This window comes from Salarias fasciatus, chromosome 15 (assembly GCF_902148845.1).
Source record: "Salarias fasciatus chromosome 15, fSalaFa1.1, whole genome shotgun sequence".
Classification (NCBI taxonomy): domain Eukaryota; kingdom Metazoa; phylum Chordata; class Actinopteri; order Blenniiformes; family Blenniidae; genus Salarias; species Salarias fasciatus.
This window is the reverse complement of record NC_043759.1, coordinates 25,838,662-25,908,861: the sequence shown is the minus strand read 5'-3', so window position 1 is coordinate 25,908,861 and position 70,200 is coordinate 25,838,662. Positions and strand designations below refer to the sequence as shown.

General features: G+C 47.0%; 5 protein-coding genes across 5 annotated transcripts; 2 read left to right on the top strand and 3 right to left on the bottom strand.

The window, feature by feature from the left end:
* Nucleotides 1-30,552: 30,552 nt before the first annotated feature.
* Nucleotides 30,553-32,022, bottom strand: srp9 (signal recognition particle 9). The gene is given in 5 exon segments (XM_030109996.1): nt 30,553-31,561; nt 31,563-31,610; nt 31,743-31,813; nt 31,954-32,001; nt 32,004-32,022. Coding segments are annotated over 5 exon segments (258 nt in total). The 3' UTR covers nt 30,553-31,489.
* A 285-nt stretch (nt 32,023-32,307) lies between these two features.
* Nucleotides 32,308-36,770, top strand: ephx1 (epoxide hydrolase 1, microsomal (xenobiotic)). The gene is given in 10 exon segments (XM_030109960.1): nt 32,308-32,444; nt 34,320-34,513; nt 34,600-34,626; nt 34,628-34,781; nt 34,844-35,059; nt 35,168-35,297; nt 35,379-35,593; nt 35,694-35,802; nt 35,889-36,011; nt 36,086-36,770. Coding segments are annotated over 9 exon segments (1,359 nt in total). The 5' UTR covers nt 32,308-32,444; nt 34,320-34,330; the 3' UTR covers nt 36,288-36,770.
* Nucleotides 36,771-38,028: 1,258 nt separating this feature from the next.
* tcf23 (transcription factor 23) lies at nt 38,029-39,787 on the top strand. Its single transcript, XM_030109753.1, has 4 exons — nt 38,029-38,193; nt 39,260-39,373; nt 39,440-39,598; nt 39,680-39,787. Exons 1-4 carry the CDS (start codon nt 38,029-38,031, stop codon nt 39,785-39,787), a joined length of 546 nt encoding a protein of 181 aa, XP_029965613.1.
* Nucleotides 39,788-46,557: 6,770 nt separating this feature from the next.
* slc5a6a (solute carrier family 5 member 6a) lies at nt 46,558-53,033 on the bottom strand. The gene is made up of 16 exons (XM_030109954.1): nt 52,881-53,033; nt 52,576-52,797; nt 49,850-49,915; nt 49,586-49,637; nt 49,408-49,475; nt 49,156-49,310; nt 48,917-49,057; nt 48,704-48,833; nt 48,547-48,635; nt 48,223-48,335; nt 48,050-48,117; nt 47,853-47,939; nt 47,586-47,770; nt 47,403-47,506; nt 47,160-47,281; nt 46,558-47,078 (listed from the first exon to the last, which is right to left on the bottom strand). Exons 1-16 carry the CDS (start codon nt 53,004-53,006, stop codon nt 46,893-46,895), a joined length of 1,914 nt encoding a protein of 637 aa, XP_029965814.1. The 5' UTR covers nt 53,007-53,033; the 3' UTR covers nt 46,558-46,892.
* Nucleotides 53,034-60,760: 7,727 nt separating this feature from the next.
* Nucleotides 60,761-63,226, bottom strand: rpl7l1 (ribosomal protein L7-like 1). Its single transcript, XM_030110100.1, has 6 exons — nt 63,177-63,226; nt 62,755-62,863; nt 62,126-62,289; nt 61,911-62,048; nt 61,734-61,843; nt 60,761-61,169 (listed from the first exon to the last, which is right to left on the bottom strand). Exons 1-6 carry the CDS (start codon nt 63,188-63,190, stop codon nt 60,961-60,963), a joined length of 744 nt encoding a protein of 247 aa, XP_029965960.1. The 5' UTR covers nt 63,191-63,226; the 3' UTR covers nt 60,761-60,960.
* Nucleotides 63,227-70,200: the final 6,974 nt, after the last annotated feature.

Genomic DNA, 70,200 nt, shown 5'->3' with positions numbered 1-70,200 from the left:
GGTTATTCCCAACACTAAAGTTACCAACAGTCGATGTAAGAGTAGGTTTCTTACACAGGGGTGTAAATTCTGTCTTCTCTGTCCGCTCTCAGTAAATAAACCAGATTGTCTTCCTGCTCACGACTACGCTCTGTCACCAGCAGGGGGGGCCCAAGAGCAGCTCACGTTTTAAAATTCTTTTCACACGTTTACTTATAAAATTAGGTGATAATTTCTGCATGTTTGGGTGATGATGAGTGTAGTATCAGAGATTTATCATTGTATAAAATCACAGTTTCATGTAAACAGACCTCTGCTGGGGTCGCCTCCCCTCTGTCAGAACTGTGCTGCAGGCTGCGCTGCAGGCTGTGCGCATGCGCAGTGCGCCTCTCAGCGAGGGTTGCCACAACCATCGCGTATCAGCCGGGACGTCACGTGTTTGAGCCAAAAGAGGCGCGTCCCGTACGGGACGTTGTTTGTCCCAGCCGCATGGGTAAAGGCAAGATGCATATATATTTTTTTCTCTCTCTGTTCTGAAGGCTGTACGGCACGGCATGTAATTCGAGGGCCCAGCCACCAGGGGCGCTAGAACCAGAGCAGCAGCGCACCAAGCAGAGTGAAGAAGAAACTCACCGTAGAGCTGCTCCGTTTGGCTCAGAAGAAGAACACTGACGACGGTGTAACCATATGTGGAGTTTGATGTTCGTTCAAGTTCAAGTTTCTGTTTCTTTTCTGTTGATCTGCCGCTTGTGCGTGCCTCCATATGTAACGGAGTAGAATAGATGGGTTTCTGTTACCCATGATCCTCCGCGGCACGCCGCCATGACGTGTGTCAAGCTAGCACGTTCATGTTCACTGCGTTTTGTACCTTGTGATAAAAAAATTGAAGACAGTGTCCTCCAAACCTGGCGACAAGGTAAAAGTTCCTCACCGAGACACATTGGAAGAAGTCTGCAAGGCAAGATATGATGAGAAGCTACTAAATCCAAATGTGGATGTGGAGTGGGCGGGGCTGGTTCACGAGGCCAGTTCAGCAGGTAGCGGGTCCAAACTCTGTCTGCTCCGCTTCAACATGTGTAAAAAGTGACTGAAATGCTGTGAGCATGATTTCTTTCAATTGTGTCTCAAACAATAAGCCTTAATCTCACTGACTGAAGGCTCCAGCTGCACTTTGACGATCGAGTGTTTGTTTTATAACAACTTTAAAATCCTTATGCAACAATTTGACACGCCCCCTTCACCCGCGCCTGCCGACACACAATGCTACAGAAGGCACGGTCCGTCTGCTCCATCCCAACATATTTGGTGTCATATGAAACTAGAAAAGCTGCTCTTTAAGATAACATCAGGCAGAATATTGTCTGAGCAGACCACCTCCCATCAGGGGCAAAACAACCTGAAAATCGATCTTCACATTTCACAGCCAGCACCTCAGATCACATGTTTCTCACACACTTCTTTGCCAAATCTCAAAGCTGTTCACACCAAACACAACATATTTTATTTCCTTACCGTTTTGTGGCCATTTCTCATCTATCCACGCTCTCCTCTGACCAAAATTGACTTCATAATCTTTTAGACAAGTGAAAGAGCGTCGTGCGCCACAATGTTTAGATGCTGCCTCATGTCGCCATCTTGTGGGTCATTTTAACATTATAGACAATTTAAATTGATTGTATAACACAAAAAAAAAAAAATCAATAGTAGCCCTTCTAATCTGTTATTGTGATTTTGTATATCATTGTCAAACGTGCAGGTATATTTAAGTATTATGTTTTGAATTGTGACCTAATTTCTTCATTTTATATTTTTCAGGTGGAATATAAAACTCTTCAGCAAATCGATTTTACTTTAAAAGGAAGCTGGACTCAGCTTTGAGAACTGGAGATGCCCCGCCGCCCTTGAAGAAGCGAAAACTACCGGATGTGACAGACCCAGCTTCAGAGGAACGGAGTGATTTGTACAGCAGTTTGCATAAACTTAGATCCAAAGGGAAGAAACCTGCAATTTTGTCCTTGTGCCAAATTCTGCTCAACAGTATCAGTCTGCATCACTGGACAAGAAGTCGCCCTTAGGTACTTTCAGAACTTTTTGATGGGAATTACATCAATGCTGAAGAAGAAGAACTAAAAGTCAAATGAGAAACTGTGTTTGAAAAGTTGTGTGTAACAGAAGAGGAAGCAACAAACTGTGAGTTGGATACAAGAACACAAGCAAACTGCAAACAATGGTTTTCTTCTCAGAGCAGGTAGAATCACAGCTTCAAAAATCAAAGCAGCTTGCAAAACTTCACTTGACAAACCATCACTAAGCCTAGTAAAAGAGATATGCTACCCAGAGTTTTTCCAATTCTGCTACACAATGGGGCTGCCAACATGAAAAAAGCCGCCAGAGAACCATACAAGAAAGAGATGGAGGAATTACATGACCACTTTGAGATCAGAGACAGCGGCTTTGTAATAAATCCTAAGTTTCCTTTCCTAGGTGCATCTCCAGATGCAGTAGCTTCCTGTCACTGCTGTGGCGAAATCGTGGTAGAAATTAAATGTCCATACTGCCGAAGGGACAAATTTGTAAGTGACGAAATAGACTGTTTAGAACAAATTGATGGACAACTGCGTCTAAAGAGATGCCATGCTTACTATTTTCAAGTGCAATGTCAGATGTTGCTAACAAATACAGAATGCTGTGACTTTGTTGTTTGGACTGAAAAGGACTTTTTTTGTACTGAAATGTTGACAAGTGCCTCACTCCTTTTCAAACATTCCATTTTTGGGTGAACTGATTGGAAAAATGTACTCTAAACCAAGATTACCAAAAGCAAAAGCAAATAAGATTCAAACTTCAAAGGACAGTCTTTATATGTGTTCGTCAGTCCCTACAGGGAAGGTGATGACGATGTTACTGGCTGTGACTCAGAGAACTGTCCATACGAGTGGTTACATTTAAATGTGCAAAGATAAAGAAAGTACCAAAAGGAAAATGGTTTTGCAAAGAATGCAAGAAAGAAATGCAGGCAAAATGAAAAGTGCATGTAAAAAAAAGTCATTAGCCAGCTGGTCTGCTGATGTTACAGGACAAAACACTGTTTATTGTTGTTTTACGTGCCTGTAGGTGTAAAGTTGTGTTTTGCTTACCGTATTTGTTGTTGTCACTCTAGACATGTTGAATAAATAATAAAAGGTACATGAATCCGCATTCTTTACATTTCTTCAGGATTAATCATACACGTACTTCAAATTGATATTATTTCAACAAAGAGAAAAGTAAGAGAAATCAAGCAAACAATAGTGTACACTTTTGTAAGACGGCAAGCAATGGTTTCGTTGGTGACAATGGTGACAAAATAGACAAAAGAGGCTTGAATATGTCAGTCACATTATGAAGTCGTGTGTTTCAGTCCCTGAGGGGAAAAAAAATCTGATAAATCATGCAGATATAAGCACAGTGACAAGCTTATTCACAGAACTCGGTCAAACAATATCTGTCTTCTTCTTCAGCAAACTTTTCTTTCAATAACCTTGGCATAACAGATTTGATATTATTTTATTTTAAAGAGATGAGTTTGCTGAACAGCTTGACAGCTTGTCGAATATGTATGATACATATTAATGCATAACTTCATAAATCACAAATATCAATCAAGTGGAACAACTGAGTCACACACATTAGTCAGTACACAACAAACTGGCAATCTTGTCATTAGTTGGTGCGCTATCAGAATTGCTGTGCAGATGATCAACAGGCATACTGCCCTGTAATATTCTGAATTTGTTTCTTACTAATCCAATAACTCGCTCAACATGGATTCTGGTATGAGCAATCTGTCTTGTGGTTTCAATTTCCACTGGAGACAGTTGACTTGTACCCCTGGTGAAAGCTGGCATTTTAACTTCAGCACAACGAAGTCCCACACTTTCTTTATGTCAAAGCCTCTGTCTGCAAGGACAATATCTCCAGGTAAAAGTTTGTCCAACAAGCCGCGATGTTCAGTTATGTATTTGTCAGATGCTCTGCCTCCATATCCTTGTGATAAAAATGAAACGGCACCCTGAGGAGTAATCCCAATCAGAAACTTTGCGGTATTGCGGTGTTTGTAACTGGACCATGTCTCAGATCTTGCAAGCAGGTTTGAAGGTCTTTCAATGAACACTTCAAAACAGTCAGCAATTATTGACACTTTAACTCCGAAGTATTTTCGAAGTTCCATAGGCATTGATAGTTGAAGTTCTTCTCTTTCTGGCCACAGAATGAGTGGTTTTTATCTGATGTACATCACATGAATTGTGTCAAGAAATACTTTTGAAACACAACTTTTAGAAATGTTAAACTTGAACGCTAACTCAGGAATTTAGTCTCAGTTTTATTAGCACAATCATCATTTTTTTCAAACTTTGACAGAGAACACAGGGTTTCCCTCAGAAAACTTGCTAAGCCTGGGACTTGGACTGGACTGATGGACTTGGACTGCTAGAGAAGCCCACCGTGTTTATGAAAAAAAAAAAAAAGTTGACAGAAATTTTGAAATTACGACTACTTTGTGTTATTGTCAGCATTTATTAACATTACTTAAATGCAGAGTTTTACAGAAAGCCACAATCTCAAAATAAAGTTTTAACAAACACAAAAAATAAAATTAAAATAAATATCAAATGTTTTCACCTAGGTTAAATCCTAGTGAATCTTAAAACAAGCCGTTGCTGTTCACATTTAAAGTTAAAATAAATTAACAAAAATAATAAAGTGCAAACATGATCAAGGTGTAAAAACAGGGCACTCAGAGGCTGGAGAGGTCTCTGCTGGACTGTGTGACCTCGTCTACTTTTTGAATGAAAAACTAAAGAAAAATTACTGAAAAATTATTAGACTGCTTACAGTTATTAATATTCTTATGTTCTTTAAGTATTTGTTGTTTATTTGGAGTTCACAGCAGTGCATAAGCCCAGCAGTACCTCCTTCAGTCCAGCAGAGGGCGCAGTGTCACTGTTAGATGTGTAGTGCGGTGTGAAGCAGTAGAAGAAGAATGTGTATGAATGGAGTCCTCCAGACTGACGAAGCATGTTGTTCGTTCTGCTTCATTAAACAGAAGCACCGCAGTTCCACCGTTTGGACAGTGAATCATTCTGAGGATAGAACACGGACCATTTTGGATTAAATTCGCTAGTTCGATGTTTCCCGTCGCGACTCGCAGAAGGCTGCTCTGACCATAGATATCTTATATAACACTGGATACCTCGTCTCCGCTGCTGGCCAATGAAGTCGGACGTCCGCAGACGTCGGCCATCTTTGTACGGGAATCTGGCTTGCTCGTAACATTGTGTTGATGAGACATGAACTGCTTAACAAGCTATAACTTGCTCAAATTTTTACCGATTTTCAAACGGTTTGGTTTGTAATAAACATCAAATCTCTGTTAATGACATGACATATGTTTGATGAGCATGGCATGCCTTAAATATATATAATAAATATATATCATATCCTAAATATTCATAATATTCTTCATATTAGGCTCCATGTTCAAATCCTTACACTGAGATATATTTATAGCACTTATGAATAATTTAGCCATACATGTCCATATTTTTAGTTTTGGTGAAAATATTTTAAGACGTGGCAGGGCTGTAGTGGAGGCTGAAGATGAACAATTTACCCACCTGAAACTTCAGAAATACTTAAATCTCATGAACCTCATTATATTGAATGTATTATATTATTTTTCATTAATATATAACATTAAACAGTAACCTTCCACATTATTAAATCTTTTGTGAATGTATAATGCCCCCCCCCCCCCATAGATTATTTAAACATGAAATAGTGAACCCGAAAACACATTGTTTAAAAAAAATATTTAATTTGTCATTGTAAAAATTTATAAAAGGAGCTCAGAAAGTCTCAAGTCAAATAATGGAATTACAGTCACAATATAATTAGGTAAACGAATAAAAGGCAACTGAGTCAATCTCTTGATCAATCAATTTTTATATAACTCATAGTCACAACAGCAATGACCTTATAGTGCTTTAAGATGTTCCATTAAAAAAATTCAGTGAATTAAGAGTATAAACGTCTGCACAGATCACCAACCTTACATTGCTTTCTACAGAAACTCTGACAGCTTTCCCGTACAAAGATGGCCGACCTCTGCGGACGTCGTGGAATCTGCCGTGAGGCATCTAGTGTTCTATAAGATATCTATGGCTCTGACGACGCGCTAACATCCAAGCTAACATGCTAACTCGCACCGGCTCTGCCTCATCAAGGAGCCGCGGCTCTCTGATGAAAATACTGGTTCTGTCAGTTTTAATCTCATTGAGGGAAACCCTGAGAACAGTTCTTTCCACCTGGTATACTAGGCTCCAGGTAATTGTAAACAGTCATCAAGGTGTCATAGTCCAATCCAGTGCAGTGTTTTGCTTTGTTGTCATCCATCATCTCTGGTGAAAACATAGTTTCCTTTATTCTGTCTCTCAACTCCATATTTTCACTTGTGAGTTTTTGCACTTCCATTGTCATCATATCCAAGAGTTTTTCATTGGTTGGTGTGTGGTCTGGTTCTTCATTTTCACGTCCAAAAGTAGTTGCTTCATTTTCAGTTTGGTTATCATCTCTGTATTAATATTGGTACTACAGGGAGTAGTGGCCGCTTTCAACTGTAAGAGTGCCTCTGCAGCCTTAAGTGGATGATAAAGTGTCACTGCATTTCTTTTGGGGGGGGGGGGGGGGGTGCAGGATATAATGTCCAGGGTTATTGCGCATATTCTACACAGTAATCTGACAGCAGTGGGGATGACAGACCTGTGGTAGCTCCTTCCTGCACTGAGGGTCTCAGTCGGCCTCTGAAAGAGCTGCTGAGCTGCTCTACCGTCCGGTGCAGTGGCTGAGGGCTGCTGTCCATGATGATGATGATACTTGAATGATAACTGTCTCACATTATGCCTCAAATACAAACTGATCAAACTGATTATGAGTTATTACAATCCTGTTACTGTAAGTGTAAAGCAGTAGCCTAATGTGTTTTTATAGTCTGTAACAGGTGCCAAAATGTTGTTTCATATGTGTTTTTGATCCCCCCCCCCCAAACCCATTTTTTTCAGCTGCCTGCGGGAGGTATCCCTTATTTCAATCTTTTGGTGTTGGCAACCAGGGTTGGGGAGTAACGTATTACATGTAACGGCGTTATGTAATCAGGATACAAAAACATTTTAACTGTAATCCGTTACAGTACACACAAAAAATATGTAATATCGTTACAGGTATAGCTGATAAAAACACGGACTACTGAGCAGGATTAGTTTTGAAAATCAGACGTAATATACCAGAATTATAACAGACATACGCGCCGTATACAGACATTGTGACACTTTGCAGCACTTTACAGCACAAACGGCCACACCATAGATCTATAAACAATAGACGCTGCAGATATATAAATGATAAACGCCACATTGACCGCTGTCTTGGAGCAGCCTCCCGCTCTACTGATATGTTTAACCGTGAATGAAACAACCCACGTTGCCATGGATTTTACCCCCTGCTGCTGGAGTCATGGCTGCTTCAGAGAGAGAAACTCTTTCTTTGGCTGGAAACGTAGACATTTTGTATTTTAAGTCAGATGAAGCCCAGAACTTCTCTGTACGATGCAAATTCTGCCTCCAGCTGTGAAAATGCTCTCAACATCCAGGAACTCACCATCAAACCTGAAGACACATCTACAGGTATGATTCACACCTGAACTCACAGTGAAGCTCAAGTGTTATTAGCCTGCTAACCTGTCAGTAACCTGCTACTTTCTGAAAGTTAAGAATTTACCTGAGTATCTTTGACATTTTTCATCCAACTCTAAGGACTTTTGCTGGTAAACATGTTTAATAAGTATGAGCAATAATATTTCCCTGTTAGTATACGTTATAGAATGAGATATGCTGTTTACAATAATTGTTGCAGAGCAGAATAGTTTATATGGATAAATAAACTGAGCTGTTCTCGGTTCATTTTTGATTCTTTTCAATTGTGAGAAGGACCTCTCTCCTTCACAGTTGGATACAGACAGTGTGAGAAACAGCCTGAGAACCACAGAAACATTGAGTAATGTTGTCTGGAGTCCATTCCTCAGCCCAATCTGCAGTAGATTTGCAGGTGTCTTATCTTGCTCAGTGCTGACAAAAGACCCGAACTGGATCAGCTCATCAGCTTCGAAATTATCCAAGTCAGCTATGTAGATGAGAGAGCGCTGACCTCTGTCAGTTATTTGTCAGGATGTTTTGCTCGTATCTGGTTTTAAGCAATGCTGGGCTGACACCTAAAGATTTTCACAGTCAGACTAAGAAGTGAAAGGGTAGCATGAGGGTCCTCCCTGTTAGTCTCATCCCACTCCGAGTCATTACATACCTTCCGTTGTGGTTTGACACTATAATGAATAAATACTGATTGCTTGATTGCTACAGGTGTCATTTTTAGTCCTTGAGTTCATAGTTATGTGCTTTTATTTGTTAACTGCTATCAAGGAATATGACTCTTGTAGTATGCATGAGAGGAGATGTTGCAAGAGTTGTGGACTTGTGTGTGTCTGCTAATATTATAGTGGGCTGGTCTGGACAGAAAATGCCAGGGCCAAATTTTTGTCCCATTCCGTGCTCGGATCAGCCATGACAGAGTCTGCAGCTGTGCTGCTGTTGCCCTGGAAAGAGCTCCACTCTCCACCCATGACAGTGAATCAGCAGGTTTTCATGCAGTGCGCATGGTTGAGGAAATGGCGTTGTTGGAGGACGAGAGGCAACGTTGAAGCATTTCTCTCCACTGTGGGCATCAGAAGCCTTTCATGGATTTATCTTGAAAATTTCATGTCTGTAGGCTCATCCATATAGCCACCTGCGAGTGTGGAAAGATGTGTGAAGTTTTGGATTCAGGCGAGAAAATCTCTCCCCAAAATGCATTGGAGTGGATGGGAGAAAATCTTGCATTCTCCTCAAACAAATGCACACACACACACACACACACACACACACACACACACACACACACACACACACACACACACACTGCAAACACAAAATATGCTTGAACTTGTTAACAGACTAACTCTGAAGTCTTTAGTATGAACTGTTAACTGTTTTATTTATCAAACCAGGTAATTTTCTAGTTAGAAATCTGAATAAACTCTCTTTATATCATTTGTAATTGTTTTAATGGCGCAAACCTTTGTCACATGAGGTAGGTCTGCTTCGTATCGCCCCCTGCAGGACTGGAGGAGTCGTGCTCCTCATGGAAACACTGCAGGAAGAGGAGCAGCCGCTTCAACGCTTCCTCTGAAAAGCTTGAGCTGGTCTCCCAGTCCTCCTCCTCCGTGGTCTAGCGGGACTCCTGACCAGCTGCTGACCGGCTCTGACTGGTAGGTGGCGGGGGGCGGGGTGGAGCAGGAATGATAAATACACATTCTTGAGCTATCCAGCCTCATGACGCCAGCCCGGCCTCCTGCTGCCTAATCACACCGCTGACTGCAGCGTGGGCACCCAGCTGCTCGGAGAAGCATCCATGGCGAGCTGAACGCCGCCGTCTCCAGGGCGAGCTGGACGCTGCTGTCTCCACGGCGAGATGGAGGCTGCTGGGATGTCAGCAGCTGGAAGACTGAGGCCCCAGAACTGCTGACGGTACATCAGGAACCTAAAAGCTGACACTTCATCGTAGCTGAAGCGACAAACCCCTTCACCTGATGGAGACGTTCAGTGTCTGGGTTTCGTAATAATGGGAACTAAACAATTCCCACGGAGATTGTGGCTTTGTGTCTGCAACCTGCTGCCGAGTCTATGTGTGTGTGTGTGTGTGTGTGTGTGTGCGTTTGTATAGCTACTCCATCCTCCTGCTCTGAGCTGGGAGCAGCCAGCCTGCACCGCTGTTGCCATGGAAACAAGCTGCAGTCTCCAGCCATGACAGTGAATCAGCACTTTTTCATGCATTGCGCATGGTTGAAGAAATAACGTTTCTCGGGGACTGAGAGGCGAAATTGAATTTTTTTTTCACAGTGTGAGTCACAAGCCTTTCATGGATTTGTCCTGAAAATTTCATGTCTGCAGTATCTTCCATTCAGCCATACCGATTGTGTGAACATGAGGGAAGTTTTGGATTCAGGCGTCTCCAAAATGCATTGGAGCGGATGGGAGAAAATCCTGCACTCTCCTCAAACAAATGCAGCTGGAGAGAGAACCGTTTGAGATACAGACAAAGTGACTCAATTTTATGTGTCACAAGAAAAAATCCTACGTTTTGAGGTATAATTTGTGCAGATTGAGCCAGAAATGTGGCCAAAAAGATGAGAGAGAGAAGTTCTTTGGGGTTTGAATCGAGAGCCTCCCTCACTCTAAATTAAATATGCCGACTCTAGCCTCTCCAATTCACACCCATTATAAAGTTCCCAAAACAGCTGATGCACTCTCCGTACTTTGAGGCTCATCATTTAAATTTGGTAAAAGATATTGAAATGATGTCTTCACATCTGCATAGAGGACAAAAATACCTACGTTTTGAGATATTAATGACGTCTCTACGTGACAGTATGGCGACTCAATGTGGAGTTGTTCGGGGATGTTTTTTTTGTGTTTTTCGGGCGACTCTCATCCAGAATGGTTACCATGGCAACGGCCTGCCATGTTGACTGGCAGGCCGTTGCCATGGTAACTTTGAGGATAATGGTTGCCTTTCATCTCTTGACAGGAGGCAGTAGTTCAGACTCGCATGCACACATGGTCATTTCTACCCACGGCAAAGTCAACAGAGGTCTCAGATATAACTGCGTTTGCATCCAGGCATTTAACACGGTTAGAACACTGTTAAAGTTCAACACTGTCACAGTATTTTACAACAGAAATGGAGAACACACAGCAGGCATCGACAAGTACTTGCAGCAGTCACGAGGAACGGCTGGAAGATCTGAATGCTGACGGAATCGAATCACAGGAAAGACTTTTTGCCAAGTTCCATCATTTCAGCGTCAATGAAGGAGATATGGAGAAATTGAGGGAAGAAAACAAGGTACCGAAAAACCAGTTGACAGCTCAGGAGTCCACACAACAACCGCTGGAGTCTGAGAACAGTGAGACGGGACAAAGGACACAATGTGAAAGGAAGATGGAGCGGATATTATGCAATAACATGAAGGAGTTATTGCATGACAGCATGGGTTGCGAGGCTGACGAGGTGGTCGGCGTGATCGTCTATGGATTATCGGCCCCACGGCAAGGTGACAAGCAGAAAATCAGCCAGCTTACTTCAGAAGTCAGTAGATGGGAAGAAGACTACAAGAGCCTGCTAAAAGAGAATCAGGATTTGAGAGACCAGGTTACAAGTCTGGAATTGAAACAAGGAAAGATGAACTCTGAGCTTCATGAGAAGGATCAACAGCTGAGCCACAAGAAGGCAGAACTCCAGGAAGAGAAGCTGGAGGAGGCAGCTGGAGAGAAATCCGTTCTGCAGTCAGAGTTCGAACAGAAACTCACCAGTCTGGAAAGTTCAAAAGCTGAGCTGGAGAAGGAACTCCTCGCTAAGCTGGAGGAGGCAGCTGGAGAGAAATCCGTTCTGCAGTCAGAGTTCGAACAGAAACTCACCAGTCTGGAAAGTTCGAAAGCTGAGCTGGAGAAGGAACTGCTCGCTAAGCTGGAGGAGGCAGCTGGAGAGAAATCCGTTCTGCAGTCAGAGTTCGAACAGAAACTCACCAGTCTGGAAAGTTCGAAAGCTGAGCTGGAGAAGGAACTCCTCGCTAAGCTGGAGGAGGCAGCTGGAGAGAAATCGGCCGTGCAGGCAGAGTTCGAACAGAAACTCACCAGTCTGGAAAGTTCGAAAGCTGAGCTGGAGAAGGAACTCCTCGCGAAGGTGGAAGAGGCAGCTGGAGAGAAATCGGCCCTGCAGTCAGAGTTCGAACAGAAACTCACCAGTCTGGAAAGTTCGAAAGCTGAGCTGGAGAAGGAACTCCTCGCTAAGCTGGAGGAGGCAGCTGGAGAGAAATCGGCTCACCAGCCAGAGTTCGAACAGAAACTCACCAGTCTGGAAAGTTCGAAAGCTGAGCTGGAGAAGGAACTGCTCGCTAAGCTGGAGGAGGCAGCTGGAGAGAAATCCGTTCTGCAGTCAGAGTTCGAACAGAAACTCACCAGTCTGGAAAGTTCGAAAGCTGAGCTGGAGAAGGAACTCCTCGCTAAGCTGGAGGAGGCAGCTGGAGAGAAATCCGTTCTGCAGTCAGAGTTCGAACAGAAACTCACCAGTCTGGAAAGTTCGAAAGCTGAGCTGGAGAAGGAACTCCTCGCTAAGCTGGAGGAGGCAGCTGGAGAGAAATCGGCCGTGCAGGCAGAGTTCGAACAGAAACTCACCAGCCTGGAAAGTTCGAAAGCTGAGCTGGAGAAGGAACTCCTCGCGAAGGTGGAGGAGGCAGCTGGAGAGAAATCGGCCCTGCAGTCAGAGTTCGAACAGAAACTCACCAGTCTGGAAAGTTCGAAAGCTGAGCTGGAGAAGGAACTCCTCGCTAAGCTGGAGGAGGCAGCTGGAGAGAAATCAACCCACCAGTCAGAGTTCGAACAGAAACTCACCAGTCTGGAAAGTTCGAAAGCTGAGCTGGAGAAGGAACTCCTCGCTAAGCTGGAGGAGGCAGCTGGAGAGAAATCCATTCTGCAGTCAGAGTTCGAACAGAAACTCACCAGTCTGGAAAGTTCGAAAGCTGAGCTGGAGAAGGAACTCCTCGCTAAGCTGGAGGAGGCAGCTGGAGAGAAATCGGCCCTGCAGTCAGAGTTCGAACAGAAACTCACCAGTCTGGAAAGTTCGAAAGCTGAGCTGGAGAAGGAACTCCTCGCTAAGCTGGAGGAGGCAGCTGGAGAGAAGTCAACCCACCAGTCAGGGTTCGAACAGAAACTCACCAGTCTGGAAAGTTCGAAAGCTGAGCTGGAGAAGGAACTCCTCGCTAAGCTGGAGGAGGCAGCTGGAGAGAAATCGGCCCTGCAGTCAGAGTTCGAACAGAAACTCACCAGTCTGGAAAGTTCGAAAGCTGAGCTGGAGAAGGAACTCCTCGCTAAGCTGGAGGAGGCAGCTGGAGAGAAATCCGTTCTGCAGTCAGAGTTCGAACAGAAACTCACCAGTCTGGAAAGTTCGAAAGCTGAGCTGGAGAAGGAACTCCTCGCTAAGCTGGAGGAGGCAGCTGGAGAGAAATCCGTTCTGCAGTCAGAGTTCGAACAGAAACTCACCAGTCTGGAAAGTTCGAAAGCTGAGCTGGAGAAGGAACTCCTCGCTAAGCTGGAGGAGGCAGCTGGAGAGAAGTCAACCCACCAGTCAGAGTTCGAACAGAAACTCACCAGTCTGGAAAGTTCGAAAGCTGAGCTGGAGAAGGAACTCCTCGCTAAGCTGGAGGAGGCAGCTGGAGAGAATCGGCCCTGCAGTCAGAGTTCGAACAGAAACTCACCAGTCTGGAAAGTTCGAAAGCTGAGCTGGAGAAGGAACTCCTCGCGAAGGCTGGAGGAGGCAGCTGGAGAGAAATCGGCCCTGCAGTCAGAGTTCGAACAGAAACTCACCAGTCTGGAAAGTTCGAAAGCTGAGCTGGAGAAGGAACTCCTCGCGAAGGTGGAGGAGGCAGCTGGAGAGAAATCAACCCACCAGTCAGAGTTCGAACAGAAACTCACCAGTCTGGAAAGTTCGAAAGCTGAGCTGGAGAAGGAACTCCTCGCTAAGCTGGAGGAGGCAGCTGGAGAGAAATCCGTTCTGCAGTCAGAGTTCGAACAGAAACTCACCAGTCTGGAAAGTTCGAAAGCTGAGCTGGAGAAGGAACTCCTCGCTAAGCTGGAGGAGGCAGCTGGAGAGAAGTCAACCCACCAGTCAGAGTTCGAACAGAAACTCACCAGTCTGGAAAGTTCGAAAGCTGAGCTGGAGAAGGAACTCCTCGCTAAGCTGGAGGAGGCAGCTGGAGAGAAATCGGCCCTGCAGTCAGAGTTCGAACAGAAACTCACCAGTCTGGAAAGTTCGAAAGCTGAGCTGGAGAAGGAACTCCTCGCTAAGCTGGAGGAGGCAGCTGGAGAGAAGTCAACCCACAAGTCAGAGTTCGAACAGAAACTCACCAGTCTGGAAAGTTCGAAAGCTGAGCTGGAGAAGGAACTCCTCGCGAAGCTGGAGGAGGCAGCTGGAGAGAAATCGGCCCTGCAGTCAGAGTTCGAACAGAAACTCACCAGTCTGGAAAGTTCGAAAGCTGAGCTGGAGAAGGAACTCCTCGCTAAGCTGGAGGAGGCAGCTGGGAGAGAAATCCGTTCTGCAGTCAGAGTTCGAACAGAAACTCACCAGTCTGGAAAGTTCGAAAGCTGAGCTGGAGAAGGAACTCCTCGCTAAGCTGGAGGAGGCAGCTGGAGAGAAATCCGTTCTGCAGTCAGAGTTCGAACAGAAACTCACCAGTCTGGAAAGTTCGAAAGCTGAGCTGGAGAAGGAACTCCTCGCTAAGCTGGAGGAGGCAGCTGGAGAGAAATCAGGCCGTGCAGTCAGAGTTCGAACAGAAACTCACCAGTCTGGAAAGTTCGAAAGCTGAGCTGGAGAAGGAACTCCTCGCTAAGGTGGAGGAGGCAGCTGGAGAGAAATCAACCACTGCAGTCAGAGTTCGAACAGAAACTCACCAGTCTGGAAAGTTCGAAAGCTGAGCTGGAGAAGGAACTCCTCGCTAAGCTGGAGGAGGCAGCTGGAGAGAAATCCGTCCTGCAGTCAGAGTTCGAACAGAAACTCACCAGTCTGGAAAGTTCGAAAGCTGAGCTGGAGAAGGAACTCCTCGCTAAGCTGGAGGAGGCAGCTGGAGAGAAATCGTCCTGCAGTCAGAGTTCGAACAGAAACTCACCAGTCTGGAAAGTTCGAAAGCTGAGCTGGAGAAGGAACTCCTCGCTAAGCTGGAGGAGGCAGCTGGAGAGAAATCGGCCGTGCAGTCAGAGTTCGAACAGAAACTCACCAGTCTGGAAAGTTCGAAAGCTGAGCTGGAGAAGGAACTCCTCGCTAAGCTGGAGGAGGCAGCTGGAGAGAAATCGGCCCTGCAGTCAGAGTTCGAACAGAAACTCACCAGTCTGGAAAGTTCGAAAGCTGAGCTGGAGAAGGAACTCCTCGCTAAGCTGGAGGAGGCAGCTGGAGAGAAATCGGCCCTGCAGTCAGAGTTCGAACAGAAACTCACCAGTCTGGAAAGTTCGAAAGCTGAGCTGGAGAAGGAACTCCTCGCTAAGGCTGGAGGAGGCAGCTGGAGAGAAATCGGCCCTGCAGTCAGAGTTCGAACAGAAACTCACCAGTCTGGAAAGTTCGAAAGCTGAGCTGGAGAAGGAACTCCTCGCTAAGCTGGAGGAGGCAGCTGGAGAGAAATCGGCCTGCAGTCAGAGTTCGAACAGAAACTCACCAGTCTGGAAAGTTCGAAAGCTGAGCTGGAGAAGGAACTCCTCGCTAAGCTGGAGGAGGCAGCTGGAGAGAAATCGCTCTGCAGTCAGAGTTCGAACAGAAACTCACCAGTCTGGAAAGTTCGAAAGCTGAGCTGGAGAAGGAACTCCTCGCTAAGCTGGAGGAGGCAGCTGGAGAGAAATCAACCCACCAGTCAGAGTTCGAACAGAAACTCACCAGTCTGGAAAGTTCGAAAGCTGAGCTGGAGAAGGAACTCCTCGCTAAGCTGGAGGAGGCAGCTGGAGAGAAATCCATCCTGCAGTCAGAGTTCGAACAGAAACTCACCAGTCTGGAAAGTTCGAAAGCTGAGCTGGAGAAGGAACTCCTCGCTAAGCTGGAGGAGGCAGCTGGAGAGAAATCCGTTCTGCAGTCAGAGTTCGAACAGAAACTCACCAGTCTGGAAAGTTCGAAAGCTGAGCTGGAGAAGGAACTCCTCGCTAAGCTGGAGGAGGCAGCTGGAGAGAAGTCAACCCACCAGTCAGAGTTCGAACAGAAACTCACCAGTCTGGAAAGTTCGAAAGCTGAGCTGGAGAAGGAACTCCTCGCTAAGCTGGAGGAGGCAGCTGGAGAGAAATCGGCCCTGCAGTCAGAGTTCGAACAGAAACTCACCAGTCTGGAAAGTTCGAAAGCTGAGCTGGAGAAGGAACTCCTCGCGAAGGTGGAGGAGGCAGCTGGAGAGAAATCGGCCCTGCAGTCAGGGTTCGAACAGAAACTCACCAGTCTGGAAAGTTCGAAAGCTGAGCTGGAGAAGGAACTCCTCGCTAAGGTGGAGGAGGCAGCTGGAGAGAAATCGGCCCTGCAGTCAGAGTTCGAACAGAAACTCACCAGTCTGGAAAGTTCGAAAGCTGAGCTGGAGAAGGAACTCCTCGCTAAGCTGGAGGAGGCAGCTGGAGAGAAATCAACCCACCAGTCAGAGTTCGAACAGAAACTCACCAGTCTGGAAAGTTCGAAAGCTGAGCTGGAGAAGGAACTCCTCGCTAAGCTGGAGGAGGCAGCTGGAGAGAAATCGGCCCCTGCAGTCAGAGTTCGAACAGAAACTCACCAGTCTGGAAAGTTCGAAAGCTGAGCTGGAGAAGGAACTCCTCGCTAAGGCTGGAGGAGGCAGCTGGAGAGAAATCGGCCCTGCAGTCAGAGTTCGAACAGAAACTCACCAGTCTGGAAAGTTCGAAAGCTGAGCTGGAGAAGGAACTCCTCGCTAAGCTGGAGGAGGCAGCTGGAGAGAAATCAACCCACCAGTCAGAGTTCGAACAGAAACTCACCAGTCTGGAAAGTTCGAAAGCTGAGCTAGAGACGGAACTCCTCGCTAAGCTGGAGGAGGCAGCTGGAGAGAAATCGGCCCTGCAGTCAGAGTTCGAACAGAAACTCACCAGTCTGGAAAGTTCGAAAGCTGAGCTGGAGAAGGAACTACTCGCTAAGCTGGAGGAGGCAGCTGGAGAGAAATCCGTTCTGCAGTCAGAGTTCGAACAGAAACTCACCAGTCTGGAAAGTTCGAAAGCTGAGCTGGAGAAGGAACTCCTCGCTAAGCTGGAGGAGGCAGCTGGAGAGAAATCGGCCGTGCAGGCAGAGTTCGAACAGAAACTCACCAGTCTGGAAAGTTCGAAAGCTGAGCTGGAGAAGGAACTCCTCGCTAAGCTGGAGGAGGCAGCTGGAGAGAAATCAACCACCAGTCAGAGTTCGAACAGAAACTCACCAGTCTGGAAAGTTCGAAAGCTGAGCTGGAGAAGGAACTCCTCGCTAAGCTGGAGGAGGCAGCTGGAGAGAAATCGGCCCTGCAGTCAGAGTTCGAACAGAAACTCACCAGTCTGGAAAGTTCGAAAGCTGAGCTGGAGAAGGAACTCCTCGCTAAGCTGGAGGAGGACAGCTGGAGAGAAATCGGCCCTGCAGTCAGAGTTCGAACAGAAACTCACCAGTCTGGAAAGTTCGAAAGCTGAGCTGGAGAAGGAACTACTCGCTAAGCTGGAGGAGGCAGCTGGAGAGAAATCCGTTCTGCAGTCAGAGTTCGAACAGAAACTCACCAGTCTGGAAAGTTCGAAAGCTGAGCTGGAGAAGGAACTCCTCGCTAAGCTGGAGGAGGCAGCTGGAGAGAAATCGGCCGTGCAGGCAGAGTTCGAACAGAAACTCACCAGTCTGGAAAGTTCGAAAGCTGAGCTGGAGAAGGAACTCCTCGCGAAGGTGGACGAGGCAGCTGGAGAGAAATCGGCCCTGCAGTCAGAGTTCGAACAGAAACTCACCAGTCTGGAAAGTTCGAAAGCTGAGCTGGAGAAGGAACTCCTCGCTAAGCTGGAGGAGGCAGCTGGAGAGAAGTCAACCCACCAGTCAGAGTTCGAACAGAAACTCACCAGTCTGGAAAGTTCGAAAGCTGAGCTAGAGAAGGAACTCCTCGCTAAGCTGGAGGAGGCAGCTGGAGAGAAATCGGCCCTGCAGTCAGAGTTCGAACAGAAACTCACCAGTCTGGAAAGTTCGAAAGCTGAGCTGGAGAAGGAACTCCTCGCTAAGGTGGAGGAGGCAGCTGGAGAGAAATCGGCCCTGCAGTCAGAGCTCGAACAGAAACTCACCAGTCTGGAAAGTTCGAAAGCTGAGCTGGAGAAGGAACTCCTCGCTAAGCTGGAGGAGGCAGCTGGAGAGAAATCGGCCCTGCAGTCAGAGTTCGAACAGAAACTCACCAGTCTGGAAAGTTCGAAAGCTGAGCTGGAGAAGGAACTCCTCGCTAAGCTGGAGGAGGCAGCTGGAGAGAAATCAACCCACCAGTCAGAGTTCGAACAGAAACTCACCAGTCTGGAGAGTTCGAAAGCTGAGCTGGAGAAGGAACTCCTCGCTAAGCTGGAGGAGGCAGCTGGAGAGAAGTCAACCCACCAGTCAGAGTTCGAACAGAAACTCACCAGTCTGGAAAGTTCGAAAGCTGAGCTGGAGAAGGAACTCCTCGCTAAGCTGGAGGAGGCAGCTGGAGAGAAATCGGCCCTGCAGTCAGAGTTCGAACAGAAACTCACCAGTCTGGAAAGTTCGAAAGCTGAGCTGGAGAAGGAACTCCTCGCTAAGCTGGAGGAGGCAGCTGGAGAGAAATCGGCCGTGCAGGCAGAGTTCGAACAGAAACTCACCAGTCTGGAAAGTTCGAAAGCTGAGCTGGAGAAGGAACTCCTCGCGAAGGTGGAGGAGGCAGCTGGAGAGAAATCGGCCGTGCAGTCAGAGTTCGAACAGAAACTCACCAGTCTGGAAAGTTCGAAAGCTGAGCTGGAGAAGGAACTCCTCGCTAAGGTGGAGGAGGCAGCTGGAGAGAAATCGGCCCTGCAGTCAGAGTTCGAACAGAAACTCACCAGTCTGGAAAGTTCGAAAGCTGAGCTGGAGAAGGAACTCCTCGCTAAGCTGGAGGAGGCAGCTGGAGAGAAGTCAACCCACCAGTCAGAGTTCGAACAGAAACTCACCAGTCTGGAAAGTTCGAAAGCTGAGCTGGAGAAGGAACTCCTCGCTAAGCTGGAGGAGGCAGCTGGAGAGAAATCGGCCCTGCAGTCAGAGTTCGAACAGAAACTCACCAGTCTGGAAAGTTCGAAAGCTGAGCTGGAGAAGGAACTCCTCGCTAAGCTGGAGGAGGCAGCTGGAGAGAAGTCAACCCACCAGTCAGAGTTCGAACAGAAACTCACCAGTCTGGAAAGTTCGAAAGCTGAGCTGGAGAAGGAACTCCTCGCTAAGCTGGAGGAGGCAGCTGGAGAGAAATCGGCCCTGCAGTCAGAGTTCGAACAGAAACTCACCAGTCTGGAAAGTTCGAAAGCTGAGCTGGAGAAGGAACTCCTCGCTAAGCTGGAGGAGGCAGCTGGAGAGAAATCCGTTCTGCAGTCAGAGTTCGAACAGAAACTCACCAGTCTGGAAAGTTCGAAAGCTGAGCTGGAGAAGGAACTCCTCGCTAAGCTGGAGGAGGCAGCTGGAGAGAAATCCGTTCTGCAGTCAGAGTTCGAACAGAAACTCACCAGTCTGGAAAGTTCGAAAGCTGAGCTGGAGAAGGAACTCCTCGCTAAGCTGGAGGAGGCAGCTGGAGAGAAATCCGTTCTGCAGTCAGAGTTCGAACAGAAACTCACCAGTCTGGAAAGTTCGAAAGCTGAGCTGGAGAAGGAACTCCTCGCTAAGCTGGAGGAGGCAGCTGGAGAGAAATCGGCCGTGCAGGCAGAGTTCGAACAGAAACTCACCAGTCTGGAAAGTTCGAAAGCTGAGCTGGAGAAGGAACTCCTCGCTAAGCTGGAGGAGGCAGCTGGAGAGAAATCCGTTCTGCAGTCAGAGTTCGAACAGAAACTCACCAGTCTGGAAAGTTCGAAAGCTGAGCTGGAGAAGGAACTCCTCGCTAAGCTGGAGGAGGCAGCTGGAGAGAAGTCAACCCACCAGTCAGAGTTCGAACAGAAACTCACCAGTCTGGAAAGTTCGAAAGCTGAGCTGGAGAAGGAACTCCTCGCTAAGCTGGAGGAGGCAGCTGGAGAGAAATCGGCCCTGCAGTCAGAGTTCGAACAGAAACTCACCAGTCTGGAAAGTTCGAAAGCTGAGCTGGAGAAGGAACTCCTCGCGAAGGTGGAGGAGGCAGCTGGAGAGAAATCGGCCCTGCAGTCAGAGTTCGAACAGAAACTCACCAGTCTGGAAAGTTCGAAAGCTGAGCTGGAGAAGGAACTCCTCGCGAAGGTGGAGGAGGCAGCTGGAGAGAAATCGGCCCTGCAGTCAGAGTTCGAACAGAAACTCACCAGTCTGGAAAGTTCGAAAGCTGAGCTGGAGAAGGAACTCCTCGCTAAGGTGGAGGAGGCAGCTGGAGAGAAATCGGCCCTGCAGTCAGAGTTCGAACAGAAACTCACCAGTCTGGAAAGTTCGAAAGCTGAGCTGGAGAAGGAACTACTCGCTAAGCTGGAGGAGGCAGCTGGAGAGAAATCCGTTCTGCAGTCAGAGTTCGAACAGAAACTCACCAGTCTGGAAAGTTCGAAAGCTGAGCTGGAGAAGGAACTCCTCGCTAAGCTGGAGGAGGCAGCTGGAGAGAAATCAACCCACCAGTCAGAGTTCGAACAGAAACTCACCAGTCTGGAAAGTTCGAAAGCTGAGCTGGAGAAGGAACTCCTCGCTAAGCTGGAGGAGGCAGCTGGAGACAAATCGGCCCTGCAGTCAGAGTTCGAACAGAAACTCACCAGTCTGGAAAGCTCGAAAGCCGAGCTGGAGAAGGAACTCCTCGCTAAGCTGGAGGAGGCAGCTGGAGAGAAATCGGCCCTGCAGTCAGAGTTCGAACAGAAACTCACCAGTCTGGAAAGTTCGAAAGCTGAGCTGGAGAAGGAACTCCTCGCTAAGCTGGAGGAGGCAGCTGGAGAGAAGTCAACCCACCAGTCAGAGTTCGAACAGAAACTCACCAGTCTGGAAAGTTCGAAAGCTGAGCTGGAGAAGGAACTCCTCGCTAAGCTGGAGGAGGCAGCTGGAGAGAAATCGGCCCTGCAGTCAGAGTTCGAACAGAAACTCACCAGTCTGGAAAGTTCGAAAGCTGAGCTGGAGAAGGAACTCCTCGCGAAGGTGGAGGAGGCAGCTGGAGAGAAATCGGCCCTGCAGTCAGAGTTCGAACAGAAACTCACCAGTCTGGAAAGTTCGAAAGCTGAGCTGGAGAAGGAACTCCTCGCGAAGGTGGAGGAGGCAGCTGGAGAGAAATCGGCCCTGCAGTCAGAGTTCGAACAGAAACTCACCAGTCTGGAAAGTTCGAAAGCTGAGCTGGAGAAGGAACTCCTCGCTAAGGTGGAGGAGGCAGCTGGAGAGAAATCGGCCCTGCAGTCAGAGTTCGAACAGAAACTCACCAGTCTGGAAAGTTCGAAAGCTGAGCTGGAGAAGGAACTACTCGCTAAGCTGGAGGAGGCAGCTGGAGAGAAATCCGTTCTGCAGTCAGAGTTCGAACAGAAACTCACCAGTCTGGAAAGTTCGAAAGCTGAGCTGGAGAAGGAACTCCTCGCTAAGCTGGAGGAGGCAGCTGGAGAGAAATCAACCCACCAGTCAGAGTTCGAACAGAAACTCACCAGTCTGGAAAGTTCGAAAGCTGAGCTGGAGAAGGAACTCCTCGCTAAGCTGGAGGAGGCAGCTGGAGACAAATCGGCCCTGCAGTCAGAGTTCGAACAGAAACTCACCAGTCTGGAAAGTTCGAAAGCTGAGCTGGAGAAGGAACTCCTCGCTAAGCTGGAGGAGGCAGCTGGAGACAAATCGGCCTGCAGTCAGAGTTCGAACAGAAACTCACCAGTCTGGAAAGTTCGAAAGCTGAGCTGGAGAAGGAACTCCTCGCTAAGCTGGAGGAGGCAGCTGGAGAGAAATCCGTTCTGCAGTCAGAGTTCGAACAGAAACTCACCAGTCTGGAAAGCTCGAAAGCCGAGCTGGAGAAGGAACTCCTCGCTAAGCTGGAGGAGGCAGCTGGAGAGAAATCGGCCCTGCAGTCAGAGTTCGAACAGAAACTCACCAGTCTGGAAAGTTCGAAAGCTGAGCTGGAGAAGGAACTCCTCGCTAAGCTGGAGGAGGCAGCTGGAGAGACATCGGCCCTTCAGGCACAGAATGAGCAGAAATGCAGTCAGCTCAGTTCAGATGACAGCAGATGTTCAGAAGCCTACAACAACGTGCTGAAAGAGGAACAGTATTGGAGAGACGTGGTCACAAGTCTGGAGTTCAAGGTAGAACAGTTGAACATTGAGCTCCATGAGAAGGATCAACAGCTGAACTGGAATGTGGAGTGTCTTGAGGTAAAGAATAACCAGATAGAAATCCTCATGAACCAGCTGGACAAAAACACCCAAGACAAGTTTTACATGAAGACCAGATTCGAGCAGATGCTCTGTCAGTTTGCTAAAGAAGTCCGCTTGTTGAGAGATCACATTCATAAACTGCTCAACGAAAAACAGGATTTGAGCAGCCAGGTGAAAGGTCTGGAGTCTCAACAAGATGAGTTGACCTCGGAGCTCCTTGAGAAGGACAAACAGCTGAAATGCAAAGAGGAGGAACTACAGTTAATGGGCAACAGGATAACAACCTTGAAAACAGATGTGCAGAAGATTTCTCAAGAAATTTCTTCACGGAAGACCGTCTACAACCAGAGGCTCAATCACCTTGCTTTAGAAGTCAGCCATTTGAGAGAAGACAAACAAAAACTGCTCCAAGAAAACCAGGACTTGAGCAACCAGGTCAAATGTCGGAAGTCTAAACAAGAGGAGTTGACCCCTGAGCTCCATGAACGTCACTCTCCAGCACCTGGACTCCCCTGGAAACTATGCCAGGATCCTGATTGTGGACTTCAGCTCCGCTTTCAACACTATCATCCCAGCTCTACTGCAGGACAAGCTTCAGCAGCTGAAGGTGCCAGTCTGCACCTGGAGTTGGATTACAGACTTCCTGACAGACAGGAGGCAGAGCGTGAAGCTGCGTAAACCCACCTCAGACTCCCGGACCATCAGCACCGGATCCCCTCAGACAGACAGACAGACAGACAGATAAATAGACAAATAGACAGATGGATAGACAGACAGATAAACAGACAGATAAATAGACAGATAGACAGATAGATAGATTCATAGATAGATAGATAGATAGATAGATAGATAGATAGATAGATAGATAGACAGATAGACAGACAGACAGACAGACAGAGACAGACAGATAGACAGATGGATAGATAAACAGACAGATAAATAAATAGACAAATAGACAGATGGATAGACAGACAGATAAACAGACAGACAGACAGATAGATAAATAGATAGATAGATAGACAGATAGATAGATTCATAGAGAGATAGATAGATAGATAGATAGATAGATAGACAGATAGATAGACAGATAGATAGATAGATAGATAGATAGATAGATAGATAGATAGATAGATAGACAGACAGATAGACAGATGGATAGATAAACAGACAGACAGATAAATAAATAGACAAATAGACAGATGGATAGACAGACAGATAAACAGACAGACAGACAGAAATAGACAGATAAACAGACAGACAGACAGATAGATAAATAGATAGATAGATAGATAGATAGATAGACAGATAAATAGACAGATAAACAGACAGACAGACAGATAGATAAATAGATAGATAGATAGATAGATAGATAGATAGATAAATAGACAGATAAACAGACAGACAGACAGATAGATAAATAGATAGATAAATAGATAGATAGACAGATAGATAGATAGATAGATAGATAGATAGATAGATAGATAGACAGATAGATAAATAAATAGATAGACAGATAGATAGATAGATAGATAGACAGACAGACAGACAGATAGATAGATAGATAGATAGATAGACAGACAGACAGACAGACAGACAGACAGACAGACAGATAGATAGATAGATAGATAGATAGATAGACAGATAGATAGACAGACAGACAGACAGACAGACAGACAGACAGACAGACAGACAGATAGACAGATAGATAGATAGATAGATAGATAGACAGACAGATAGATAGATAAATAAATAGTCATGGTACAAAGATCCCTTTAACACACCAACAGTTTATCTATGTGTCTTTTAAGATCGGTCAGTCTGTAACGACTCAGCTGTCTTTTCCAAAGCAAAGCTCTACAAGGACATGGGCGGATAAACACCTAAAAGCAGGCGTGATTAACAATAAACAGACCAGAAACATAAAATTGAGTGCAAACCCAGCATTTATTTTACCAAGAAACCTAATCTAGATTAGATTTTTTCTCAACTCACAGCACACTGATGAATGACATCTCAGAAATCAAAACTCATCCCATCACCATAAGCGATTATGCACAAGTTTCATTTGCTCTCAGAAATAAGAAGAATAAACTACCAACAAAAAACTGGAGATGTAATACATAATTACTTAAAGAACGAGAGTTTATCAGCTATCTTAAAAGATAATGGTGTATATATTTTGAAAATAAAGACTTGCCAGACACTTCAGCATGTGTTATTTGGGAGGCAGAGAAAGCAGTGATGAGAGGAAAAATAATTTCCTTCTCCTCACACAAGAAAAAGAAAGAAGCTTCAAGAACTTGGATTTGGAACTCAGAATCAAATCACTGGAGGAGGCTTATCATGTCTCCCCACAAGAGCACATGCTGAAGGATATAAGGAAAACTAAACTTGATCTGAATGAAATTCTAGACAGAAAAACACAATTTTTGATCCAACAACTCCATTTAGAGAACTTTGAGCACAGCAATAAATCTGGGAGATTCCTGGCCAATCAGTTAAAAAGAAATAAAGAGAAAAATACAATATTGGCTTTTAAAGACCCAGAAGGAAACATCAGCCATGACCCAGACAAGATCAATATCATCTTGAGATTTCTACCAAAGATTATATCAATTACAAATACACACAACAGATGAGGAAATAATACTTTTTCTTAATGATATCAATCTCCCAAAACTGACAGATGAAAATAGATCCTGCTGGTCTTGGCCCCCTAAGGGCCCCGGGGCCACCGGGGGTCTCGGCCGGGGCCTTCCTCTTCCCCCTTCAGGACCGGTGAGTGAACCTCTGCCTGGGGGAGCGGCTCAGATCTGGCCTCTGGGATGGCTGCCGGTTGTCTGGGCTCTGAGGACCTCCCTGGCCTGCCTCTGGTCTTCTCAGGGGTCACAGGTCATATATGCATGATCACTATCACTATCTCATTTGCATGATCACGCTGATCTTTAATCACTCTTTACATTCTACCGGTGGACTCAGTTACCTTGTTTTCTTGTGGTGGGTTAGACTAACGGCGATCTGCAGTAGGCCTCTCCTGATGCTCCGGTGTAATTTCATTCTTGAATCCTCACTTTGCACAACCCAGTTCACTACCAGGTATATTCTCCAAGAAAAGCCCATAAGACGCCCTCTGGCATATCTCTGTGTAGGTGCAGTAGCCAATTGTCTGGAATAAATAAATAAAGATTGTGTATCCTTGCACTCTTTTCCTTCTCTTCACCCCAGATCTCCTATTGCGGACCCTGGTCCTATACAAACACCCTACAGCACAAATACAAACTAATAAAAACATCTCAGCCAAATTTGTTCTATCTTGCAGTACGAGGCAAGGTTTTTGCCTTTTGCCCTTATCATCTGCTGTCACAATTGAGCCACTGGGTTCAGCCATAAGGTCTAATCCAGCCATGCATGGTATTCAAATTAGTGAATGCACTTACACTTTGTCTCTGTATGCGGATGATATATTGGCATACCTCTATAAATCCAGAGAAATCCATCCCAGCTCTAATAAGAGAGGCTTATATTTTAAAATTTTTGAAAAGAGCAGAAAGACTTTTGAACCCTGTAAAATGTACTGAGCTCATTTGTTGAAAACAAGTATCAAACAGTACTAAAGCAGTAATAAACAGTAGTGCAGTTTAGAGCTGGGGGATATAACGAATTAATTCGATTAATTCGATTTTATTTTTTTTCAATCGACGTGAAAAAAAATTAAATCTCAACATCGACTTTAATGTTTTCTGTTCCTGTGCCATTTTTACCGGACGCGTGTAATACACACAGTCGCCATACCAGGATGACTGGCGCTGTAGCACAGACTACTGTCAGTACAGCGCCGTAGCGCTACACAGAAAAAAAGAAAAGACAAAAAAAAATAAGGCTTTTATGAGCTTTCTTCAAAGACCAGTTAGTAAAGGAGACAAACTTTTAAAAGTGCAGTAGGCAGGATTCAGCATCTCCGCCATCTTGCTTAGGGTTACCTAAGTAAGCACAGCCAATCCTGTCCTGTTTTCTCTGACATCACGCCCTTACGCAAGTTAAGCCCCTCCCACAAGAACGTGCAACGAATGCCTCTCGACCAATCATGGTTAGAGCCTCAGGGGCTCCTCTGATTGGTCAAAGATACCTGGAGCTGTCGAGATTCCTTTTCAGCTCAGAACAGAGACAGATGGAAACGCTGCGCCCTCGCGGTATTGCAATTATGCTACACTCCTAAAGGATTATCAATGGGTACTTAATATTTAATCCAAAGAAAACACAGAAAAATTAGCATTGACTAGCAAAATCCTGCCTACAGCACCTTTAATGGAATACAGGTCATTATTAAAGAATTTACGGTAAATAAAAGTGTTGTCATGCGTCTAAAACCAGTGGTTTAAAAAAGATGTCTCATCTTTTGGAAATCTCTTTAAAGGTATAATTGACAATGTTTTAGCCAATGAATGGCGTGATGCGAGTCTCAACTATTGGTCCTCCAACATGTCAATCACGCTGGAGAAATGCTTGCGTAATGCTGTCAAGCGCACTCACAGGAGCAGCAGAGCAGGTAGGATGGTCTGGCACATGTACGTTTTTCAAAAAGCGAGTAACAGACGTTTGGCTTCGACTTTTTCGAGAAAATCGTCCATTATAACTTAAGATGGAACTCTTCAGTCCTTTGAAGAGCTCTCATCTCAGTGTGGGCTACCGCACCCCAGTTTTCAAATACCTTCAGGTACGACAGTTTATTATAGCAGAGCAGGGTGACCATCTCAGCCGTTAGATATGCAGACCTCTAGTCTAGATAAACTTGTGAGTCATAAACAGGGAGTTTGGGGGGTTCATATCCTCTTTTTACTCAGGAATCTCACAGATTGCAGGCTGGGAAGAACTAAAAGTGAAAGGTAAATGGGAAGAAGACCTGGAATATCAGTTTATAGAAGGGGAATGGGAATCAGTGTGTACTAGTATTCAGCGTTTTTCTTCTAATTTCGGATACATAATTACACAATACAATCTTCCTTCACAGAACATACTATACCCTGGACAGATTACATAAAATAAACCTCCATACTCCAAGTTCTGCCAAGATGCAAATCTGGTATAGGAACATTGATACATATGTTTTGGGCTTGCCCTTGTCTTCACTCATCCTGGAAAACTATACGTAAAGTGCTTTGTGATGTTACAAGAGTTAACATTGCTGCAGAACCAGGAGTAATACTTTTGGGTGACATGTCTACCACTGAATGGCAGCAAAAATCAACTCAAATTTATTGCAGTTGCCCTTATCACAGCCAGCAAGTGCAGAGCTATGCATTGGCAAGATATATTACCACCTACATTTGCTAGATGGATGAACGAACTGACATCATGCAGACCAAGTGAAAAGATAAAGGTAACCCTGAAGAGTTTCAAAGAGTTTGGGGCGGATTTCTACCGTATGTGGACTCAGAATCCAGAATCTAGAAAACCTCTTTACATTTAAATGTTGAGATCCAATGTCAACTGAGTGTTGAATGTTTATTTAAGTTAACTTTGTACTTGTCCTTTTCATCAGTTCTGCGGATGTGATATGGAAAATAATAAAGATATTGTTGGAATAAAAAGAAAAAGCCGAGGTCTGAATCATACTCTGTCCGATCCCCTGTGATATCATGAATGCCACCAGCTGACCTGCATTTCCGTGCAAAATGTCCTTTTCTTTTGTCGCACTCCCACATCTTAGCAGGACGGTCCTTCCAGTGGTGGTTTGTTGCATTTCCATACTGTCCACAGCCTGTGTTCAGTCCTTATTTCCTGGTTTGTCACGTGCACTGCGTTTGAGTCCATCCTACAGGCCTTTTTAGCCAAGTAGAAATATCTTCAATATCCCAGAATGAAATTGTTCAGGTTCTTCCTGTCTTCATTCATTGTGCTAATGTCTAAGCTGTAGAGATCTATGAAAGTCTTGGTTGGTAAACCAAAGCAGTTCTTAAGATCCTGGAGTTGTCTCAGAGTTCCTTTATCATAAAGATCACTTTACCAACCCCTCATCAATTCACTGTTAAAATCTAGCATCCACTCTGGCTGGTAAAAATTCTAGTCATACCTATCCACCTCATATTCCAGTGTGGTTCTTTGTCCTGTGTCTTTGATCAACTTTAGTGTCTAAAAACAAATTCCAGGTTTTTCCCTTGCCAAATAATCTTGATATCAATTAATCGAGTTCCTGAAATTCTGATTTGGGGATTTCTGATGGACTGATTAAGAACAAATCTAGTAATCTAGGTGGCAATTCTTTTTTTTATTGTTTCAAGCCTTTGTCCCAGAAAGGCAACAGATTCCACCTGTAAATCATTTTTAATCTGGAAAGTAGGGGGTCATAATGTTATGTAAACACGCTGGTTTGTTGGTTGGTTTGTTAGCAACATCCGGAAAAGCAATGGACGGATTTGCAATGAAACTTTGTGGAAAGGTGGGTCTTGGGCTAACTTAGAATCCATTAATTTTTGTGATGATCCGGATCACTGTCTGGATCCAGGAATTTTTTAAAGGATTTTTTTATCATTGAGCGATAGGGCAGTCTTGCACATAGTTGGGCAGGTCCGCCGACAGGGGCGTGCAGCATGCCGCATGCATAATGTTATTTATGTGCTTCGATGTGCGCCTCCCGGGCCAGTGTTGATTGTTGCTTGAGCGTTGCAGCAGGAAGTGGGGTAAGAAACCTGGAAGTTGTGAGCGTTCAATGCTGTTAGCATTCGGCTAGCGGCGTTAGCATTCGGCTAGCGGTGCTAATGGCGGCCCGAACCTGTTTGTTGCTATTGTTCGGTGACTTACAACATTGGCAGCGGCGTGGTGCATCGTGTCGATGTATTTTCAAGTGTTGCGCTTCAAGATGAGAGTTCATATTCACTTTATGAGCACATGACGCTTTGTTTACGTTTGAGAGGACCCGTGGATGCGGGGCTCAAACTGCGCATGCCCAGTAGGCGAAAGAGATATTAGACACACACCGTTCATTCACCATGCATCCAGTCTATTGTCAAAGTCAGGAGGAGGTGGTGTGATTATACAAAATGTGTTTTACCTCTTAGGAAACCGCCTCTCCACAGGTACAACATGCAGACTCCACGTAGTAATCTGTCAGCTCAGGTCAGATGAGTTTATTCTTTAAAGCATTAACCACAATCGACCGCTGGGTGGCGGTGCAGCGCCGTGGCAGCATCAGGGATCTCCTCAGCGGCCCATTTTTACATGGGGTGAAGTCGTCATATAAATCACATATTATATGCAGATTGTTTCTGTACTGCAGCTGGAGCTGATTTGTGTGACTGCAGGCCGATGATTTGTTTTCAGCTGCATCATCAATACGTCCCTTCACCATTATGTCACCATTAAGTTCATTTCTCAACAGACTCCATAAAAAATGCCGCCTGTCGTTTGACAATGATTAAAAGCAACACTTGTCTGACTCACACCACGCTGTGTGTATGAACACACACATTAATAGATCCACAGAGCGGTTTCAGATGGTAAATGGAGGGTTAACAACACTGCTGGTTTGGCCTTCTGTGAGCAGATCAGAGGAAATGCCACCGAGATTGACGTCTGACAGATAAACCCTGCTCTGGGCAAGAAAAGAGAAAAGGAAACTCTGAAAACTGAATTCTGGTGTCAGTTCCTGTCTCCCTCTTCAGGCTCAATTAAAGCATGGAGTCAGAGAAACATCATCCAGAGACTGAGAGGAGAAATGTGTGTGGAGCACACACATCCAGCAGGTTAGCTCTCCACTGTGTGTGTGTGTGTGTGTGTGTGTGTGTGTGTGTAAGGAGCGAGGCTGAAGGTCCAGGCTGGTGAATCTCCAGCTCCTCACACACGACCCTCTCCTGGACATCACTGCATGGACTCCAGGACACTTCCACTGACCTCTGACCTCTGAGAGCACGGCCCACTCTGATCCCAAATCTCATTAAAATCTGAACTTCTGAGGACCACAGCAGCCGAGAGATGAGACGAAGCAGCTGGAATATCTTGGGGTGTTAGCCTTGAACCTTTCCTTTCATTTTTGTCCTTGTTAGAGACACAAATTTCTATTTCTTCATGAGGATCACTGCTGCTTCACTCTGGGATTAATGAAGCTCAGTTCAGTCACTCCAGAAGTTTCGATCTTCATGCATTTGGATGTTCTCTTTTGCTTTAATTCCTTGATTTATGTACAAAATAAAGCTTCATTTGCTCATAATCTGTTCTAGAATGTCAAATCTGTCTGAAAATGTTGGAAATGACAGATGAAAGTGGTTAGAATTAGGTAGAAAAGAGCTGAAAATGTGATCAAATGTGATGTTTATCATCCTAAAGTGTAGCTTCAACTTTACAATACAACAGAAGAGTTTTTAATACATGTTTCAGAACTCCCGCATAGGAAGATTTACAAGCTGAGCTCACCTATTCTGAAAAGTGACGTGTTTTATTTTTGGCTCCAGTTCAATTTGATTTGGTAGAAAAATCACAAAAATGCATCTTTTGGTCCTAAAGGTTTCAGACCTCTGATCTCAGGCAAGCATATCTTCTAAAAACAGGACACCAGGCTCAGTGTCTTGATACTTGATACCATGCTGTTCCATCAAAACATCCCTGAAAACCTAAAACTTCACAAATTCACAGTGAAAAGGCTGAACCTGAGAGAGGATGCTCATGACGGTATCATCTTTACTCCTTTTTCAACTTTCTGTGGAAAAGATGTGGTTCATCAGAAAGTACTTATATTCCATCCATTTCTGAAAACGTACATTCAGCACAGTGTGGAAAGAGAAATAAACTACAAATATAAGCTGTAATGGGGTGGATAAATATTATTGATATTTACTGTCAGCAGACGACCTGGTGTGGTGTGTGTGTGTGTGTGTATATACGCACAGTGAGCGGCTTTTATTCTCACCACTGTGTACTAAACTCAAATTGCAGCAGTCTGAATCCAAACTAAATGCCGCCACAGCTCAGCTGACAGTCCATCCAACATAATTACACATTAAAAAACCTGAAAATCTCCTCTCCAACTTTTTCATCCCCTTCAGACATAACTGGCAGCTTCCTTCAAACAAATCAAAGTGTTGTGTGTTTCCCTCGTCCTCCATGTGTCTGCAGCCCACACTGAGCCTCCTCCTGAGCACCACCACACGGCGGGATTCAGGAGTCCCGAACGTGAAAAGCAGGATTTGGGAATTTTTGAATAATCTGGAGGTTTGATAAACAGAATCTGGACAGAGAGAAAACCCGAGCTGATCAGTGTAGGCTGCTGTTTGAAGACACCGGCGCCCCTTCCACACAGCCGTCCCTCAGCTCCACTCTGATGGTCCTCTGCCCGCACGAGCTCTCCTGAAGCCAGTCCAGCTGCTGAAGGCTGTTTAGTCCGTCTCCATGGCGCCGCTGTGAGTCTCCTTGGACACCATCAGTCTCATCAGCTTCCCGTGGAGCTTTCTCGATCTTCTTCACATCCTGGGCTTGGTCTGTCTTGTACTGTAAGCACTGAGCAGATGAACACAGCAGACCGTGGAACTACAGGTCGAAACACAATAAGAAGAAATAGTCACCTCAGTCACTTCTGGTTCTGGTTCTACTCATGATGATTACACGCGTGGCTGCGGAAAACGTTCTTACCACCACATTATCCGTCACTTTAATACAAAGGTTCCCATCGCAGTGTCTGTACTTGAGGACCACTCGGACCTGTAAACGCAAAAAAAACCAGAAAACCGTGCTGAGATCAGGGGAGAACCACGAAAACAGGCAACGCGACCGTCGGCGAGTTAGCATGGGAGCTAACATGCTAACAGCTGGAGCGCAGCCCGGCAGAAAGAGCGTTTTTACCTCATGGGTTCCGTCAGATACAGCTTCTCCGCAGCTCGAGCGAACTCCTCCAGGTCTGGTAGTAAGGCATCTCTGTCCGCGGCAGCGCTGCCCGACGTTAAAGAAACACGAGCTTTACCTCCTGAGCACTGCTGACTTCCGAACACCACATCAGCACCGGCGCAGACCGATGACGACACACCGGAACCGGAAGAGACGCCTCTCAAATCCAACAAAAACAAATATGAAAAAAAAAACCCGGATGTGATTTATGTCTTCAAAATTTAGTTAAATTAATAATATCATTCACGAAAAAAAATCTTTTTTTTAATCTTCTAGGAAAACACCAATCTGTACGTTCTGGAAAGTGAAGCGAACTCCATTTCCCATCATGCCCCGGTCCTCCCCTCTGCTCCTGGTTCACGGCGCTTCGTGTGTTTGTGTCGGAGTGCCTGCAGATCTCCAGAAGAGAGAAGCCCCGTCTGAGCCAGAGGAGTCCAGGTAGGAGAGCAGGTGAGAACCCCGCGGGGGGGCCGTGTCTGTTTTAACAGTTCCTCATACTGAACGTTCTCAAACTCACCTGTTGGTGACAAAAAATAAATAAATAAATAAAATGAACTTCAGGGGGGAAACTTGTGCTTTACTTTGTGTAGAGATGTTGAGCAGATTTCAAATTAAAGTCTGTAACTCGCAGTGTGGTTGAGCTAGCGTGAGCGCGCGTTTGGCACAGTCAGATATCAATGATGTTGATTAATGATTCACTGAGCTGATTATTGATATGGCAATATATAATATACTGATGTCACTTTAGCTTAGCCTCCAGCAAAGTTATTGCACTTTATTTTGTAAATTCAGATGTGCAGCATCACATTTTCAGTATTACTTCAGTGAAAAAGATTTGCATAGATTTTAACAATGAATGCAAAGATGGTTTTAAATCAATTAATCTTTATTTTTCCTTCCACTTTATCTCACTTGGTGAAATATTTTCCCTCAATAACACTGCAGCTTGAGTTATCCATCTTTTTTTAAAGGTGCAGTAAGTAAGAAATTTAACCTAAAAATGATTACAATTATTCCCATTTTTCAGCTGTCACTGAAGAAACATTCCCTTTAAACAACCTGTCAGTTTCAAGTTAAAGTAAGAAATTTACTACAAATTAGTTACAATCATTCCCATGTTTCACCTTTCGTTTAGAAACTTTCGATCTAAACAATCTGTCGCCTCCATCAATAAATGTTCTGTGATGGAACAACTCCAGTGGGTGGAGCTAGACCATCACACTTCCTGGTTCCAGAGCCAATCATATGTGAGTTCCCAAGGTCACCAATTGCAGGGCAGCAATCCATATTTTATGACCACGCCGCCGGTGTTGTGCATGCACAATATGTGCACAAGGTCCCGGGCGTGTGCATGGGTGATGCATGTGTGCATGACACTCGCTGCTAGGGCGAATCGCCCGAACTGAATATTACTTACTGCACCTTTAAACTTCCTCCACCGAACCCAGTTTTTCACCACAGGAGAATCGTTGAGCTGTCATTTTGATTGTTGCCTCTGTGAAACCATGCTCTGTGGTTAAAGTGGTTCTTCATGTGGGTGGAGCGTTGCTCCACTGTCATGATTACAGCCCACAGTACTGGAGTACTGGGATTACCTCCACAGTACCGCTCCAGCTGTCCGAACCGGTGCAGCGCCCCCTGGTGGCCGGAGGGTGAAAGACGCCACATGAATAAAACTGCCTGGTTTTTCTGGTGCAGACTGGTGAGAGTGGAGATGTTTAACTGACTCATGCACGTACACACACACACACACACACACACACACACACACACACACACACACACACACACACACACACACACACACATTCACACACACACACTTTGTGCTGCCTGAAAGCAGCTGATCAGCAGCTTTTCAGTGAAAGAGCTGCTCAGCTCTCTAATCCCATCATATGGCCGCCAACACAACAGCAGTCAGACACAGTTTAATCTTTGGCTGATGGACACTGCGCATGACTCAGATTACACTGCTCTGTGTGCTTATTGTGTGAAGTTGTTGAGACATTTCACCAAAGGAGATGAAGTGGAAGTGGTCTGTGTGATGGAGCAGCTTCTTCCTGTGGCTGTAGAATGATTTAATCACCTGTCCTTCTCCTAAAGGGATTCAAATGTCTCCAAAAACCAACAGCCAGTAAGAAACACTGAGACGACTCTCATGTTTAGTTTATTTCTTTCTGGGTGGTTCTTCTGAGTGGCAGTGCTTTTTCTCTTGTCACTGATGGAGTGAAGAAACAGAAACAGGAAGTAGTTTCATGTGTTTGTTGTTGTAATGTTTCTCCCGCGGTGCTGTGTTGACCTCCCCCTGACCCCGCCCCCCCTCAGACCTCCTGGCCATGTTCACCGAGCTGCTGCTGGGCCTGCTGCTGGCAGGTCTGATCTGGTTCCTGGTCCAGAGGAGCAGGAAGCAGGTCCTGACCTCAGAGGATGGCTGGTGGGGTCCCGGACCGCGGCCCACCGCGGAGGAGGACGACTCCATCCGTCCCTTCACCATCACCACCAGCGACGAGGAGCTGCAGGTGAGTCCGTGCGCCTGTCCCACCGTCAGCTGGCGGGTCTTCACTGGTGCCGTGCCGATGCTCAGACCTTCCGCCTGCCCCGTCAGGACCTCCACCGGAGGATCGACCACACCCCGCCCCGTCCCCTCTCTGGAGGACAGTCGCTTCACTTACGGCTTTAACTCCCAGTACCTGAGCACGGTCGTCTCGTACTGGAGGAACGACTTCGACTGGAGGAGACAGGTCCAGAAGCTGAACCAGTACCCCCACTACAAGACCACCATCGAAGGTGAGGACCGCCGGCGCAGGTGGAGAGCGTCCTGCTAGCTCCTCACTCCCTCCACCCTCCAGGCATCGACGTCCACTACCTGCACGTCAAGCCGAAGACGTCGGAGGGGACTCGAACCGTGCCTCTGATCATGGTGCACGGCTGGCCGGGCTCCTTCTATGAGTTCTACGGTTTGATCCCGTTACTGACCGACCCGTCGGACAAAGACCACCTGGTGTTTGAGGTGGTGTGTCCCTCCATCCCGGGGTACGGCTTCTCCGCCGCGCCGTGTAAGAAGGGTGAGTCCCGTTTGACATTAGGTGTCAAACATGCGGCTCGCGGACCAAAACCAGTCTATTAGACCGACCGGTCCGGTTTTCCTGAGACGAGGCTGTTTGTGTGAACAGGCTTCGATTCCGTCTGTGCCGCCCGCGTCTTCCTCAAGCTCATGAGGCGTCTGGGCTTCCAGCAGTTCTACGCTCACGGAGGAGACTGGGGCTGGCTGGTCACCACCAACATGGCTCAGCTGGACCCCAAGTACGGCGCCGCCCGTGTCCTCCGCACGCTGGCCGCCGCTGCCGCCGCCGCCGACTCACGCCGCTCGCCTTCTCTCTGCAGGAATGTCAAAGGCTTGCACGTGAACTTCGCCCCGCCCGCCAAACCGGGCCTGGCCATGACCCTGTCCATCCTGCTGGGCCGCCACTTCCCCAAGCTGTTCGGCTTCACCGCCATGGACACGGAGCGCCTCTACCCCTGCCTGGACAAGCTGGTGCTGGAGTCCATCAAGGAGACCGGCTACATGCACATCCAGGCCACCAAGCCCGACACCGTGGGTGAGAGCCGGGGACCGCCTGCCGACCTCAGACGCGCAGACTCCGCCTCCTCCAGTGCTACCGCGCCGCCGCCGCTGGTCGGCGTTTCCCCCGTCCTCAGGTCGAGGGCTGAACGACTCCCCGGTGGGGCTGGCCGCCTACATCCTGGAGAAGTTCTCCACCTGGACCAGCCGGGACTTCAGGAACCTGGAGGACGGAGGACTCACCAGGTCAGCCGGCAGGGCCAGGGTCAGTTAGGTGTGTGTGCTGGTGTGTGTGTGCTGGTGTGTGTCCTGGACCTCTGTGTGTGCCACAGGAAGTTCTCTCTGGACGACCTGCTGACCAACGTGATGATCTACTGGACGTCCGGCTGCATCGTCTCCTCCATGAGGTTCTACAAGGAGAACTTCGGTAAAGGTCTGGACCAGCCTCACGCCAGGTGGAGCAGGCGTCTGACGCCCCAGACGTCCACAGCAGACACCACCCCGTCACCTTGTCTCCGTGCGTCCCCAGGATCCCGGTCTACGTGCCCACGGGCTTCGCCTGCTTCCCCAACGAGCTGATGCACTCGCCCCGGCTGTGGGTGCAGCAGAAGTACCGGCGGCTGCTCCGCTTCTCGCCCATGGCCCGGGGAGGACACTTCGCCGCCATGAGGAGCCGCGGCTCATGGCCGAGGGACATCCAGGCGTTCGTCAGGATGGTGGAGAAGAAGTAGAGCAGAGGCCGACTGTTAGAGAGACGCACCGATCTCTGCAGGAGCTGAGAAACATCAGTATTTTACTCTGTTTAGTGCAAAGAGGTCTGACCACATTCTTATCTTCCTTTATCATCATTCTTCACTTGACCTCCATCTGTTCCACTGTAACCCTTCTTCCTCCTGTCAAGAGGCCCGTCAGTAGAGCAGTAGTAAAGACTGTGACTGGAGCACTTCCTGGTTCAGGAGGCTGAGCTGATCCCTCCCGGAGCGGAGTGAGGAGTGTGTGTGGTGTGTTTGGGTTTTTGTACATTCCACTGCTGAAAATTGTCCAGGTCTTTTAAAAAACATGAAGTATTAAAGGTTTCTCATAATGTGCTCCACTGTTTAATGTTCTTGCTTTAGCGGCTGTACGGTAACATCAAACACTAAATGTCTTCTGCTGAGGCCTTTCCTGAACTGACGTCTGATGGGGGAAAGTGAACTCAAATACAAATAAAAAGCCTTTTGATCACAAGCTGTCTTCTGTATATTTAACTGAACGTTGTCTACATGCTCATTGAGAAACACCACATCAGTCAGTTGTTGAATTTCAGTTTATTCCTCGACTCTAGAGCTGCTCTTCATGGAACATGCTTTATAAATCCATCACAAAGTGTCGTCAAGTGTTTCAGTACTCCATGCTGTCAAACCACAGCTCCTTCACATCCTCCACTATTAAAGAAAACTCATTTCCTGTCACTGAGGCTTCGTAGTTTCTCCTCCCTGTTCAGTCCAGGTGAATTATGAGGATCAGATTTGTGCATTAAACTGGTGATTTTGTGTGTTGATTACAAGTTCACAAATTATGGGATTAATCGTGATTAATTGTGGTCAGAGCTGTGATTAATTAGTGACAGCAGCACTAAAGTCTACTTAATCTGAGGAAACATGAGTGTAATTTCCTCAGTTTGTTATTGTGACTGATGCATCCTGAAGCAGAACAGTTAGAATTTATCATCAAAGTGTTTTCTTTTGGTTCCCAGGATCAGCTGAAGGAGTCTGGTGCTCCGAGCGTCTGAATCCCAGCAAACATCTGACCAACAGCAGGGGTTAAAACAGTTAAGACTTTATTCAGCTCGGTCACCAAAACAAAACTTTAGTTTTAGATGCTTCAAACCCCAACGGAAAGTTACACTAAAATAATGAAGATAGTGAATTTGCTTCTCTGTTGTTTTCAGTGGATTGTTTGGATGTGTGTGTTCCTGATGTGCTCTCTGTCTCTGAGGCCGTCAGATGCTGAGCTGTGGGTGTCTGTCGGTGGGGCTGGATGACCCGTTCCCGCCTCTGACCCCCTGCTGGGACGAGCCAGATGTGCGGATCTCCCCGGAGCAGCTGCAGCTCCGCCCGGCCCGCCGTGTCGCTCTGCCCCGGCCCTCCGGCAGACCCTCCAGCTGCTCCCAGACTCCCCAAGGTCCCCGTCCAGCCTCCCACGGCTGCACTCCCCCGGGCCGGCGTCCAGGGGAGGACGGGGAGGACGGGGAGGACGGGGATGACCGGGTGACGGAGATAAGGACCACATCAAGTTCCCCACATTACCTCACCAGATAAGGAGAGAGCCGGGAGGAACCGGGGATGGACCAGAGACCTGCTCGGGACTCGGCCTCCAGCTGGAGCTGCGGGACTCGGCCGGGCAGGAGATGGTGAGCAGCAGCTGAGGACGCTCCACACACACGCACACACACACACGCACACACACACACACACAGCCTGACCCAGCATCATGTCCCTGAGTCCTCTGGAGGGTCTGATGTCTGTGAGCCGGCAGCCCGTCTGCAGCCCGGAGGATCCTGCAGACCCCCATCTGGACCCCCACCCGGACCCCCACCCGGACCCCCACCCGGACCCCCGGCCTCCACGCAGCAGCAGGCAGCTGCAGTCCAGACAGGTAGGACTCCTCACCTCAGTCTCACCAGGATTAACTGAACTCAGGGTGTCAAACATGCGGCCCGCGGGCCAGAGCAGGTCCGGGTTAGGGTTGGAACTGACTCAGTCAGAAAGAAAACATGGAATTTGTGGGATTTTGATAAATATAACAACTTTTTCTGAACGATGCACTGAGGATGGCTTGCTCAGAAGTTTAACAGAAGAATAGCCTCATGAATGTATTTAAATGAAACTTTTTTGATAAAATATTTAACCAGTTCAAACAGTTTCCTCAGACGTTCCTCATCAGGATTTATTATGACTGAAATAATCTCTCTTCTTCAACATCTGCTGCAAAAATAACATAAAATCAGAATAATGACAGACGACGGCTGTATTTTAAAGTCTGAGGTACTGAATGTAAAATACTGGTGACAGACGGTTGTAATGTTTTAATGAAAAGAAGAACAAAACAGTCTCACAAAGATAAAAGTTTAACAAACTAACAATATCTTCACTCAGTAACTGTGGATTTTTCTTCTGTTCTTCTGAAACCTCTGTGATCAGCTGCTGTTGGCCAGATTATATGTCAGATTATCAGTTTGATGGGAAAAGCTCCACAGGCGGCAGAGGACCGTCACATTCCCCGGAAAGCTGCAGTCACGTTAAAAACCTGCGATGATCATTTAAAGACCATGAGAAATGTGTCTCGCTGACTCCCGGCGTTCGGGGGTGAAAACTGATCTGAGGAGCTTCAGCCGAACGGAGAGGATGAGTGAGGAGAAGCCTGGAGCTGCAGGACGCTTCGCTTCTGCTGATGTTGAAGCTTTTCTTAGTTTTCTCTGAAACGCGATTGAACGGCTGTATTTTCTAAATCACTTTTAGATTTACACTCTCATTCTGTGGTCTGGGCTGGCCCCTGTGCGGTCCGGCTGTGGCCCCTGTGCGGTCCGGCTGTGGCCCCTGTGTGGTCCGGCTGTGGCCCCTGTGCGGTCCGGCTGTGGCCCCTGTGCGGTCCGGCTGTGGCCCCTGGGCCTGGTACCGGTGCCGGTCTGTCAGAGCAGTGAGGTGGACCCTGTTCCCTGCAGCAGGTGCAGCTTGTGGACCAGAGCCGGACCCCCAGGACCCAGCACTCCCCGGAGAACGCCGCTCGAGAACGGAGTCGGGTCCGGAACCTGCGGCAGGCCTTCCGCAGCCTGCAGGTAGGACCCGGGTCCGCTCCGGTCCCCCCCGCCGCCTCGGCCCATCTCACTGTCCTCTGCCTGCAGGCGGCGCTGCCTTCAGTCCCTCCAGACACCAAACTGTCCAAGCTGGACGTCCTGGTTCTGGCCACCAACTACATCGCCTACCTGACGGAGACCCTGGACCAGGGCGGGGCCGAGCACGCCGTCCCGCCCAGACCGGGGGGGTACCTGCACCCGGTCAAGGTGAGGACGGCTCCCTGTGTCAAGATGAGCATGAAGGAGGAAAAGAGGAAGACGCTGAGAGAGAACGGTTTGTCTCCTCAGAAGTGGCCCATGCGCTCCCTGCTCTACTGCGGCACCGTGGGAGACCTGCTGTCTGCTGGGCCGGCCAATCAGACGCTTCCCCCTGGACAGGGCAGAGCGAGGCACTGAACACCGGCAGCTCCTGACACACACACACACACACACACACACACATACGGTTCAAAGTCATGAAAACAAAAAGTCTGTTCATCTGTTTGGCAGCTCAGAAGAAGCTTGTCTGATTTCATTCTGTGAAATCTGCAGTTTGACACATAACAGAACGGTTCTGTGGATTTCATAGAGGTCATAAAGACGTGACAACGGTTCATATGAGGCTCAAATGAAGATTAAAGATCCCATATTATAAAGATATTCAACTGTTTCACAGAGGTGTCAGAGGTCCAACAACACAGGGAGGGGCTATTTCCAGAGGGAGGGGCTATTTCCAGAGGGAGGGGCTATTTCCAGAGGGAGGGGCTATTTCCCCTCATGACATCATGAAGGGGAAATCTGTGATTCGCCTGTTTGAGCACATGTTCTACTGAGGGAGAGGAAAGACTTTCTTCACTTCCTGGGCCTCATACACAGAATTCACATGTTACTGTTAGAAAGGGAATTTTACATCATGTGGGAGTTTGTTATTTAGATCTCTGCAGGTAAAAAAAAAGGCCTTGAATAAAAGATTAAACCACCAAATGAAGATGATTTCCACCCCATTGAGAGTTTTTCCTTTTGTTTTTAATATTAACATGTTCAGTGTTTAGAGCTAGAATGAATTCTTGGGATTGAAAAACACAGACAGCTTTAACCGATTCTTCATCAGTTCTGTTTTCATGTTCAGTCCATCTGAAGATTTCACCAATTTATCAGTGAAAAAAGAAGATTAAGATCTGGTTTTTAATGTTGCTCTTCTCTCTTCTCTCACTGATGTGATAAAATGTGACTGAAATATAATCCAGGTTCAGTAGTTTCAATGAAAAGAGACAATTCTTTAAATCTTAAAGACAATAGAGAGTCGAGCAGACACGTCTGTTCTCTCGCAGTGAGTCTTCTCTGCTATCTGAGCATGAAACAGAGCAAAGAGAGACTTGATCCACCACTCTGATCAAACCCACCCGGCTGTAAAGACCTTCCAGAAATAAAACCCTTCTCTCTGTGTCGGGATGTGAGTCTTTGTCTGGAGGCTCGGATGTTTTCTTCTGCCGACAAAACCAGTCGATATGTGTAACTTGAAGAATCCAAACCTCGGGTCCAGTTTCATTTCTACGCTTCAATACTTCACTGTCAGCAATAAGATGCACCGCTACAGGAGACAAGTTGAAATAAAACACAACGAAAAGAAGTCTGCAAACAGTCCAGGCTATCTAGCTAAAAATAAAAAAAGAGTTGTTGGTATTTTGTTGCTCAAACTGGGTGACCATGACCTTTGAACTGAATCATCCTGAACTTCCTGTTTTAAAGGCTCCATGACGTGTTTGTTTGTCTTCAGAGTAACGCTTGTCTCTGAGAACTGATCTAAAGAGCAAGAACGCATGACGTTAAACATTAAAAATCTTTCAAATCATGTTAACTGAAGCATAATATAATGAAACCCTGTAGAGCCATGTGAGGCACCACACACACACAGCTCACACACTCCTGTGCTCAGTATAATCCATGAACACTCCTCATCCAGCCGTATGAATCCATGAGACCGGCGTCTCTCCTCCTCACCCCTTCATAACTCACGGAGTATTTTTACCTCATGGTTATATTTTCTGGTGGGTAATAAGAGGCCGGGCCGATAAGTCACGCTGACATGTTTGCGGGGGAACAGATGAGTCTGGTACACATGAGAGAGCAGAGGAACTGCGCTCGTCTTCCCCTTGAACCCAACGGGCTCGGCTCCACGGCAACGGCCCGGCGTTCAAGGCTGCTGCCGTAAATCTGTCGGCTCGGCGAGGGGAGACCGGCAGACCGCCGTCCGGAGGCAGAGCCAAAGAAGCCCCGGCTCGCCGGCGGTCCAGGAACGGCTGGGTGAGGAAGGAAATGAGCGGCTCAGCATCGGCCTCTACAAACGTGTTTCACCGCTTCAAACATCTGAATAATCTAGAATAGAACAGAATAGACTAATGGATATCCTCCCATTCTGTCAGTGGATCAATCACTTAATAATCACATCCAGCTTCAGTAGGAGGTATTACAGATGACGTAACATTTATATATTTTAGTTTATTCTACCAAATATATAGTTTATTCTGCCGTACAGGCACCTGATCCTGTCTTTGCAAAAACTTTGCCAGACTCCATAATTTTCTCCGGCCTCTGATCAGGCACAGACTGTTTAGGAAGATGTCCTCATTTAACTGCTGGTTGTCCAGATCAGCGGTTCCCAAACCACGGGGCCACAGATTCGGTACCAGGCCGGACTGAGAGAATCTAAATCTTTATGTTGAAAATTAATTTCTATTATTCTGCAATGAGTTGTAGAAAAACGCTTCACTCCCATCAGCAGTTCCTTCTCATGTATTATGCGTTCTTTAAGTCCTGACTAAGGTGTTTTCATACATCCTCCTGCTGGTCCACGGACAATGATGTAGCTGAAAACCAGTCGGTGGTTCAACAAAGGCTGGAGAGCACTGGTCGAGGTGGTGACCGGAAAACAACGTGGACTAACGCAGCAACTGGAAGAGTTTATGGCAAAACCTGGTCTGATGGTCTGTGACTCTCTCATCTAGAATACGGTCCAAACCCAGAGTAACGAGCCGTGCGTAATGTTGCAGATCAGGTCAGTGGTACAGTACATCAGGGTGGAAAGAGTTTTTAAGGACCGTGAAGATGTGGGCCCATTACAATGACTGGCTGATAAGCCGCTGCAGGCTCAGTGCTCCGGGCACTATTCACTGAACTGGATCCAGCGTAAGACGGACCAGCCTGTCGGAATCAAACCATCCCGGTGCGTACAGGTGCTGACCACTCTCGGGTTTCGGGCTACCAACTCTTTCCAGTGGCAATTAGCCAGCAGGTGTGAGTTTGATATGATGTTCTGTGTTCTGCCTGAAGTCCTCCTGGGTTGTACATGGTCTGGGACCTCACAGCCGGCACGGAGCACAGTAACTCCAGCTGTGTGGGATGGCACAGCCACCTCCCCAACGTGAAGACGTGCAACAGGTATCATGCTGTAGGTGTGTTTCAGTATATCTCTACACACAACGCATCAGTCCACTGAGTCTTTTCAGAAGTCCCTGATATTTAATTTAATTTAATTTAATTCAAAGACAGATGAAACTGGACTTTCATGCTCTCCGCTGTGGTCTAAACCAAATGCGTGTCGCCTTCCCCCTCCTTTGGCTGTCTTCTCTGCCATGATGTAGCATAAAAGCCACCACAGCAGGGTTTCTTTATATGCAAAAACAGTTCCATGCTCTTTTCTTATACATGCTTCCTGTAGGGAAAATCATCAGGAAACACTCCATAAACTTATATTGTTATGCAGATGATACACAAATCTGTTTCTCTATATAGCCAGATGCACAAGTCCTTTTAATAAATATATTTGTGTGTCATCAGCATACGTGATGAGTGAACCCTACAATGCATTTTATCTCAAACTCTCCCAACACAACCATTGTAAGATCCCTGCGTCTGTTTTCCTGAACTGAATTAGGTTAAGTCTACCGAGTCCTGCACGAGCAGCTCCAAACCTTTCAGTCTGATGAGTGAGGCTGAAGAAACAGAGGCTGGGAAACAGAATATATTTCCATGCAGAGGTCAGTGACTAACATTAAATTACACACCATGTCAGTGGATGTCTTCGCCCATGCATCCATTTAAAGACAGCTCTTTATATCTCTGGAACGGTTTCAGCAGAATGGGAATCTAAAACGTCTGCCACCCCCTCCAGATGAGAGATTATGGACATAGTTTCACTATCTGCTGCTCATTATGGCCGGTACACACTGATTACAGCCGGATTTATGGAGCTCTGAGGACACATTCCCCCCTGCTCCGGCCAAACGTTTGCTGGAACCGCTTGGAAGTCCAGACAGACGAAGACCTGTGGAGGAGGAGCTGGTGAACAAGACAAGGGGGAGAGGAGGAAGAGTGAGCAAAATAAAGGCGCAATAACACGAAAAGAAGATCAAAAGTGGACAGTAACACTAAGTCTTTCAACACTTTGTTTCTAGAAGTTGGTTCAGTCTGATTAATCTTATTATGACAAATAAATTCACTTTTATATAAACTGCACCGGTGAAAGCATTTCAGAAGAGAGAGAGAGTAAGAGAGGCGGGGGCTGCTCCTTCCAGCGCTTTCTCTGGCTGGAATAGAACCAACACCCTCTCATGTTCAGAGTCCATCAAAATAGGCTTTATTAAAAAAAACAAACAAAGAAATCCTTTGTGAAATGAAATGCTCAGGAGTGAGTGCTGTATGAGGCAGCATTGTGTGATTGTGGACGATGGCAGACTGGGTGCTACCATGATGACTGTGACGCTTCAAGAGCGGAAGGACGTTTGGGAGCAGCTTCATATTCCAGAGAAGAGTGTGTTACTGGAAGGCGCCTGCAGTAGTTCTTACCACCTTCTTGAATCCATTCGATCTGTGATTCCGTTTGATGACAGTTTATACTCATTGTGAAGAATCTGCACGTGATGGTCAACATTTCATTACATCTCCAGCCGTTTTTCTAAGACGTTTTTTTTTAGCAGCTTTTATTTCCTATTCTACAAAATGCTGCCAGCAATCCATCCTGGATTTGGTTGCAGCAACAGTGTTGCTTTTCTCCTGGAGTAATTGTTGAGATTACTTCCTATTGATGTAGAATAACTGCCTGCTCCTCCATAGTCAATATTATTTCTTAATTACTATTTTTTCAGCCCAAAGTAAGATGTTTATTTCCATTGAGGAGCTGCATGCTGTAGCTTGCCATGATTCTCAAACTGTGGTCCGTGTCCCACCAGAGGTACGTTCACTCCCTCTAGTGGAGAGCGTCATCGTTTCTCATGCGGGACACACCGACGAACTGGATGAAAGCCACAACAGACATGAGGAATTCATAAAGAACATGTTTATTCTTAAAAGTGATTCCCATCAATCGAGCATCTGTGATTACCAGGAGGGAGAGGAGACACAAGCACGTCGATGGAAAGTAAACGTTACACTGAAAGGTCAAAGGGTGAACATGCCGTTTGTTTTCATTCGAGCACGTCCACACGTCGGGGGACATGAGGCTGCTCCTCGCCGCGACGTGGCGGCGTGGAGACACGGGGACGTTCAGGGGAGCAAGGCACAAACAGAGCACACCCGTCTCTGCCTCCGTTTCATTTTTGGAATGCTACACGAGGAAGAATTCTTGCGGATGGGAAAACAGAAACAGAATAAATATTGTTCACAGCAATATTTATTGGTGCTTGAAATTACTAAGTGCCACGCGGTCTGACTGAGTCACTGGAGAAAGGCACGGAGCGTCTCGGCTCTCCTGCACGCCACCAGCTCATTGTGCTTTAGTGTCACTGTGTACCGGTCAGGTCAAAGGTCACTTCAACTACTGCATCGCCGTGAAACACAGCGCTGCTACATCTACGCCTCCAGCTAAAGAGCCACTACAGAGGAGCTGCAGAGCCTCATGTGGCTGCAGAGCAGCAGGGTAAGAACAGAATATCAGCTTCTGGCTTCCTGCAACACGATAAAGGATATTTGACTATCATTGACATTACAGGCACACACTTCAAGTAATTTCAGGTATGAAGGAGGTTTACGAACAGGAACCAGTCACAGGGTTCAAACTCGTAGATTTGGGAGAATTTGAGATGCGGCACTAAACAAAAAAACAAAAAGTGAAGGTGTCTACAGTAAGTTGTGCGTAATCTAAATAAAATAAAGGTATTGCTGGTTATGCACTGTAGCTTCCAGTGTGCCACATTCTCAATTCTACCCAACCGTACAAAAACACAGTGGTTTTTGTACAAAAACGTCACATTTCACTTCACGAAATGTGAGCAGGCCTCATGTGAAATCAAGTATAAAAGTAAGACTTCAGTTTGCAGTCTCTAGGAAAACAACGCTCTGAAAATAAAGTTCGATCTACAGTGAGAGGATGGAGATGTTTGAGGGGCGAGGAGGAGTCCGAGCGGCCGCCAGACTGGAAGTCCTCTGCGTGAGATGAAGGTGAACATGTGTGGACAGACCTGCAGGTGGACTCAGGACCGACAAACACGGTGACGTCAAGAATTCTGATTCCAAAAAGGTCTGTGTGACGGGGGAGGGGGGGGGGACGAAAAAGAAGAAAAACACAACAAAGAAACTGAAGCAGCACGTTTCAAACACTTGGAACTGGCACGGTTTTAAACATGGAATCACACACTGGCACCGAACACGAGCTGAGCCGACCGGCTGGAGAGGCCACGCTGAAAAACACTCGGTGTCTGAGGAGATCGAGCAGGGCTGCTATCAGGAGGGTGTGTGTGTGTGTGTGTGTTTAGAGGGACTTCGTGTGCAGCTCCTGTTTACACAGACGGGTGAAAACATCAAACTTTGTATTTGGCTGCTTCCTGCTCTCCGTCTCCGTTTCCAGTCCAGTAAACAGGAGCTGCAGCGTGAGGCTCAACCTGTGGTTCACCACTGGGTTTAAGGTCCTTCTAATGGATTTGAAATGCGTTGAGGTTTCCCAGTGGGTCACTGTCGTGGGAACATGGTAAGAGATGAACGTGAGAGCTGCACAGCATGTTAAATCCTCTCGTCACGCCGCTGAACAGAAGACAAGCTCCTTCTGAACCTGAATCTTCAAAGTGTTTAACGAAGACATCCGAGGTGTTCAGACATCAGCAGCAGCTGGATTTTAACGCTGGACTCTCGTACGGATAATGCTCTCTAAATGATTTGACGAACGGCCACAGGGTTTCACCTCAGCCTTCGACCCGGACAGGGCCACTTCATCTCCTCTCTAAACGAATAACTGTGCTTCTACATAATGTGAGACAGCGGCTCATTCTGCTTATATTACACCTTATTATAAATATCATTCTGAGATTTGGTTCTTTCATCTCTACAAAAATAACGATTTCACATCCAATAACATCTACCTGATTCCGTCAGTGGCTGGACGCGGCGGATACGATGCAGTGAGGGAAGCGTCCTCTCCGCACAGACACCAGCATCCGCCCTGCTCCACTCACTCTCTTTAAATCTACAATCAGTCACCGGCTCCCGTTCTGTCTTTGGAAGGCGGCGTGGGAGCAGAGGCCGCCGAAGGCCCTCACAGAGCCGTCTCCTGGACCGTGTGATGGGTGGCCTGACTCGGGGAGGTCGTGACCCCGGCGTCCGGGTCCCCGCCCCCCGCTGGAGCCCCGCTGCCCTCCGTCTCCTTGTCCTTGCTGCAGTAAGCCGCTCCGTTGCTGTCTTTTTTGGCCATCCGATAAGGCTGCGTGCTAATTTCACTGGGCTGCTCGACAGAAGAAGAAGAAGAGGAGTGAGTGAGAGAAGTCCCCGATGAGACGGACGGGAAGTGACCGCGGCAGCTCACCTTCCTGTCCAGAGGAGTGACGCAGCACATCTTCTCTTTGTAACGCTCCGGGAGGAAGAAGAGCAGCGTACCCAGGACGGGAAACACCGTGCCCGGGGTCAGATCCTTCTCCTTCATCGGCCCTGACAGCAACACACACCGCCGGTTAGCGCCGGCTAACACATGCTACATAGCATCAAAACACAGTACAGCTTTTTATTAGCTCCAGCTAACACATGCTACGTAGCACGGAGCTCCGCCCACCTGTGATCAGGCTGACCAGCAGTCCCACTAAGACCACGGTGGCCGAGTTGTGAGCGCTGTACCACATGTAGGACAGCGAGTAGAGCGCCTCCACTCCTGAGGGCCTGAGGAGGAAACCGTTCAAACCACAGTCAGCCTGGTCCTCACAGGGCGACACGGGTCAAAGGTCAGAGTGTTGGTGACCTGGGCGGGGCCGCGGTGGTGATGGCCAGAGTGCTCATGACGGCGGTGGTGAGGTTGTCGAACAGCGGCAGGTCGGTGGCGTTGACCGGGGGGCCCGGCGCGGCCCCCGACATGCGCATCACAAAACTACCGATGCCGATCCAGAAGGCCATGGCCAGGCCCGTTACCAGGCCCACCACTGCCCCCTGCAGGGAGGAGGACACAGCTGCACTCACACGCTGAACCGCAGAAACACAGCAACACAGCTGGAGGCAACACTCCACTCACGGTGGGATTGGCCCAGGGGAAGAACATTCCCAGACAGAAGAGTCCCAGCAGAGGGCCGCCCACCATCCCAAAGATACTGAAGGCTGCCTGAGGACACACAGCGCCGAGTCATTCTCTGAGAATCGGAGTGCCGAGTCCTTCTGAGTCAAAGTTAGTGACTGAAAACTGGCATCCCTCACAGGAGACAGGCGAGTTACCTGCAGCACTGATCCCATGATAGAGGCAAGGTACGCCATCGCCAGACACACCAAGCCGTACGCCAAAGCTGTGGAGCGCACACACACGCACACACGCCATTGTTTAGGACGCTAAATCGCCCCGACAGTCTAACTGAAGCGCACAGCTCTGCAGCATTCACACGGTTCCTCACCGAGTCCTTTGGACAGCAGAGTGGCTTTGGCTTCAGTCATGTTTGGAAAATGAGGTTTGATCAAGTCCTCCATCGTCACCGTGGCCAAGGAGTTAAACGCAGACGAGATGGTGCTGGAGAGGAGACACACACAGGTTTGAATCGAGAGCCGACGTCTACAAAGACTAAAATAATAAAGTGAGACGCACGTGATTAAATCATCTGATCAAAACTGGACCCAAGAAGAGAAGCAGCTCCGTTGTTTCAAGTTATTTAAAATCCATGGAAATCATATTTTTCTGTATTTATCGGGGGTCAGACATGCTGGACGGTGTGTCAGCTCACCTGAGAGCTCCACTGAAGAGGCAGGCCACGAACAGGCCGGGCAGCCCGGGCAGGTCCCTGAACACATCCATCACGAAGTACAGCACCATCTGCACAGAGACGCAGCGTCAGCGTCCGCCCACAGCCCCTCCACAAGGGGGCGCCAGGGGAGCCTCACCTGGTCGTTAGACGTGACGTAGCCTTTGTCCAGAGGACTGTCCTCCCCGTAGCGGGCAAACATGACCAGGCCCATCAGACAGCCTAAGCACAGCACCACCTGCTGGCACGGGAACACCACGTAGCACGACCTGCGGAGGCAGGGCGGAGCTCAGCGCGAGGGTTCACCCTCCACCGGCGAGCTTACCGGCGTGCTTCAGTCACTCATCCTCACATGACGGCCTCCTTCTCTGTGCGGGAGCTCAGGTATCTCTGGACCTGGGCCTGGTTGACGCCGTACAGAGCCAGCATCAGGAAGACTCCGCCCACCCCCAGCGTCCAGAAGGTGTGTCGCTCCAGAGGGTCGGGGTTCAGGCTGCAGGGGCAAATATTGAACGTCAGGGGAGCCACATGTGGCGCCACGGCTGCAGGTTCCAGACCCGAACTCGCTCTTCAGGAACTGTTCTGACTCACTCCAGCCCCGCGATGCGGTTTCCCTCCTTCGCCTTCCTCCAGACCTCGGCGATGCCTCCAGCCTGACTGGCTCCCACCACGATGACGGCCAGCTGGCCGGCGAACATCACCACCGTCTGGAACACGTCGGTCCAGATCACGGCCTTGAGGCCCCCCTGCGGGACACACCACACTTTCTCCACCTCTGCTGTGTACAGCGTTGACGCTCGGTACCACAGATTGTTCCACATCATTACAAATGACTGGACTCACCATGGCTGTGTACAGGGTACACACCAGACCCATAGCCAGCACCGCCCCCCAGAGGTCAAAGCCGGTCACTGCAGGAGAAGAGAGCGGCGCCTTATCACACCCGTCCAGAAGCACAGTGTGTGTGTCGAGCAGTGTGTGTGTGTGTCGTCTGACAGGAGCGGTTTGAAGTGTGACAGACCTGCGTTCAGAGCCAGCGCTGGGGCATATAGGACCACTCCCATGTAAATGACCTGCAGAGAGCAGCAGCCTCCAGTCACTCACACAGTTTCCTTTCCTTCAAAATCAAGTATGTAGTATGTTCAGACTCATGCCTGCATCAACTTTTCATCATTCTCTGATTTTTGATTCATTTCTCTCCAGTCTTTATTCGTCACTCTGTGAGGTGACTTAACGTCAGCCTGGGACTGAATCTGCACACTAAGCGAGAGGCGGGAGTAGATACCATCTGGAAGATGAAGGTCACTGTTCCACATATTCGAACCGTCTTGTTAAAGCGCAGCTCCAGATACTGTTGAAGAGAAAATGTCAAACAAAACAAAAAGGAGCCAAATCAAAAGTCTGCCAACATATCATCTCAGAGACGTAGTGGGCTTTCTAATCCGTCAGTGCTGACAGCGACCATCAGAGCAGTCAGACACTGAGCAGCTCTCCTCAGATCATGATGACAGATGTGTTCTGGGAAATCTCTGATCACCACAGTCCTTCGGTTTAGGACACCTGGACTTTACCTCGTGGAGGAAACCACAGGTAAGAGGGAAGATCTGAACTCTGAGATCATATGTGTGAGAAGCTGAGGAAAGGAGTGTGTGCTGACAGAGTGGAACTGAAAACATGCAGACAGAGGGAGAAAGTAGATTCATTAATAAAGACAGCAGATTAATGGGTCAGTAAACCAGCAGGTAAAAACATTGTGACACAGTGAGTTCCTGTTGTGTTAAGAACCTCCTGAACAGAGAGCAGCAGAGTAAAAATGACCCACAGAAGTGAGGATGGAAGCACCACAGTGAACTCAAGATACTTCAACACTCCAAAGTGAGTGTGAAAATCTTTTTGAGTGATTTACTTGTGTTATTCACATATGATATGTAAATATGACATATTACATATGATTAAATGCCTGATCAACATTTATTCTCTTATAAATCTGGTAAAGCGTCATTCTCCTTCAGTGTATTGCATCAAAAGTCTGACTGAAAACTTGTTTCCACTGGTCCAAAGGTTCGCTGATGCAGTTTTTCATAATTCATCATAGTTTAATGATATCTCAAGTATAAAAGCTTCCACCAGGGCAACTGATGGAGGGAAAACGTTTTACCAGTGCACAAAGGCAAAAGAAACGGCAATACTGATAATATTTCCATGATAAAATGATGGCCATCTACGTATCCACAGTTAAAAAACCAAGAGAAACAAAGATCCGTAAGTCATGACAAAGGCCGACACTTGATTTCCTGCATGTGTAAAGTAGATGTATGATACACTTAAAGGGGCTGTATCATGCTTTTTTAGCTAAGCCAAACCCTAGAAATGGCATTAACATGGTAATAGTTTATTTTTGGCGCTAAGGAAAAGTCATTTTGTGTGAAATACGAGGGGCGACCCAAAAGTTCCCGGACTGTAGTTATAACTTTTTATTTTTTAATCTTTGCTATTATTTGAAACTGTCACCTCCAAAATCCTCTCCTTTGGCTTGAATACAACGCTGCACCGGAGATTTCCACTGTTCAGAAGAGTCGCCATGACCGAGCGTAACTGTGCCGATAAGATAGAACTTCGATTTCCCCTCCCCCGCCTGTATGCCTGTCTTACCTCTCCGCTGCCGCTCCAGTTTCATCTTTGACAACAAAAAGCCGTCGCCTGGGTCCAGATCAGGTGAATATGGCGGTGGGGAGGCTGGCTGGTCACGGTTTTAGTCAAAAAATATGCTTTACGAACAACATTTGGTGCTATTTCTGTGCGTAACGGGGCGTCCTGTGGTCTGCTGTCTGCTATGATGAGGCCATTTCCGGGTGCCTTCATCTCACTGCTTCTAATAACTGCCTGAGGATGATCTGTCTGGATCTCTACAATACTCCCATCAGATCTGTAATGTCATCAAAAGTCCTGCGTGGATCTACCAGGACGTCTTCTTCAGTTTTTGTGACGTTTTCCTCTGTTCTGGAAGTGGATTGTTGTCCTCTGCGTGCCTGGTCTTCCTGATGTAATCTGATCGCTCTTAAAGGACCAAACCACTCAGACACCCTAAGAATCCTTCTTAAAGAATGTCTGCAACATGGTGAGTGTTTCTGCCGCTGTTTTTCCCAATAAAAAACAAAATGTTTTGACAGAGCGCATATCAGTGGGTGTCCGCCATCTTGAAAAATCGAAGAGCGGGGTGTAACTCTGTCAACATAAACAATGATTGTCAGCTGACCGCATCACGGGGGAAGACCAAACCTGGCACAGTTATGCATGAGGTTATCCTGTAGCGACATCTAGCGGCCAAAGTCAGAACTTCATTATATTTTTTTATTAATAGAATCAGTCCGAAAACTTTTGGGTCCCCCCTCGTAAAAGATTTTCTGGGGCTAATTCTGAAACCCGGAAGAGAAAACGCTCTGCTTCACTGAAAATCCCGCCTCTCCCCCTGTGGACTTTGACGGACAGCGTACTTCAACCAATCAGCGCTTCAAAACAAATACGCTGGCAAGCTTTAGCTCTTTAGCTTTAGCTTCTCTACACGCAAAGACACGCGAAAACATCTTTTCCTGTTAGAAACTCACCAAGCGCAGACCCTTCAGACTCTTGCTCTTGCTTGACTGTTGCTTTCAGACGATGGTTAAAGTTTATCTCCGTAATCGGAGTTACAAAAAGCAGCAACGCTGATTGCCGAGGGCCTGCAGGAGGGGGGGTGGGGGGTGGGGGGTGGGGGGAGCCTTCTTCTCCGTGTGACGTCAATGTGGGAAATACAGAGTTTTCACGGGTACGGGAGGGGCTGCCTCTCTGAGCAGCAGAAACACGAGGAAAGCTCAAACACACAGGCACGAAGGAAAAAAACGCTTTGGGGGTGTTTTTGGCAAGTACATAACTATATAACAAGGTTAAAACATACAAAAAGTGAATTTTGCATGATACAGCCCCTTTAAATAATGATAAGAGCCGTTCTTCAGAGTTTCTCCTGGTTCCTACCTCGTATGCGCTGGACAGCCTCAGCCGGTAGAAAACCGGTATGAAGACATGAGCAGGGATGAGCAGACCCAGGAAGTAGGAGACGCCCAGGAACCAGTACTGGGTTCCAAACGCGTAGATTTCAGACGGAGCGCCCAGGATGGCCACGGCCGACTGGAAGGTGGCCAGCAGGGACAGAGACACCGGCAGGCAGCTCATGGAGCGGTCAGCCATCAGGAACTCCTGCAGAGCACACCGAGCCCCCCCACCGTTACAAACCTCAGGGAAACATTCAGAGAGCCGGAGGAGGAAGCAGCGAGGGAAACCTGGGTGGTGCGCTGGCGTCCTCCGGAGAAGGCGTAGAAGAGGCCGATGCCAGCCGAGGCCACCAGCAGCAAGGCAAAGATGACGTAGTCCACCGTGGTGAAGTGCATCTGGACCACTTCCCCCATGGTGACTCTGGCTGTGGGGGGGCTGGATAACTGAAGGCACTGTGGCTGGTCCCGTCATTAACAGACGCCCATCGGGCCTCCTGGTGGGAGCTGAGGACAGACACAGGAAACTCCTCAGGAGGGACACCCCAGGACCAGGACGAATTCCCACTTTTAGCTACCGAGTTCTGAGAGGAGGACTTAAATGTCATAAAGCCTGTTTTACTCCATATGCAAAAAAACAGTTAGCATGTAGCATCACTGGTGTGTGAGCGCTGAAACGCTTCAGCCTGTAGCACAGCTCAAAGTAAAATCCAACGAGCATTTCAACTCACGAGCGACCTTGGGCTAGCTCTGCTGCTCCAAATATCTCTGCTGATTAAATTGTTGGGATTATACCAACTATTTTTCTCCTCTTGATATTTTGGCAGAGCATAATTTACAGTCCGTCTCACTTTTGTCACTAATACCAAATTATCTCCTGCTCTCTTCTGTACCTGCGGGCGAGGTTGCTGAAACATGACATGAATTAATACTCAACTTTATCCATATAGCACAATAAAAACGACTGCAGCTGAGCCAAAGAGCTGTACAAAAATACTCAAAGACGTAAAAACAAAGTGCAAAAAAAAAAAAAAAAGGTAACACTTAACACTTAGATGTGCTACAGTTTTGATAACGACCACCAAACACACAGGAACAAGAGAAACACTTGAATCTCTGCAGTTTTCCTGCCAGACCACTAGCAGGAGTTGTGTTTGATTTAAGTAAGAACAGTAAACGTGTCCTTCATGGTAGAGGTCCACTCAGCATAAGTCTGGAGGAAAGGAGTCTCCACGTATGCAGATGATGGTGTAGTAAATGGTAGAAGATGCTTCACTTCATAAAGGAGCTCTTTCAGGGTCGACTTCATGAAGAAAGAAGCTCAGACGAGCTGGAAATGGGACTGTCAGTAAGTTTTAGTAATGGTAGAGCGCTAGTCTGAACGATGAAGCAACTGAAGCAACAGAATCACAGATATGATGTGAGATCAGTCTGAATGTCCAGTTTGATGCTATCAGTGTGTGCTGAGGACCTGGTGAGGTGAGAGGACTCACTGTGAGAACAAACCGCCGCTCTGTCACTCAGATCTCCGATTGTTCTCTTCACATCCTCCAAACACGAGTCCTGTGGAGACACAGCCGGAGCTCAGCAGAACAAACTCACACATGAGAACGACTCATGACGCTGGACGCTCCACACCCCGCTGCTGGAAAGCAGACAGGGTCCTTCATGAGCCATCTTTCACACGCTTCACGTCTTCTCTGGTTTCCCACACACTCCCATGATCCTCTGCTTCAACCCCATCAGCGGGGGTCGGCAGAGATATTCAAGACAAAGACTGCGGCGTGGACGGAGACTGGAGCAGGAACCCTCTTCTACATGTACAACGGTGAACAAAACACTCCTGTCTCATCAGGAAACTTCTGTTTTTTCCCCCCTTGACCCTGTAAAGTGAGATTGTGGGGTGATTTCACACAGCGCCACAGGAGGGGTCATGGAGACGGCAGTGCCTTCACCTCTACACAGCTCTTCAGATGGATGCTGAAACAGCATGTATGTAGGTTTAATGTCAGACTTCAGAAAAACTCCAACATAACAGTCTCCTCGCTGTCCTTGACTGCAGGACAAACTGGGCCGCCTCAGCTGGGCGGATGATAAAGAGCTGTACGAGCTGACCTTTCAAGGTGCCTTTCCCCCACTGTTCATACGAAGCAAACATTAACAGCCACCGGAGTTTGGCTCCAAGTGCTCGAGCTAAATGCCAGTTCCAGCACGCCGCCATGCTCACTGTGGAAACCGTTACATTAGAGGGGCAACAACATCCAAATGACGGCGAGAAAAAGGCGATCCAGTGATAATATAACTGATCTGCTTTTCTCTTCCTGTGGTCGGAGCAGGTTAAAGTGGGGCCTCTGTTGGCTGTGCACTGCTCCGTTGCGTTTTCTCGACACAGCCTTCCTGTTTTTCATTTCCCAGAACATTCAGGGGAACCGAGCAGGCCTCGCGAGCCCACGTCTCTTCATTTCCCAGAGCCGCTTTAAAAGCTGCAGCCTGGTGGACGACGGTTAACCATTCAGCAGAATAATCATGAACACCTCCGGTAAATCATCCTCCAAGGAGAGGGCAGCAGATGAAAGGGTTAAAATCCAGTGTCGTCTTCTTTACGCAAGGCAGCATGGTGGCTACAATAACGGCTGAACCACTGCTAACCGCATTTCAGCAGGGTGACATATTAACATGCAGACGTCTTCAGTTCTACTCCTTTATTCATACATGTGGACTATTTGTTGTGCTTGTGGTTGTTGTGATAACCTGGAAATGGAGCGGGGGAAGAGTTCCCTGTCTCTGGATCTATTCTACACACCAACCTGACCAATGGGCAAGAAATTCCTCAAATGTAACATGAAACGGGTTTTAAGATATTTAACTTTTCTGTTGACATGATTTCATGTCGTCATTCATAGTTTTGATGCCTTCAGAGAGAATCGATCATGGAAATAGTTAAGAAAACAAAGAAGTAATACTGAATAAGTGTCAGGTCTCCATTACACCGTTCATTTGGATGTGTATCTCACAGCAGCAGGCAAATTAAATGAGTTACTTCTGGTTCGGTTCTATTCTGACCAAGACCATTCAGAAACTCAACATCGGTCAGTTGGAGTGAAAAGCGGGACACGGCGTTCACCCTGCGTCACACGCCGGTTCAAGGACGGCTGCCGTTGTGCTCTGGGGACTAGAGACAAACTGTGATACAATTCTGTCAGGCTGCTGCCGCCGCCAACCAGTGGAAATGCAGGATGAAGTCAGAGGAACAAAACACGCATCACGACCAAAACCACATCCATATTGCGGGATTTGCCTCCGGAGCGAGGCCTCTGCTCGTGTACGGTTGGCGTGTTCTTCATGGACGCACGATGAAGCACCTCAAGATCTTTCATGCTCACAAACCTGACTGTGCAGGAATAAAACAGTGTAACGCCGTCGGCTGTGATCCAGCTCGGTCCTGCAGTCTGCACACACTTCACGTCCGAAGTTTAGCTGGCTGTGAACTCGGAACGGAGCTGTAAATCAGCAGGGTCGTCCCTCGTGTCCCTGAGCAGGGCGCCTCATGTGAGAGACGGTGATTAGCGTTCTTTATCAAGACTGTGGATGTCTGCTCACATGAAGCCCGATAATGGAGATAAAGGAGACATACCTCGGGTCAGTTAATCCTTTTGGAGAGTAGGCGTCACCGCTGCAGTGTGTGTGTGTGTGTGTACACACATGTGTGTGTGGTTGTTGCCGGTCTACTTTGGAATCTGGGTCCTCAGAACCTCGTGCTCTGTCTTTAGGACGACAATAACTTCACTAATTATTAAACCTTCAGCCGTAACCAGCTCGTAAAAGGACCCGGTCGTCCGACAGCTGGATATGGACCCATGTGCAGAACAGAAGCACGTTAAAGAGAAGCGACAGAGCTCACCGAGCGGGCCGAGGCGCCGTGTGTAATGTTTAACCTGCAGGAGCAGGGTCATCCCGACACAGAACGACACACAATAAACACTTTACAACATGTGACTGCTTTCCACTTCCACCCAGCGCCGTCCTCAGAGCCCGGACGCCAGGCTTCACGCCGGTGGAGGTCGATGGAGATTCTGAGGGAACCTGACTGAACCTTCTTGGCCGACATTCCACATGTTTGGAGCTTGAGAAACAGTGTGGGGGAATCTCTTTCAGCAAGTAACACGACCTAGAAACAAGATGGGAGGGTGTGGGGAAAGGAATAAATAGAGTACAATCAGTTTATTAGTTTAAATGTGAACTGGACCTGAACTGATTCCACGCCGTGTGAACCTCAACTTTAGCTGCAGCATCTTGCGTTTCATAAACCCTGCATGTGTTCAGTCTTTTCCCCCCACAACGCATTGCATCATCATATAAGCAATGCTTTTTGGAATCACTCGGACTGCTCATGATCAGCTGCTAGCCACGTCCTCCTCCTTCAGCGGGGGTAGGTAGATGCAATGCATGATGGGAGCTGCAGGTACTCGACTGTTAAAGCCTCACTTCACTGTCTGACAGCTCTCAGAACTCCCCGAGCAGCACCCTCCATCAGGACAAACACACTGTCCAGAATGTCTGTCCCCCTCACTGCTGCCATCCCGGCCACTCGCCACTTCTCTGTGACCTCTGAGGCACGGCTTGAGCTGTGGATCCGCTGCATCACGCAGTAGGAACCAGGCTAATCAACGGCTGTTTCCACTGGATGAGGTTGATCTGCGGCACGACGCTCCTCCACAGCGGCGGACCCACCAGTGATCTGCAGCGAGTCCATTTTCTCCACAGGCCACAGCCAGCAAGCCAGGAAGTGAAGGAAGATGTGAAAAACATCGGCTTTTACACCTAAAACGCAGCCTGGCGTCTCTGATCCACATGGTTACCAGACGGACTACGGTCCAGAGGTGTTCCGTCTTCACTTCCTGTTCTGAATACAACAGTGATACGGACTCAGGGATCCGTTTACCTGTTCATCAATATGTCCACCGAGCTTAATCAGCTGTCTGTTACCGTGAACATCATCTACAATACCCATGATGCCTTGTGTCTGTCTGCACTACAGCACCCCTAGTGGTCCACAATACATCAATACATCAGATATATTGACTTAAAAACAAAACATTTCTCCTCAACGCAGACGCAGCTGGCGGGGAACGGCATTGCTGCGCCGCGGAACCCGAACAGAACCGTAACACCTCCAGCATAGACCGGGCTTTAGGCCGCCCTGGACCTGCAGTACTGTCAATGGCCTGCAGGTGGGGGCGTGGTCTAAAGGGTCCCGGCTACTGCGTAAGAGTGACGTATCGGCTTTCTGCACTACAAGCACGTGGTTATCGCCTCAGGCGGTTGACCACGGACTGGTGTAGACAGATATAAATAGATACATAGATATATAGAGAGAGATCTCAACGCTGTTATGATTGAAGAACCGGTAGAACCTCCACGTGCAGCAGCGGAGCGGAGCGGAGGAGGGAACGCTCCTGTCAGAGGTGACATGTCTGATGGCACGCGAGGCTCTTCACGCGCCGCTCTGCCCGTTTGAATGAGGGAAACATGCACGCGGAGCACGCTGTCATTCATTACCGCACCGGCCGGGGAGGGAGGGGGGGCTCCTGTCGTTAAACCGGAGCCAACGACCCCATGACGGGGTCGCGCCGGACCGGGGACCGGGAACCGGACCCGGGGCCGGCCGGAGAGGCTGACGGCCGGGCTCACCTTTGACGCGTGTCCGCGGTGCGGTGCTCGGCTGTCGGCGGTGCGGGTCCCGGCTTCCTGCGGTGCGTGCGGCTCGGTCGTCGGCAGTGTGTATCTCGGTTCTCGCGTATCTCTGCTCTCCGACACATTGCCGCACGGACCGCCCACTCTCCTTGAACCAGTCCGTGCCGCCTTCACTGCGCCTCGTAAACTTCACTCCTCGCGCGTTTCACATCTGCTCGCCTCAACGCACCGCGTTTATTTAGATATAAAATAAGATTATAAACAAAACATCAAATCCTCCTGTTGGATAGATTCGTTCGACAGCAGTCAAACAGCCTCAGTGATATTAAGCATCAGTTGTATTTTATAGTGAAATGATTGTATCCGTGCGTGTTGTGCTGACAGTGAAGTAGCAGAGCCGTGTCACGCTTCAGATTTGTTATCAGGTCAATTTTATCACCAAACACTCTGATTAAAAACCAATTAAATCCGTCTGATTCACATCTGCAGCCTTCAGGGTCATTTACCTTTAATACAGGCACCCAGAGACTCAACGCACGTTTAACCTTCAAAATAACCAAAACACACAGGGCTGATTTATATAGTATGAAGTTTTACAAACCAGACCGTACTTTATGTTGGATTTAAGACGTTTAAAAATGGAATTTTATGACATTTTATTATTTAGTCGTATCACCTAACTCAGTTCTTATCTGCTCAGCACTTTGGTCAGATAAATGATAAGATTAAAGGTATAAAAACTGATTGAACAGGATGATAAAATGTGAAATTTGCAGGGACCATGAGATTATTTGTACAAGTGATTTTTTTTTTATGTTCTGCATGCTGCTGTAAAATATTTCACACTAGTAAGCCATGCATTAATACATTGTATTAAAGTACATATTTTCATTCTGTCTAAGATGAAAACAATGGAACATTCCAATCAGAGTGCCTTCAGGAGACAGTGGCCAATCGCCTCATATTTTCTGAAATGAACTATTTTAGCAAAGTGTTTATTGGGTCCTGGAAGCAGTTTTGAGGGGTTTCTTTTAGATTTTAAAATGATGAACCTATGTGAATTAAACAATTTGAGAAAAACTGGTCAAAGCAGCTTACCCATGAGTCAACTTCTAGCCTTGATTTAACATAACAGTTATTTGTTAGTTAACAGTTAAGTATTTTTTTTTAATTTCTATCATTATTCCCTTTGTCACGACACAGATCATTGGTCTCCTAATATTTCTGTTCAGAAAAATAAACAATCAAAAATAAATGAATAAAACTAAAATGATATAAAGAGGTGAAGCAAGAAGGCTTCAGCTCATCCTCCCAGCTGCCCCCCCCCCCCCTCCCCATGGCACAGAAGATCTCTATAGAGCCTCAAAACATCTGCTTTAAGGCATTTTATCAATGAACACGACTGGATCAGAATCCCAGAAACCTTTTTCTGGTTCCATCATCCAGGAAATAGTCGTTTGCTCCGAGATGTCATCACTTCCTGTTCTCCGCAGGATCAATCAGCTCACCGCACGTCATTAAACTCACAACCTCCACGTGACCACGAAGACCAAATGGTTCATTCCATCCTGAATCCGGTCCAGGCCTCCCGTTCCTGGGTCTTACAGTCGTTAACCTGATGAGCCGTCCTCTGAGCTGGTGTGTGTGTGTGTGTGTGTGTTTCCTTACCGGTGTAGTCCTCTGTGGTGTAAAAGCCGTCTCCCTCTGGGATCATCCAGTGTTTCCGTCCTCTGCTCCCCGGCAGCCCCGCATGACGCTGGATTAAATTAGCACATTGATCCTCCGGCGCAGGCCTGCGTGCCGACGACCGCCACATCAGTCTCCATGGCAACAGCTGCTCAGCCGTCCACCTGGATCACATACTGTGTGTGTGTGCGCGTGTGTGTGTGACAGAGGGGCTGGAGACGTCCCTCGTATTCTCCCTGCAGATGACGCTTCGCGTAGGCGGCCTCCTTTCAAAACACACACACACACACACACACACACACACACACACACACACACACACACACACACACACACACACACACACACACACACACACACACACACACACACACACACACACACACACACACACACGGTCCCCTCCTCCAGCTGGTGACTCATGGTGACAGCAGCAGCAGAAACATCCAGATGAGAATCCAGGATTCACTCTGCAGCTCCCATCGTCATCCTTCACATGCAGGCCTGTGTACCGTCTACACACACCAGCGTGAACATCACACACACTCTCTCTCTTCTGCTGCACGGTGTACATTTCATGGGTGTGTCTCATCTCTCGTGTGTGCTTCTTGTGCGTTACAGTTTCACCATTCAGTGTCTTTATCTCCTGTTCGTGGAGCCTCCTGTTCGCTGCCACACCTGTGTGTGTGAGGGGAACTTCAGTAAACACCAGACACACACACGCACACACACACATCCTGCTTCAGTGTGAGAAACTCTGACTGAACCACCAGTTTCTTATAAAATGCTGAGTCTTATTTATTCCCACAGTGGAACGGAGTATGTACAGAGTACTGACGGAGTCAGTGAGTTTACAGACTGCCGGGGTGGAGGGTGGAGGCGGAGCCACCCGACCAGCCTGCAGGAGTCTCTTCATCTGGTTGGTCCCCCTCCCAGAGGAGGCGGCGGCGGCGGACTGAGCGATAAGGAGCTCCATCAGCGCCGTCGGCTCTCAGTTCAGCTGCCTGACGATGCTGTTGATGTCCGCCCCCCTGAAGCCGGGCTTCCCCAGGTCCTTCAGCAGCCCGGCCTTGTCCCTGGCGGCGTGGCGCGCCACCGACAGCCTGAACGGCAACAGGAAGTTGTTGGCGGCGCGGAAACTCTTCCCGACCGAGTAGACCTCGTGGATCAGGTCCTCCAGGCAGATGATGCCGTGTTTCCCTGCAGAGGGAGACGAGGCGGAGGTGACGGAGCAGAACCCACAGAACCCGGGGAGGAAACTCAGTTCCTGTCTGAACAGTTGTTTGGGAAACGAGTTCAGAGAAGTCTTCCTCGTTAGAAACATGAATAAAGGTCCTGTCGTTCAGAGACCAGTTGATCGCGCTGAGCTGATCTCTTCACAGCGACACTGGAAGCTCACACACTCGCTTCACTGGGAGATGAAATCAGGAAGATTCTGTCTGCTGAAGCAGAAATCTACCAGGACGGGCGTGAGCACAGCCACTGTGTGGGAGAGTGTGTGATCGGGTGCAGTCTGTGAGTGTGGAGGGAATCGAACCAGGGTTCAGGAACACAGACAGAGTGTAGAATCTCAGAAAAGGAGCAGCATGTGATCCATTTCATCACATGAAGACATAAGAGCAGGCTCCCACAGCAGAGATGAGGTCCAGAATCTAACCGTCCACTGAGGAGCGTCCAGTCTGAAGATTCTGCCTCAAACACAGTCCCTTCCCCCCCGCCTGCGCTGCACACACACCCAGCTGTCAGAACCAGGAAGTGACGTACCCATGTGCTGCTCGATGAAGGCGTTGTCCGTGAGAGGAACTCTCCTGCGGCCCACCCGGGTCTGCCCCCTCTTCAGGACCAGCTCTCGAACCGACTTCAGGTTGGGGAATCTGACGGAGATGAGACAGTCAGAGGGAGCGGCGGGCGGAGCGGCGGCCGGGCGGCAGGTCCACTCACCCCCAGGCCACGTACGGCTCCACCACCTTCAACATGGCCACCGAGGTCTTGCAGACTTTGACGAAGGAGCCGCTGAAGATCTTCCTCAGCCTCAACATCTGGATCACCTTCCTGACCTGGAGGCTGACGCCCTTAATCCTGACAGACACACACTCCTGGTCAGAACGCTGCAGCGGAAGATGTTGGTGTGTGTGTGTGTCTGTGTGTTCACTCACTCTCTGATGCGGACGGCGAAGGCCAGCTTGTTCTTGGCGGGGGGCAGCGGGGCTGCTGGGCGGCGCTCCACTCTGCTGATGCGGCTGTCATCACGGTGCTTCCTGTGGCCGTCCTTCAGAAAATCCTCCAGACGTTTGAATTTTAACGCTTTGCCTTTAGATACCTAGGAGGACACACACACACACACACACACACACACACACACACACACACACACACACACACTTTCATCATCTGGTTCAACCAGGCTATAAGTCATCTTTATTGAGACTGTTCATGATAATCTGAGGACCAGTGTTAATGGGTTTTCCAGCTGACAGTCACAACAGTGATCCAGCCTCACACACTCTCCACTGTGTTGCTTCAATACAACAACAAACAGCGCCCACTAGCGGCCCGACCTGCTAACTACAGATTTTTCAGTGTAAACAGACAGAATTTTCAAAACATAGCAGAGGAAATATACAGAAACGACGCGTTTTCTCTTGAAACATTCAGACGTAAAAAGGTCTGACACTGGATTGACTTCAATCCCATTTGGAGCTCCTCCACCACAGATCTGCCCTGACACACACACACACACACACACACACACACACACAACCTCCACCGCAGGTTTCGTGTTTACCTTCCTCTTCTCGAGCAGGGCGAGCTTGGCCTGGGTGGCTTTGATGGCCTGGTACGCTTTCCTCTTCTTCAGGAGATACTCCGGGACCAGCTTGATCACCTTCTTCGATCTGACACACAGTAACACGCGACAGCGTTTTAAAGATCACCCCGTCTTTCACTCATACTCTCTGTCACTCACTCACACACACACTTATACATATATACAGTGCTGAAAAAGTAGGATTCTACAGCTGTTCGATGCCTACACTCTCCATCTGGCTCCATGTGAAAGTAACGTCTGCTCTTTCAACCATCTACTGGATTAATATTTGTACGAAACGGATCAGAAAGGCTTCGTGTTCGCTAACAGCATCTTAATAACCGAACAGCACTGAAAAGAAGAGCGGATGGGGTTAGATGATAATAAAAGTAAATACGTACTCGGATTCTGCCATTGTGGGAGTCTGCAGAACTTCCGTCGCTGGTCGATGACGTCAGAGGGGTCGCCTCTACGCCTCTACGTAGGCCGCGTCGCTGAGGGTGGAGAGGCGTGCCTGAAGCGCCGCCATCTTACCGAGGTGGAGGAGCCGCAGCAGTAAGAGGCTTTCTCTCATCTTAAAGTGGAATTTTTCACTGAATTGTCGCAGATTTCCAAACGGCTTGATTTGTTTCAAAACGTCACGCGTGTGGCTCTGGCACAGGATGCTTGGATGTTTTAAAAAACAAAATACAACACAATACAACTGGAAATCTATAACTAGAACTGGCTTTTCTGTCGCTCTCATGGATGTTCTGATTAAACCAGATACTGTAGAATGAATTTTCACCGGCAAAGTGTTTATAAGGAATATCATGGAGAGAGCTGCTTGTTAAATAGTGAAATAAACCCAGAGTGAACAGATTGAATCCCTCTACTCTGCCTCCAGGGTCTTCACAGAAAATACAGCTCACTTTACATTATTAACATGTTACAGCTGCTTACTGCTGAAATAACTAACCTGAGACCCTATTTTGACTGAAATGCATTAAATACAAGAATTGTTTCGTCCTGCTGACTTTTGTGACAAACCATGAAAATTATTGTTCCCAAAGCTGACATGAAATCATCACATCAAACTTATTCTGATACATTTTGAGCTTTCAGGTATTTTATTTTCCCTGTTTTAGTTTTTTTTTTCTTTGTTTGTTTTTCAGGTTAAAATTGTAAAAATTGCAGCTTTTATTTTTTTTCCCATAGGTGACTGACTTCAGTGGATGCTAAACCTGACCAAAAGAAGATGCTGGGAAGAAGACTGGAGGAAGATTTGACTGAATTTTGATGAGAGACACTACTCGACGCCATGGCCAGAACAAAATATCATCAATAAAGCAGTATTTTATAGTTGTAGTAGTTTATAGTAGTTTGTAGATATGCAGATGGTTTTAATGAGACAGATGTTGCGTCCGAGGTTTTCCTGGTTATGGTATTTATCATGTTGAAACTCAGCATAAATCAAAATATAATAGCTAATATGGAAATAGAAATATTGTGATGATTAAAAGAAAATGATAGCAATAATCATAATGTGATTACCAAATTATTGTAAAATGTGCAGCCACAGTCATGATGTCAGGTCACTATTAGTTTTACTTTGGGGCTTAGTTTACTACAACGTGACAACAAAGGCTGTATGTGTGTTGTTATGCAGTAATATTTGTGTCGGACTATTTGTGACCATTATATATTGAAAATACAACTCTGTCAAAGACAACATGTTTTTGTACTTAAAAATTCCTCTCTGTTGTAAAGTTCAACAAATACTAAAGGACAAAGTATTGTAAAACAGCAAAATATTCTGCCTGCAATTCATATTTTTCTTGTTGTAAGTGTTAAGGGACCAGAAGTTATTTTATTCTTGAAATAATTTGTAAATTAATCGGTTGATATATCGCATATCGGATTTTTTTTCTGTCAAATATCGGAATCGGCATCGGCCTCAAAAAAGCCATATCGGTCAGACCCTAATTTACAGATATTTTCTGATGCATTTCCCAAGGAACTGATTTATTGCACTATAAGATAATTTAGAATCGTTTCATTTTCTGGTTGTTTTTATTTACAATTATTTATTTACTTTTATGGTTGTGTCTCTTATGATGAAGTGGGGGCAATTCTGCTGGTGATTCCCAACGTTATGGGAGTGATGTGTTGGTCTCCACCACTGGACAGAGTTGGAAACAGCGTTCGGGGAATTCACTTCTGTCAGGAGCTGGTGTCACACTTCAGTTTCCATAATTATGACATTCTGAGGCATTTTGTAAAGAAGCAGGACCCTCGCAGGCAGGATGGCGATGACAGCATGAAGTCTGTTTTCAAATTGATGTTTGCTGCGTACAGCGGAGACGTGTCGGCTCTGAGAAGTTTAGCTGTTCTTAGCTGTTGCCAAAGCTGTCCGTCCCTGGGAGAGGGATCCCTCCATACTGTGGTTCTCCCCAAGATTTCTTCTTTTCCGAATGGGTTTTTGGAGTTTTTTCTTGCCGGATGTGAGGGTCTAAGGCGGTGGTTGCTTCGTTTTGTCTCGTTACTGTGAATTTGACATATTAACATTATGCTTATTCACTGTTTTTATTTTTACCAACCAATGTAACATCTTGAAGCCTCTGAGGCAGCTGTTGTTGTGATACTGGGCTGTACAAAAATAAATTGATTGATTGATTGATTGATGATATAGTTAGATTTGTTTTGAAGCAACTAAAACATTCTTAAGTTTACAGTGTCTGTTGCCACTTTATTTACACAGGCAGCCCTGTCAACTGAATCAAGTTATTGCATTTTTGTTCTGCTCTGGTCATGTAAAATAAAACATGATTAATATAACTGCATTAGGTTTAATTCTTAATGTAAACATTCATGTTGTTACTCATGCACCACATAAAGCTGCAGTTTCTACTTTTTGCAGCATTGAATGTTTTCCATATCCAAGTAAAATTGGTACTGTTAGATATCCTTAACTGGAAAAAAACATCTATCAAAGGTGAATCGAATCGAATCAGGGTCCGTGTACCTTACGGCCATCCGTTTTCCGGATTGATATGGGTAAACGAAAAACGGAAACCCATCCGATTTCCGATTTCCGATTGGATGAAGGTAAACAAAAAAGGGAAAATGTGTTTATCAAACGAAAGTCGGAAAATAAAATACGGCCATTATTTAATTCAACCATTTCTCAAGTTTGCGCTGCTGGGAAACCGGAAGTCCAGCTTTCTCTTCTTCTTCTGCTGCTGCTGCTGCTGCATCTTCTTTGCTTTTGGTCCTCCACTCTCGACACCGAACTATAAAAAAAACGCGCATTTTCTTTAGAAAAATGTCTTTAGACGATTATGCCCACTTAAAGGTGCTGTAGGCAGGATTCCGCATCTCCGCCATCTTGCTTAGGTTTACCTAAGCAAGATGGCGATTTGACCCATCTAAGATGGCAATTTGAAACCCAGCACAGCCAATCCTGTCCTGTTTTCTCTGACATTACGCCCTTAAGCAAGTTAAGCCCCTCCCACAAGAACGTGCGACAAACGCCACTTGACCAATCAGGGTTAGAGCCTCATGGGCTCTTCTGATTGGTCAAAGATACCTGGAGCTGTCGAGATTCCTTTTCAGCTCAGAACAGAGACAGATGGAAATGCTGCACCTTCACGTTAGTGCAGTTATACTACACTCCTAAAGGATTATCAATGGATACTGTAACATTTAATCCAAAGAAAACACAGAAAAATTAGCATTGACTAGCAAAATCCTTCCTACAGCACCTTTAATAGTGGACATGAATGCCAGCAGCATGACTGCAGGTGAAGTCTCTGCACACCTGTGCAGTCAGTTTGGCCCGGTCGGCGGGTTTTCAGACAGAAATGTCCGAAGGTGGACCTCCGAGCGCCGCCTCTCCCACCTTTTGTGTTGGATGACCAACTCCAGGCCGAAGTCGCCTCAGCGTCTCCCGAGGTAAGTAGCGACAAACCTCATTAATTTATGTGTGTATGATTAAAATAGCTGCTTTTCAGTGATTTTACCGCAGTTTTACAGCGACACCTACTGGCAGCAGCAGCACACTGCAGATTCTGCTGACTCATCTCATTCATCACGTTGAAAGAAACAATTTCAGGAGAGAAAAATACACATCAAAACAAAAATAATCTCAAATGTGAGACTGCAAATGCTCTCAGTATCAGTAGGGCTATTTGCAGTTACACTTTGGTATTTACACTTTCTAATTAACTAAATATACCATTTTGTATATTGGTTACTGGTTCATAATGCAATCCAAAAATGTATTATTGTCGTTCTTAACAACCTGATGTTTTTCTATTTGCTGTTGTGTGTCATTTTCATCAACTTACTGAATTGTGTGTTTATGGAATTGATAGGTTGGGCCAACATATAGGAGGAAATTCCTGTCTTCTAAAGGCAGACATGCCAGTGAGAGGAGAGTGGAGCAGCTTTAGAAGCGGTTCACCCTTGGCACCACCAGGCTCACCAACATGTAAGCCTACTTTCCAGAGAATCACAATTGAACAGTAGTTTATTCCGTCAGATTTGCTTCTTTTTTGTTCCCACATGTAAGTCGAAGGGCTCCAGACGGCCATCTGTGGAATGTCATTGAAAAAATTGATGAGCTGAAAAATGCTGCTGAGAATCTCCATGGCATCTCAGATAACATCAATCAGCTATCTGAGATGGCCATGAAGAAAATGTGGGAAGCTGATGTCCAGCCAACAGTGGAAGCTTTCACCTGCTTGGTTTGTAAAGGTATGTAGAAGATAAGTAACACAGGGACTTGTGAAGGCCAAGACACAACCTTCAGCTAATTTACACTTTGTATAATTTTCAATGAACTCTTTAAATGTGATGTTTCTGTGATGTGATGTTTGTGTTTGTTTGTATTTAGAGCCGTCATGGATGAGCCCAGGTCTTGAGGCAGGTCAACTCGTCTGTCTTCTCCTGGACTTCTCTCTGCAGGCGCTCACACTCGGCCTCTTCATGAACCTGGAGGAATTGGATCATGTCTTTCTGTTCAATACAGGACTCCTGCTCATCTCTGGACTCTTCTTTCTGCTCAGTGTTCTCCTGATCACTCACCTCTCTCTCCACAGCGCTGCATTTCATGTCTGTCTCTGTCTCTGTTAGAGTTTCCACCTGGTGACAGTCATCAGTCTGAGCCGTGGCACTGCTCGCTTTTTGGGTGTCGTCTTTTGGAGCGTGCCGCTGGTCGTCTTCGTCCTCTGGGGCGTCTGTAGCGGCTTGCTGGGTTGAGTTTGTCGGCTCATGTCTTTCTGTTCAATACAGGATTCCTGCTTAGAGAATATAGAACCCCCCTTCTGTCACTTTGAGTGACGTCACAAATTTAATCCTCAAAAATAATACCAGAAAAATCAAAGTCCCGCCTTTTCCGGTATGTCCCGCCTTTTTCCGGTATGTCTCGCCTTTTCCGGTATGTCCCGCCCTTCCGGTATGCGATCGTATCAGTGAAAAGAGTTGGGAAAATTCAAAGGTATTTCCGTTGACGTAAGTTGGCGTGATGAAGGCCGGATGTGGGATGATGAGAGGCGATTTCCTGAGATATAATCGAGAGGACCTAATTATTGTGGGTGGGGGTGATGGCGTCCTGATGTCGGAGGGGGAAATGGGTGTGATGAAGACCGGATGTGAGATCATGAGAGGGGTGTTTCCTTTGATATAATCAAGATGACCTGGTTATTGTGGGTGGTCTGATGGCGTCGTGATGTCGGAGGGGGGAAATGAGCGTGTATCGTACTGTACATGATATAAAACGTTTCACAGAAGTGTGATCGTGGCTGTGAAGTCGTTACTCGGCGAGGAAAAAACAGAGAAACGTGTTGATGAAAAAGACTTGGCACCTTGATGGTGATCGTTGGTTGAAGCAGCCGTCTGTTTGACACTTTACTTTACTGAGCCATCAGGAACGGACTGTGAAGGCCTCAGGCAGATGTCTTTGACCCTGGCAACAGATGATGCCTGAAATGTGATTGGTTAAATGGTTTAATATGAAAAAAAACATGTCTGTGTGTCCGATTGATGTGACAAAGGAAAACACCCTCCAACTGTTTCGCAAGCTGTGCGGCACGCCGACACCATGAGGCAAGAGACAAAAAATAAAGGGGGAATTTAAGGTGGGCCATGCTGTCAGAATATCCAAGTTGGGAGCGACCTTTGATAAAAAAAATATAAGTTTCACGGACAAAGTATTGACGATCAAAGTATTGATCAACTGAAATGCTGTTTTCTACGGTAAATGGAGTGTTTTTGTGAATTAAAATTGCTACACCTCTTTAGTTAGATGAAAAAGATGAAAAATGAACTTGCCCAACCCATTCTCTTTTGAGCTTTCTGTGTTCCTCATCAGTCAGGTGGGTTTCTTGTAAAAGTGCTATATCAACCTTTTCCTTTTTCAACCAAGTTAATTTTTTTTTTTTTCCGTTTGACCGTATTATTTACTCCTTTAACGTTTAAAGATATATACTTAGTTGCACCATCACTATATTAATTTTATGAATCTACTGACTGTGCAATACATTGACTGTTACTGTTTGTAGGAAGTGACCTGTATCCATAGATATGCATGTATATATATATATATATATATATATATATATATATATATATATATATATATATATATATATATATGACAAAAATACAGGAAAAAACCTTCAAAAGACAAGACACAATACTCAGATTTGCTCAAACTAAGACAAAAAACAAGACAAATGTCAGTGAACTCAGTTTTACATGGGTAAATCTATTGTCACACAAAAAGGTCATTTTGGGGATCTACTACACTGACAGCACTTACTGGGTTTTTGGCAGTTCAACATCAATACAGCTGAAATGTATTTTCTTGATCTAAAAGGCTACATTGTTGGATGCTAATATAGTTTTATCAACTTGACAGACTGTTAAAACTACAATGTTCCATGTTCCTGTGTGTGTAAATTTAAAAAAAAAAAAAGTGTTGATTTTGACATATCCAGTGAAACAGATTGTTATTTTTGGTGGCATTTTGGAAAATGAAATTTCTGCAATGCAAAGGAAGTCGGCTTGTTAATGAATGTTTTGGCACTCGGGTGCGGTGCATTGGTGAAATCAATCATGGATGAGGAAGTGCAACAGCTGATCGAGAAGATCGATGAGATATTAGAATACAAGAAGAAGAAAAATATATGGGATGAAGGACAAATGAGTGGCCCATTGTTGATTTTTGATGACAAAGTTATGGAAAAGTCTCTTACTTTAGCAGATGTGATACAAGATGCTCCAAATCCCTTAGGAAATCCGGTGGGATTTATTAAATGGTGGACTACAGTTCTACTGTACGGAGCAATGTCAGGCAAAGATGAAAGATACACATTGTCAACATTAATGACCAATATACCCAGAGATGTCTTCATTGAAAAAATGTCCAACTTGAGAAGTCGA

Bases quoted from the DNA above. Each gene is read 5' to 3' on its own strand.
- tcf23 (XM_030109753.1), top strand. From the start codon at position 38,029: ATGTCCCTGAGTCCTCTGGAGGGTCTGATGTCTGTGAGCCGGCAGCCC. The intron at 38,194-39,259 runs GTAGGACTCCTC...TGTTCCCTGCAG, and splicing joins GGCAGCTGCAGTCCAGACAG to CAGGTGCAGCTTGTGGACCA. The intron at 39,374-39,439 runs GTAGGACCCGGG...CTCTGCCTGCAG, and splicing joins AGGCCTTCCGCAGCCTGCAG to GCGGCGCTGCCTTCAGTCCC.
- slc5a6a (XM_030109954.1), bottom strand. From the start codon at position 53,006: ATGGGGGAAGTGGTCCAGATGCACTTCACCACGGTGGACTACGTCATC. The intron at 52,798-52,880 runs GTTTCCCTCGCT...TGTGCTCTGCAG, and splicing joins GACGCCAGCGCACCACCCAG to GAGTTCCTGATGGCTGACCG. The intron at 48,118-48,222 runs GTGAGGAACCGT...TGCGCTCCACAG, and splicing joins TCTGCTGTCCAAAGGACTCG to CTTTGGCGTACGGCTTGGTG.
- rpl7l1 (XM_030110100.1), bottom strand. The intron at 62,290-62,754 runs GTAAACACGAAA...GTGTCCTCCTAG, and splicing joins CCCTGCTCGAGAAGAGGAAG to GTATCTAAAGGCAAAGCGTT. The intron at 62,049-62,125 runs GTGAGTGAACAC...TGTGTCTGTCAG, and splicing joins TTCGCCGTCCGCATCAGAGA to GATTAAGGGCGTCAGCCTCC.